This window comes from Halichoerus grypus, chromosome 8 (genome assembly GCF_964656455.1).
Source record: "Halichoerus grypus chromosome 8, mHalGry1.hap1.1, whole genome shotgun sequence".
NCBI classification, from domain to species: domain Eukaryota; kingdom Metazoa; phylum Chordata; class Mammalia; order Carnivora; family Phocidae; genus Halichoerus; species Halichoerus grypus.
Genome location: NC_135719.1, coordinates 87,116,799 through 87,188,887, shown reverse-complemented (window position 1 = coordinate 87,188,887; position 72,089 = coordinate 87,116,799). Strand labels below are relative to the sequence as shown.

The 72,089-nt window shown below is 38.1% G+C and overlaps 1 non-coding gene across 1 annotated transcript; it reads left to right on the top strand.

The window, feature by feature from the left end:
* Positions 1-51,184: 51,184 nt before the first annotated feature.
* On the top strand, positions 51,185-51,287 carry LOC118536407 (small nucleolar RNA SNORD67). Its single transcript, XR_004917673.1, has one exon. It is a non-coding gene; the product is annotated as a small nucleolar RNA SNORD67 (small nucleolar RNA).
* Positions 51,288-72,089: the final 20,802 nt, after the last annotated feature.

Genomic DNA, 72,089 nt, shown 5'->3' with positions numbered 1-72,089 from the left:
AAATTGCATTGTAATTCAGTCAGTTGCAGGTTGAGATTCTGCATTTGATTTTTAACAATTTGAGCCCTGAAGCTACAGGGGATATGAATGCTCTTTAAGGCACACACAGAAGCTTTCAGGTCATTTCAGTGGTGCTTGGCGCTGGGAATTTGAATTCCTGAGTTCATCCATTTCTTTCCCTAATCTGGCCAGCGGTATTAGGAACAACCAGTCAATCTCTTTATACTTGTTAGTTTGACAGAAATGTTCAAAAGTATCATATACATAGTCACTCAGACCCTTGCTTATAAGTGGCTGTTTAGGAGTCTCTAGCAGTGATAGTGTACTTATCTCTATTGCCTGATCATGCCAGGGACTATCAATGCTCTCTTTACTACTAGAAATAGAGTCATTAGCATCTTTAAATCTAATCAGATTAAAAAGCCAGTTCCACAAACCCCAGAACCAATTCAGAAAACACAGCCTTCTAATTCTATTTCTATAAAATTGTCCTCAGTACCAAAATCTGTTTTATTAGTGTTCACCAGAGAAACAGAACCAGTAGGATAGAGATTGAGATCAAGATGGAGATAGTGGGGCAGGATGGGGCGGGGGGAGAGTGAGAGCAAGAGAGAGAGAGAGAGAGAGGGAGAGAGGAGAGATGGAGAGAGAGATTTATTACAAGGAATTAGCTCACACTGTTATGGAGGTTAGTAAATCTCAGATCTACAGGGTGAATCAGCAAGCTGGAGACTCAAGAAAGCCAGTGGTTAGGTTCCAGTTCAAGTCTGAGGATCTGAGAACCTAGAGAGCTGGTGGTTCTACTCCAAGGGCCAATGCTTGAGACCCACAAAGAGATGATGTCTCAGTTTGAGTGCAAAGGCAGAAAAAAACCAGTATCTCAGTCCTCAGAATGTCAAGAACTCTCTTACTCCCGGGAGGGTCAGCCTGTTTGTTCTATTTAAGCTTTCAACTGGAGGAAGCCTATCCACTTTAGGGAAGGCAATATGTTTCACTCAGCCTACCGATTTAAATGTTAATCTCATCTAGAAACACCCTCTCAGAAACAGCTAGAACAATGTTGACCAAATATCTGGGCACCCCGTGGCCCAGTCAAGTTATCACATAAAATTAACCATGATACTAGACTTTCCTGAAATAAAAAGTGTTAACCATTCCAACTTATGTGTTATTTTTGGGTATTTAAGTCTCCACTTGTTTTTTTCTCCTCCCCATATTAATCATTATTATCCTTGCTGTTTAATGCAGTCAGTGCTTTTTTAGATTTATCTACTTTTTTTAAAAAAGATTTTATTTATTTATTCATAAGAGACAGAGAGAGAGAGGCAGAGGGAGAAGCAGGCTCCCTACTGAGCAGGGAGCCCGATGTGGGACTCAATCCCAGGACCCTGGGATCATGACCTGAGTTGAAGGCAGATGCTTAACCATCTGAGCCACCCAGGCACCCAGATTTATCTACTTTTTTACCTGTTTACTTGCTCACCTTTCCTTCTTTCAACTTAATCTTTCTTTATTGATTCAATATCCTTTTTCTTGAATATTCATTAGAAATTCCTTCAGTGATGGTCTTTGACTATAAATAAATCACTTTTATTTGTGAAATGCTTATTTTGATCCCATTCTTAAATGATGTTAGATGAATCCAAAGTACTCTTTTTTATGAGAACTTAATTTTTTCATTGAAGAGAATAATTCACTGTCTTCCCTTTTTCATTATTGCTATTGATAAAAGATATGTCTAACTGTTGATTGTGATCTGTCTCTTCTCTTGGCTTGGTTTTAAAAATCATTTATTTGCCTTTGCTAATTTAGAAACTTCTTGGGATTTATAAGATTTCTTGAATCTGAGGACTAGAGTGTTTTATCACTTCTGGACAGTTCTCAGCCATTTTCTTAATAGACTCGCCACCATTATCTCTCTAGTCCTCTCTGAAATTTCTTTTGAATGTAATTATGAGACTTTCTAATTTTACCTTCATGTCTTTTTAACCTCTCTAATTTTTCCATTTTTTGGTCTGTCTTTGTTTCTGTGAATAATATCTTCAAATTTATCTTTCTATTCACTAACTCTATCTCTAGCCATAACTAATCATTTTTATTTTCTGTTTCAGTGACTAAATTTTTTATTTCTACAAGTTATTTTTCATTCCTTTTTTTTCAAATTTGGTCCAATTTTTTTATTAGTAATAATTTTGTACTATGTTCAGTAGAAATTATAGGAACAAAGCAGTTAACTGGAACCAGATATAAAGAAAATGCATATCCTTAAAGCAAACATATAAGTGTCTTTTTAATTCTTTTAAATAACAATGTATTTATACTATATGATGCTTTTGTAACTAAATTTTCTATAATAATGAATTTTGGAAATATTTACACATCAGCATATATGGATCTACCTAATCTTTTTTACTTGCTGCAAAGTATTCTATTTTATGCTTTTTAAATAACATTACATTGCTTTCTTAGACTTTAGATTCTTTATTTATTTAAATCAGTTTAAACATACTTCTTTTTTAGTGTGTTTCAGTCTTACTACCTGAAGCTCCTGGGTCTTATTCTGTTTGCTCTTTCTGTGGATACAACTTTTTGGTGTAGACTTTTTTTCCTACTCAGATCTCAGGTCAACACAACAAGGTTCCTTTCATTTCACTTTGTCAATAGATGGATTTTTCCCTAGCTACCATTTTCCTGAGGGCATAGCCTTTTATATGTCTTGACTTTATATATAACTCTATGAGGGGAAGGTTTGCTAGTCCAACTTCCCAACTGAAGCAGTCTTAATGTCTTATTTTTTGGTCCACAATGTTTATTAAATTCATTTGAATAACAGGACTGACCAATGTCTCCTACTCCCTTAAGCTGCCAACGTGTCAGAATCAGTTTACTACTCTGGTTTTCAGTGTCCTTGCTTTCAGCCCCTGGAGATTTTACAACTTCTTTGTGAGTTTGACTCTGTATTTTAAACAATACTAGTGATGTGATTAGCCCATACTTATAGGTGTTTGCAATTGAAGGTTCTCAGGATCTAATCATCTGTAATATTGTTCAACATAAAAGGCCTACTGTTTCATCACTTAGCTTAGAAATGTCTGGATGTCACCTACTTTTATAACTCTCTCCCTAACTCTGAACACCACTGTCTTCATGTGTTCTCTTTGATATATTTAGGTAAGAGAAGAGCTTATTTAAGTCAGAAGCTTTGATGTGAGGAGTGGTCTTGTTTGAATTTCAAAGTGAAAGTGAATACACATAATATACAATGTCAAGGACATATCTGGCAAATATCTTTATTCTTTCTCTCCTACTTTCCCTTCTCTCCTGTGACAATAGCTCAAGGGCATTCCTGTTTCAATCCCAAGTCCAATATATATTTTACAATTACATTTGAGGCAGTACACGGTCGGTCGTAGAAATAATAGTGACTACAGTGAAACCATCTGAATTATAGTTTAGCTGTACTACTAAACTGTATGACCTTGAGTTAAATAGTCTACCTCTTAGTGCCACTGTTAATCTGTTATGAAACCTTCAAGCTATGTCTAGGACCATGTAATCCTGGAGCTTGTTACTTCTAAGAATTCCTTCTAGCCACCAAAAGTACAGAATGATTGAAAGCTGGAAGTTTTCCTATTTATAAGTACTTAAAATCACACATTTTAAAGTCATTCATAAAAATTAAATTAAAGGGTAACTCTTAGTGTCTGGTTTTTCCCCCATAAATCAGGAAAAAGAAGTGGTTGGAGACATTACATTAAAATTATTTAGGGTAAGGAAGCATATCAACACGATTTGAGTAGGAAAAGTCTAGGCACCTGGACATGTAGGTGTCTAGGTTACATGAAAGGCTAGAGATAACTATTCTGACCCAGAGCATAGTTGAAGCAATTAAATATAGTCACAAAGCATATAATTAAACAACTAACTATTGTGTTTCATTCTTTACAGTAATTTGACATTTCAGCTATAGCCTGTGCTTATCCTGTCTTCTCTTACATTTACCCTTACTCCTATTCACACAATCTACTTAAGCCCAGAAATCAACAGAAGTCATTAGAGAAGGTCTCTGAATCCAGGCCGCACTGGATCCAAAGAGTTCCTTGTAGTAGTTCGGAATTACATATTCATATGTCTGTGGCCAGAATACTCCCCTTAATAAAAATGCTGGGAAGGACATTTGTAGATCTTTTTGCTTGTGGCCTTTTAGTCATTTTACCATTTCAGAGGTGAATCACTCTTTCCATTTTGCCTACTCAAATGTATATGGGTTCATTCTGTACTCTTACCAGTGATTAATGGTATTATTTTATCTTTACCTTTCCTTCACTGGTAGTAAAGAACCTCAAACCTGTGATATAATTTTCTCAAATAGCACTGATAGCGTTTTCTAGACTCACTCTCTGGAGGCCTTGAGTTGCTAGTAGGGAAATGTACCTCCCATAGACTTCCAGTAGATGGCAGGTGCAGTACTTCAAACTTCTCATAACACGAAAAAAAAATCCAACAGCTCAATACATAAATGTAGATTGTTGCTGTGTTTTAAATCTCAAGAGCAATAAAAAAAAGGAGTGAAACTTTTGTTTATGGATCTCGTATCATATTACCATATAAGTATCTTCTTATTTTTGTCTTCTACTAAAAATACAAATGCAACAAATGAAAATATGTCTTTATCAGGGAATGCCTGCAATTCCAGATTGCAAATTAAGTATTTAAATGTTGAATAATATAATCACCACGTTATAGATGTTAATTAAAGTGCTTAGTGAACAAAGATACATTTAGCAATTTTTAAATATAAATTTTGGAGGATGAGAAACTATTGTTTCATAGCAATTATAATTTAATAGGCTTCCATTTACATTTTATTTATTCATTTTTTTATACATTCATAGATGGCAGAAGTACAAATATAGATAGATAAGTGCATACATATGTATATATATACAGACAAAGATTTCTCAACCCATTTCTTTGCTTTCTTTGAATAATGAATCCCACGGTGTTTTCTTCAACTTACTGTAGAAATGAATTTCTACAGTGTATTTGGAAAGAAATTCCTCTCTGTGACCTATGGTAAGAAACAAAGAGGAACGCTTGGGGTGGCCCCTTACAGATGAAAAATGAGCACTCAGTCAGACCATACATCACCTGACTAATAAGACAGATGTTTGTTTTGGGAGGGATGACTGTGAAAGCTGCAAAATATTCTATTACACATTCATAGACACACTTTCATTGAAAATGTGTCCAGGTGTGACAAATCTAAGGTACCCAGGACTTTCAGAAATATTTTTTTAAACTTAAAATACTTTCCAAGTACTTAAAAATAGTTTTAACTTCAACATATATCTTAAATTCCTTATAAACTTATCATATTTGTGTTATACAGAAGATGTTTAATGGGACTTATTTGAATGAAACTCAGCCAAAATTATAGTTATGTGAGTTTGGACTATTTGCTTGGTTTTCCCAACTTTAATAATATGCATTTTAGTTATTTTATTTATTTTCTGTCCTTCCCCTTAAATTGTAAGCAGAGTTATTATATAGTTTTATTCATTATTGAATCCACAACATTTAGAACAATGCCTGACACTTAGTGGATGCTAAGTACATATGTGTTGACTAAGTGAATGAATGGCTAAGGTCGCAGAATAAAAGAAAATAATGAAGAGTAGTCACTCAGTAAATGTTGGATTGGCTCAGTTCCCTCTTTTTCTGTCTCCTCTAGCACACTAGAAACCTTGGAGTCACCTTTGGTTCTTTTATTTTCCTTCATCACATTGGATTAGATCATCATTTTCAAAATCTTCGCTCCTCAAAGTGTGGTCCACAGACTAGCAGCATAAGTGTTACTTGGGAGGTTGTTAGAAATTCAGAATTCTGGGCCTTAGCTCAGAACTTACTAAATAAGATTTACATCTTAAGAAAGTTCTCAGGTGGGCGCCTGGGTGGCTCAGTTGGTTAAGCGACTGCCTTCGGCTCAGGTCATGATCCTGGAGTCCCTGGATCGAGTCCCGCATCGGGCTCCCTGCTCGGCGGGGAGCCTGCTTCTCCCTCTGACCCTCCCCCTTCTCATGTGCTTTCTCTCTCATTCTCTCTGTCTCAAATAAATAAATAAAATCTTTAAAAAAAAAAAAAAAAAAAAAAGAAAGTTCTCAGGTGTTTCATGCACACAGTAAAGTTTGAGAAGCACTGATCTAAGTAAGTTTGTTTCTCCTGTCCTAGATTTTTTCACTTTTCTCTAATCACACAGAGATGAATCTTCCAAGAGAGAGAAGTCTTCCAAGTTAGTTCACTTGCCACTAAACTATAGAGCATACCACAACCAGATTCAGTTTTTTTTAAATATTTGATTACATTGTACCTCTGCTTAAGGATCTACAATTTCTCCTTTTACTGAGTTGGTTATAGGAAGTCTAAACGATTCTTCATTCTGGAATTCAAGCCTCTTCATCATCTAACTCTACCCCCGCAACACAATCTCATCTTTTATCTTTATTCTTTAGTTGGATTTCTACAAGTTCTTGGCTTTTTGTCTCTTAATCTAGAACACATGTCACTTTTTACTTAACCAAATGTTATTCATCATTCAGGGTTTAACACAAAGAATTAATCCTCTGAGGTCTTTCCTCATTGCTAGAGCTCACATGGATTTCTCCATTTTCTATGGCAACTAATTATACCACATAATGCTTATTAGAGAATAAGCTGCATTATTTTGGAGAGTTTGTTATGAGTGAACTTCTTGTTTCCCCAGTAAGATTTTAAGTAAATCAAAAGCAGAAATTTTACCTTTTTATTTCTTTGGTATCATTCATAAGTGATTCAGAAACTTAAATAAATCTTTATATTCTATTTTAAGCTAGTCTACTGTTAGGACTCTCTGGGTTTCTAGTAACACAAAGCAAAACTAGCTAACTTAAGCATAAGGAAATATCTCACAGAATCTAAGGGCAGTTCAGTAGAACATTGGAAGGTTTAAGAACTAGAGTGTGGAAAACTCTCTAGAATTCTTTCACTACTCAGATCCCTTTCCTTTCTGCCTGGTCTGCTCATTTGCACACATCTGCTTCATTCTTCTTTCTCTCTCGCTGCATATTAACTGTCTCTGCTTCTCTGGTCCGCAGGACAGGAAGATGACACTCACCAGTAGGCTCTATCTTTGAGCCTGCATATTTCAGAAATTGAGTCAAGCTCTTCTCACCCTGATCTTAGATTTCTGATTAGTCCAGCTCAGAGACATCCAGTCAACTAGTGTCAGAGAAATCATCACTGCCAAGGCTTCAGTATTTTTGTGATAAACAGTTAACAGTGGAGAGAGGGGAGTCATAACTTAGGAAATTATTTCCACATATGTACATTATAACCAGCTAAGGTAGAATCTTAGCCCCATGTCTAGTCAGGAAGGAAAAAAATAAAGCTTTTTTCCCCTGAAGCAATACAGGCAGTATAATTAATTCAACAGTCTAGCTTTTTCTTTTCTCAAAATCTTCAGTTATAGGTTTCTTTAGTCATGTGAACAGTGAAATAGATATTTCACTCTCTGCTTCATCATGGCCATAGCAAAAGCAGTTTCCAGGAATTCTCTTATCATCTTGCTTTCATTCAGGAAAGGCTGTATTTTTTTTTTTATTATTATGTTATGTTAATCACCATACATTACATCATTAGTTTTTGATGTAGTGTTCCATGATTCATTGTTTGCGTATTACACCCAGTGCTCCATTCAATACGTGCCCTCTTTAATACCCATCACCAGGCTAACCCATCTTCCACCCCACTCCCCTCTAGAACCCTCAGTTTGTTTTTCAGAGTCCATAGTCTCTCATGGTTCATCTCCCCCTTGGATTTCCCCCCTTCATTCTTCCCCTCCTGCTATCTTCTTCTTCTTCTTCTTCTTTTTTTTAACATATAATGTATTATTTGTTTCAGAGGTACAGATCTGTGATTCAACAGTCTTACACAATTCACAGTGCTCACCATAGCACATACCCTCCCCAATTTTTTAAGTAGGCTCCACGCCCAGTATGGAGCCCACCACAGGGCTCAAACTCACAACCCTGAGGTAAGACTTATGCTGAGATCAAGAGTCAGATGCTTAACCAACTGAGCTACCCAGGCACCCCTGGAAAGGCTGCATTTACTTACTTATTTATGTATTTATGTATTTATTTATTTATTTTTATTTAAAATTTACTAGCTTTATCCTTAACTCTGCAGTATTTTTTATAAAGATTGTATTTATTCATTTGAGAGAGAGAGAGAGAGAACGAGTAAGGTGGGAGAGGCAAGGGAGAGGGAGAAGCAGACTCCCCGCTGAGCAGGGAGCCCGACATGGGGCCTGATCCCAGGAACCCGGGATCATGATCTGAGCTGAAGGAGATGCTTAATTGACTGAGTCCCCCAGGCGCCCCAAGGCTGCCTTTTTAAAAAGCTGTCTAGGAATGAAAATCCTTCAGCTCCAGTTAAGAATCTATTATACAATTCCAATAACCCTAAATATATACTTCTGCTACCTAAAAAGCAAAGGAGACAAAAATAGTTCTGTTCACAAAAAATGCTGCAGGAAGATTTTTATAACAATTAGAAGTTTGAAATAGATGAACTCTGTTCTTTCTGACTCTTAACACACACACACATACACAGAGACTGAGGCCATTGAATCCATGTGAAAAAGAAATAAGAATCGAGGTAAACCCTAAAATGTGGAATTCCCTATTAATTAAAAAATATGGTTATGATTTGAAACTGTGGTCAAAAGAAATAATATTTTAGGATGATGAAATGTTATAAAATTAGTTTGTGATGATGGTTACACAGCTCTGCAAATATACAAAAAAAAACCCCACTGAATTGTATTTTTAAATGGGTGAACTTTATAGTGTGAAATTATCTATTAAAGCTATTACCAAATTTGAAGAAACCTAAAAAGCACAGGTAAAATGTTGTTTGGATCAGTATTTGGACGCAAAAATGTCACTTGGTCTCTGCAGCTTATCATTTTGATAATGTTATGGATTATAAACAAAATTGTTGAGTTGATTTTAGGTGGTTGAACATTTGAGTAGGATGAATTATTAAATAAAGACCAGTGATACAGGAAAATGTCATTTCATACAGATGTGCCATTGTAATGGAGGGTATAAATGAAGCAATTCATTTGTAGCAAATGACTAGTAGTTTTTATTAAAAGTGCTAAATGAGTGAAGCTACTGATGGTGTTGAGGAGCAGTAGGGCTCTTACTATTTGGATACTCACTTAAAGGTCTAGTATCAGGGAACACTGAGCTGATTATAAAAACCATCTCTTCAAGAAGAATCATATGTAGGTTTTTTTGTGGATGAATTATCTGGAAAGACCAGCTACCTTGAATTTGGTTGATTATTCCATTCTTCTTTTCATTTTGTTTACACAGTTTAAACTTGGTTTTAGCAATCGGTGCTCATAGACTAAGCTCAAAAGACCTTAACTTTGGCACTTGCTTAATGCTTCAGTGCAGCTCTACTAAGACTGTTCTGCTGGGTCTCTCTCTGGATCATTAAGCAACCTCTAATTCCAGTTATCAGTGTCGGTGAATGAAAAATCTAGCAGAGAAATGTAAAAGAAAAGAAAAATGTCATTCACTGTCCTGCAAAATGCCTTCTAGGCGACAGTATAGTTGAGCTTTGTTCTCATGCCATGTTCTTCAACTCTTGAAACCAGTTTTCTATTTTCTCATTGCTCATTAGAGACAATCTTGGGTGTAGTGATTTCCTGTGCCTTCTGATAGTGTAGCCCCTAACTGTCACCTACTACTGCTTTCTCAACAGATTCCTCTACACTTTTCTTCCTTCTTCTATCACTTTGTAGAGCAAGCCATATTTACTTGTATGCCACAGGCTATGTTTCCTATTTGTTTATTTTATCACTAATTTCTGTGGCTCATGCTGTCTTTATTTGTTCCTTTAATGGCCAAGTCTCTAAACCTGCCAAGTATAAGAGCAAAATTCCTTTGTGTTTAGGGGAAAATGTGATGCCTATGATAATTTATTAAAATACTATACTTTTTGAGCTTTTAAAATTATAGCTTTATTTTTAATTGTTCAAAACTGGAACAGAAACAAAGCCAAGTAAAACAAGTAAATAAATTCTTTTATTCATGTAGAATACTATACAGTAATGAGAAAGCATGTACGACTTTTACAGACAAGATTGTTAAATTTATAGGTAGAGTATTAAATGAAAAACTGATTACATTTATATGAATTTTTAAAAGAGGCAAAACTAATTTATGAAAATAGAAGTAAAATGGGTGCTCTCTTTTTCCATAGGATTAAAATGGTGAATGGATGTGAGGGAAGTTTCCTAGTTACTCTTATACTGTGTCTTGATCTAGGTGGTGGTTTCACAGGTAATTCATTCCATAAAATTCACTGAGCTGTACACTTAGTGTTTGTGCACGTTGCATGTATTATATTTCTTTTTTTCCTCATTTTTTCTCTTTAATGTTATTTCATACAAACAATAATGTTATTTTATATCCATTAAGATGGGCCACAGAGATGTGGTTTCAATAGCTTTTCAGTATTGGATTCCCTTATTTCTTTTGACCTTTTGAGCCCCTTCACCCATTTCTCCCACTCCCCAACTCTGGCAGCTACCAATCTGTTCTCTCTATCTATGAACTTGGTTTATTTATTTATTTTAGATTCCACATATAAGAGAGATCATATGGTATCTGTCTTGCTATATGCCTGGACTAGTGCTTGGGATACAAAGGTAAATTGCATAATCTCTATCCTTAAGAAACTCACAGTTTAATTGGAGGAGATGGATGCAATCAGTCAATATGAAGATATGTGTAAAGCATCCTGGGACTACAAAAAAGGGGAAATAGCCTAGCTTATCCTAGTGCTAGGGAGTAAGGGTCAGGAGAGATACATTGAAGGGACTAATGCTGGAATTAATTTTTCACCTAACATTACAAAAAATTTCAAACATATAGTAAAGTTGAAAAAATTTAGCAAAGCTTTTTAAAGAAAGCTTCTATTGAGGCACCTGTGTGGCTCAGTCAGTTAAGTGTCAGACTCTTAATATCAGCTTAGGTCTTGATCTCAGGGTTGTGTGAGTTCAAGCCCTATATTGGGCTCCACACTGGGCATAGAGTCTACAAAAAAAAAACAAAAAACAAAAACCACCTTCTATCATTACAATTTCACTCTATATTATCACATCTATCCATCTGTCTATTCCTTTAACTATGCATCAATTCAGGTATTTTTTATTAATTTCAAAGTAAATCTCATCAGTACACTTTTCCTAAATGTTTTTGCATGCATATCATTAACTAGCGTTCAGTATTTGTGTCCAATGTTTTTCTTTTGATGTAAAGTGTGTAATACAATAAAACACACACACACTGTAACATTTGCTGAGTTTTGATAAAGGCTGAGTTTGGACAACTGTGGAACCAAACTCCTGTCAAGATAGAGACCATAACCATCACTTCAGAAAGATCCATCATGCCCCATCAATCCCCATGCACATCCACTGACACCAGAGCCAACTACTGCTGTGATTTTCTCCACCAAAGATTAGTCTTGCCTGGTTTGGAAATCTGCACAAATGAAATCATATATTCTCTTTTGTGAAGGATGTTGTGTCCTTTTTTAAAAAAGATTTATTTATTTATTTTAGAGAGAGAGTGAGTGAATGGGGGGCGGCAGAGAGAGAGAATCTTCAGTCAGATACCCTGCTGCACTCAGAGCCTGACACAGGGCTTGAACTCATGACCTACGAGATCATGACCTGAGCCAAAACCAAGAGTCGGTTGCTCAACCGACTGAGCCACCAGGCACCCCAGGATATTGTGTCTTACAAGATGAAAAAGGACAAGTCAGGGAATTCTGTGAGGGAGGAAAAGGGAGAGTTTGGTCAGATTGTACAACCCACCCCAGCCAATTTTTGAAACATCTTGGTAAATTTCACTACTGGACCCTGCTTTCCTGTGAAATCCTGACTTTGACCCCTTGACTACCTAGATATGAAGAATCAGCAGTCAGAATCTTTTGGCTTGTGATATTTTATTTTCCCTTCTCTGACTTGTATGAAACTGTTGCTACTAAACTCTTGATGTGACAGTCTAGAATCAGATTGCTTTAGTGTAACTTCTTGTTTTATTTTTTAGAGAAAAGATATTAATTTTATTTTTAGATTTGTAGTTACCCTTATTTTATTTTTTAACTTTTTTTTTAATTTGAGAAAAAAAGCTGCAACAAGAATACTCTATCCAGCAAGGCTATCATTCAGAATAGAAAGAGAAATAGAGTTTCCCAGACAAACAAAAGTTGAAGGAATTCATCACCATTAAATCACCCTTACAAGAAACATTAGTGGGAATTCTTTGAGTGGAAAGAAAAGGCCATAATCAGGAGTCAGAAAATTAAGAGAGGAAAATATTTCACAGGTACATACAAACATAATAAAAGTAGTAGATTAATCAGTTATAAAACCAGTACAGAGGTTAAAACACTAAAGCAGTAAAATCAATTATATCTATTAAGGGAACAATCCAGCAAGAAGACATACAATTATAAATATTTATGCATCCAACATGGAGCACCCAAATACATAAAGCAACTATTAACAGACATAAAGGAAGAAATAGATAGTAATACAATAATAGTAGGGGACTTTAACACCCTACTTACATCAATGGATAGATAGATCATCCAGCTAGAAAAACAACAAGGAAACCATGGCTTTGAATGACACATTGGACCAGATGGATCTAGCATATATTCAGAACAGTTCAATCTCAAAACATTCTTTTCAAGTGTACAGGGAATATTCTCCAGAATAGATCACATGCCAGGCCACAAAACAAGTCTCAACAAATTCAAAAAGATTGAAATCATATCATGCATCTTTTCTGACCACAACACTCTGAAACTAGAAATCAATCACGAGAAAAAGTCTGAAAAGAACACAAATACATGGAGATTAAATAACATGCTACTAAACATGAATGGGTCAACCAAGAAATCAAAGAGGAAATAAGAAAATACATGGAGACAAATGATAGTGAAAACACAAAGGTCCAAAATCTTTGCAGATGCAGCAAAAAACTTTTCTAAGAGGGAGGTATTTTATAGCAATACAGGACTATTTCAAGAAGCAAGAAAAATATCAAATAATCTATACTTACACCTAAAGGAGCTAGAAAAAGAAGAGCAAACAAATCCCAAAACCAGCAAAAGGAAGGAAATAATAAAGATTAGAGCAGAAATAAATGAAATAGAGACTAAAAAACAACAACAAAAACCCAGATCAATGAAATCAGCTGTTCTTTGAAAAGATAAACAAAATTGATAAACCTTTAGCCAGACTCACCAAAGAGAGAGAGAGAGGACTCAAGTAAATAAAATCAGAAATGAGGGGGAGGAGCAAGATGGTGGAGGAGTAGGAGACCTAAATTTCATCTGGTCCCAGGAATTCAGCTAGATAGTTATCAAACCATTCTGAACACCTACAAACTCAACAGGAGATCGAAGAAAAGAATAGCAGCAACCCTCTGAACAGAAAAGCGATCACTTTCTGGAAGGTAGGACGTGCGGAGAAGTGAATCTGAGGCAATATTTGGGAAGGTAGACTGCAGGGGGAGGAAGCCTCCGTCAGCCGGCTACTGGCAAGTGATAGAGCGGCAGAGCACAAAATCAGAACTTTTAGAAGTCTGCTCCGCCGAGGGATGTCGCTCCAGTGACTAAGTGGGGGTGGGGGGGTGGGGGGGTGGGGGGGTGGAACACTTGCTGGGACAGTGTGGTCTCAGGACCCTCGGGGTCACAGAAAGACCAGGCGTGCCTGAGTGTGGCAGAGCTCCCAGGTATTGGAGCGGGGAAGCTGGTACCAAAGACAGAGCCGAGGAGTGGGCTCTCAGCTTGGGGTTGCCATAAAGTGTGATCCACGGCACAGTCAGGCCACTACTCTTTGAGCAGGGACCCAACAAGTGGCAGATCTGGGGAGACTCCCCTTCTTCCCCCGGGAGGAGCGGCACAGGAGCGCACCGCAGGGATCTGCTGGGTTTGGAGACTGCAAACAGGGTTGTGTGCCAGAGATAGAAACACTCGGTCACAGGCTGGGTGAGCATGGAGTGAGGCCAGACACCAGGGAGAGAGGAGTGATTGACTGCTTTTCTCTGAGTGTGCACTGAGGAGTGGGGCCCTGAGCTCTTGTCTCCTCTAGGACCAGAGATTGAGAGGCTACCATTTTCACTCTAACCCTCCAAAGCTGTACAGAAAGCTTTCAGGGAACAAAAGCTACCGAGAGCAAACCCAAGCAGATTATTTAGCCTGGCCCCTGGAAAGGGCGGTGCAATTCCGCCTCTAGCAAAGACATTTGAGAATCACTGCAATGGGCCCCTCCTCCAGAAGATCGGCAAGAACATCCCAGCCAAAACCAGGTTTACCGATCAATGAGAATGGCAAAACCCCAGCGGTAGGGGAATACAGGACATAGAATTCATGGCTTTCTTCCCATGATTCTTTAGTCTTTCAAAATTAAATTTTTAAATTTTCTTTATTTTTCTCTTTTTCTATTTTTTAGTTGAATTTTTCTTCTTTCCTTTTTCAACCAACATCTTATCAATTCCTTTTTTAAAATCTTTTTTAATTTTTCATTTTTACAATCATATTCTATTTCTTCATTGTATCTAAACTTATTTTTTGTATATATATAAGTTTTTCTTTCTTTAAACTTTTGGGATACAGTTTCTTCTAACAGACCAAAATATACCCTAAATCTAGTGTATGACATCGTCCTACTCTCCTGTCTGATCACATTCTCTTTTTTTAAATTTGTTTTCATTCTTTTTTCAACCAACTTCTTATCAATTCCTTTTTTAAATCCTTTCAGATTTTCATCTTTTTTTAAAAAGATTTTATTTATTTATTTAATTGACAGACAGAGAGAGAGAGGGAACTCAAGCACGGGAGTGGGAGAGGGAGAAGCAGGCTTCCTGCCGAGCAGGGAGCCCGATACAGTGCTCTATCCCAGGAGCCTGGGATCATGACCTGAGCCGAAGGCAGTCGCTTAACCAACTGAGCCACACAGGCGCCCCTTAAATTTTCATCTTTACAGTCATATTCCATCCCTTCATCGAATTTACCCTTATTTTTGTATATATATATAAGTTTTTCTTTCTTTAAAATTTTGGGAGGCAATTTCTTCTAACAGACCAAAATACACCCAAAATCTAGCGTGTGGCTCTGTTATATTCACCAGCCTGATCATATGCTTTTTTTTTTTCCCTTCTTTTCCCCCTGGTTTTGGGTCTCTTCTGATTTGTTGAGTGTATATTTTTCTGGGGTCGTTGTTACCCTTTTAGCATTTTTTTAGCATTTTGTTCTCTCATTCATCTATTCTCCTCTGGACAAAATGACAAGATGGAAAAATTCACCTCAAAAAAAAGAACAAGAGGCAGTACCGACTGCCAGGGACCTAATCAATACAGACATTAGTAAGATGTCGGAACTAGAGTTCAGAATGACGATTATAAAGATACTAGCTAGGCCTGAAAAAAGTATAGAAGATACTAGAGAATCCCTTTCTGGAAAAATAGAAGAACTAAAATCTAACCAAGTCGAAATCAAAAAGGCTATTAATGAGGTGCAATAAAAAATGGAGGCTCTAACTGCTAGAATAAATGAGGCAGAAGAGCGAATTAGTGATATAGAAGACCAAATGATGGACAATGAAGAAGCTGAGAGTGGCACCTGGGTGGCTCAGATGGTTAAGCGTCTGCCTTTGGCTCAGGTCATGATCCCAGGGTCCTGGAATCGAGCCCCACATCGGGCTCCCTGCTTGGCGGGAATCCTGCTTCGCCTTCTTCCACTCCCCCTGCTTGTGTTCCCTCTCTCGCTGTGTCTCTCTCTGTCAAATAAATAAATAAAATCTTTAAAAAAAAGAAGAAGAGGCTGAGAAAAAGAGAGATAAACAATAACTGGATCATGAGGGCAGAATTCAAGAGATAACTGATACCATAAAGTGAAACATTAGAATAATTGGGATCCCAAAAGAAGAAAGAGAGAGGAGGGCAGAAGGTATATTGGAGTAAATTATAGCAGAGAACTTCCTAATTTGGGGAAGGAAACAGGCATCAAAATCCAGGAGGCACAGAGAACCCCCCTGAAAATCAATAAAAATAGGTCAACACCCCAACATCTAATAGTAAAACACACAAGTCTCAGAGACAAAGAGAAAATCCTGAAAACAGCTCAGGACAAGAGGTCTGTAACCTACAATGGTAGAAACATCAGATTGGCAGCAGACCTATCCACAGAGACCTGGCAGGCCAGAAAGAACTGACATGATATATTCAGAGCACTAAATGAGAAAAATATGCAGCCGAGAATACTATACCCAGCTAGGCTGTATTGAAAATAGAAGGAGAGATAAAAAGCTTCCAGGACAAACAAAAACTAAAAGAATTTGCGAACACCAAACCAGCCCTACAAGAAATATTGAAAGGGGTCCTCTAAGCAAAGAGAGAGCCTAAAAGTAACATAGACCAGAAAGGAACACAGACAATATACAGTAACAGTCACCTTACAGGCAATACAATGGCACTAAATTAATATCTTTCAATAGTTACCCTGAATATAATTGGGCTAAATGTCCCAATCAAAAGACACAGGGTATCAGATTGGATAAAAAAACAAGACCCATCAATATGCTGTCTGCAAGAGACTCATTTTAGACCCAAAGACACCTCCAGATTGAAAGTGAGGGGGTGAAAAAACATTTACCATGCTAATGGACATCAAAAAAAGCTGGGGTGGTAATCCTTATATCAGACAAATTAGATTTTAAGCCAAAGACTATAATAAGAGATGAGGAAGGACACTACATCATACTTAAAGGGTCTGTCCAACAAGAAGATTTAACAATTGTAAATATCTATGTCCCTAACATGGGAGCAGCCAATTATATAAGCCATTTAATAACAAAATCAAAGAAACACATCAACAACAATACAATAATAGTAGGGGACTTTAACACCCCCCTCACTGAAATGGACAGATGATCTAAACAAAAGAACAAGAAGGGAAATAAAGGCTTTAAATGACACACTGGAACAGCTGGACTTCACAGATATATTCAGAACATTCCATCCCAAAGCAACAGAATACACATTCTTCTCTAATGCACATGGAACATTCTCCAGAATAGATCACAAATCAGGTCTCAACAGTACCAAAAGATTGGGATTTTTCCCTGCATATTTTCGCACCACAATGCTTTGAAACTAGAACTCAATTACAAGAGGAAAGTTGGAAAGAACTCAAATACGTGGAGGCTAAAGAGCATCCTACTAAAGAATGAATGGGTCAACCAGGAAACTAAGAAGAATTTAAAAAATTCATGGAAATAAATGATTGATGAAAACACAACTGTTCGAAATCCTTGGGATGCAGCAAAGGCAGTCCTAAGAGGAAATGATATAGCAATACAAGCCTTTCTCAAGAAACAAGAAAGGTCTCAAATACACAACCTAACACTACACCTAAAGGAACTGGAGAAAGAAAAGCAAATAAAGCCTAAATCCAGCAGGAGAAGAGAAATAATAAAGATCAGAGCAGAAATCAATGAAATAGAAACCAAAAGAACTATAGAACAGATCAATGAAACTAAGAGCTGGTTCTTTGAAAGAATTAATAAGATTGAAAAACCCCTGGCCAAACTTATCAAAAAGAAAAGAGAAAGGACCCCAATATATAAAATCATGAATGAAAGAGGGGAGATCACAACCAAAGAAATACAAACAATTATAAGAACATATTAGGAGCAACTATATGCCAGCAAATTAGATACTCTGGAAGAAATGGATGCATTCCTAGAGATGTATAAACTACCAAAACTGAACCAGGAAGAAATAGAAAACCTGAACAGACCTATAACCACTAAGGAAATTGAAGCAGTCATCAAAAATCTCCCAACAAACAAAAGCCCAGGGCCAGATGGCTTCCCAGGGGAATTCTACCAAACATTTAAAGAAGAATTAATACCTATTCTTCTGAAACTGTTCCAAAAAATAGAAATGGAAGGAAAACCCAAACTCATTTTATGAGGCCACCATTACCTTGATCCCAAAACCAGACAAAGACCCCATCAAAAAGGAGAATTACAGACCAATATCCTTGATGAACATGGATGCAAAAATTCTCCCCAAAATATTAGCCAATAGGATCCAAAAGTACATTAAAAGGATTATTCAACATGACCAAGTGGGACTTATCCTTGGGCTGCAAGGTTGGTTCAACAACTGCAAATCAATCAATGTGATACAATACATTAATAAAAGAAAGAACAAGAACAATATGATCCTCTCAATAGATGCAGAAAAAGCATTTGACCAAGTACAGCATCCTTTCTTGATCAAAACTCTTCAGAGTATAGGGATAGAGGGCACATACCTCAATATCATAAAAGCCATCTATGAAAAACCCACAGCAAATATCATTCTCAATGGGGAAAAACCAAGAGCTTTCCCCCTAAGGTCAGGAACACGGCAAGGATGTCCACTATCACAACTGCTATTCAACATAGTATTAGAAGTCCTAGCCACAGCAATCAGACAACAAAAAGAAATAAAAGGCATCCGAATCGGCAAAGAAGTGAAACTCTCACTCTTTGCAGATGATATGATACTTTATGTGGAAAACCCAAAAGACTCCAGCCCAAAACTGCTAGAACTCATACAGGAATTCAATAAAGTGGCAGGATATAAAACCAATGCACAGAAATCAGTGGCATTCCTATACACCAACAACAAGACAGAAGAAAGACAAATTAAGGAGTCGATCCCGTTTATAATTGCACCCAAAACCATAAGATACCTAGGAATAAATCTAACCAAAGAGGCAAAGAATCTGTACTCAGAAAACTATAAAATACTCAGGAAAGAAATTGAGGAAGACACAAAGAAATGGAAAAATGTTCCATGCTCATGGATTGGAAGAACAAATACTGTGAAGATGTCAATGCTACCTAGAGCAATCTACACATTTAATGCAATCCCTATCAAAATACCATCCACTTTTTTCAAAGAAATGGAACAAATAATCCTAAAATTTATATGGAACCAGAAAAGACCCCGAATAGCCAGAGGAATGTTGAAAAAGAAAAGCAAAGCTGGTGGCATCACAATTCCGGACTTCAAGCTCTATTACAAAGCTGTCATCACCAAGACAGTATGGTGCTGGCACAAAAACAGACACATAGATCAATGGAACAGAATAGAGAGCCCAGAAATGGACCCTCAACTCTATGGTCAACTAATCTTCGACAAAGCAGGAAAGAATGTCCAATGGAAAAAAGACAAGTCTCTTCAACAAATGGTGTTGGGAAAATTGGACAGCCACATGCAGAATGAAACTGGACCATTTCCTTACACCACACACAAAAATAGACTCAAAATGGTTGAAAGACCTAAATGTGAGATAGGAATCCATCAAAATCCTAAAGGAGAACACAGGTAGCAACCTCTTCGACCTCAGCCGCAGCAACTTCTTCCTAGAAACATCACCAAAGGCAAGGGAAGCAAGGGCAAAAATGAACTATTGGGACTTCATCAAGATAAAAAGCTTTTGCACAGCAAGGAAACAGTCAACAAAACCAAAAGACAATCAACAGAATAGGAGAAGATATTTGCAAATGACATATCAGATAAAGGGCTAGTATCCAAAATCTATAAAGAACTTATCAGACTGAACACCCAAAGAACAAATAATCCAATCAAGAAATGGGCAGAAGACATAAACAGACATTTCTGCCAGGAAGACATCCAAATGGCCAACAGACACATGAAAAAGTGTTCAACGTCACTCAGCATCAGGGAAATCCAAATCAAAACCTCAATGAGATACCACCTCACACCAGTCAGAATGGCTAAAATTAACAAATCAGGAAATGACAGATGTTGGCGAGGATATGGAGAAAGGGTACCCTCCTACAGTGTTGGTGGGACTGCAAGCTGGTGCAGCCACTCTGGAAAACAGTATGGAGGTTCCTCAATAAGTGGAAAATAGAGCTACCCTATGACCTATAGTGAAAATTGAGCATATTAATAAGAAAGGAGGAAAGTTGTATCTTGGTATTTTGCTACCAAGGAAAGCCTGTTTTGTTTTTTTTTTGCCTCCTCAGACTCAATAAATTCATTTGTACATCCAAGAAATACTCACTGAGCATCCCTGTTCATCCAGCACAGGAGTTATGGAGACGGACGGAACCAATCCTGATGCCCAAGGAACTTAAAGAAGCAGGAAAGCTAGATGCATGAACAAATGGGTAGGGTGCCATGTGAGAAATGTTGCAGTAGAACTTTGTGATGATAGACGGGGAAACAGAGGTGAGAAGGTGAAGGTGACCTAGACTAATAGAAGGGATGATAGGAAAAGAATTCATGGATGAGGAAATCAGTAGGAACTTAACAAGTGTAGAAGAAAAGGACATTCTGGGTCAGCAGCTTCTTGCAGACAAATGAGAGAATTTATGTCTCATGCAGGGAGTGGAACATAGGCAGAGAGCAGGCAGGGTCTGTGATGGGACGTGGAGGTGAAGCAGCAAAGCAAAATGAGCAACAGGAGAGAAACTCAGGTGTGCAACATGGGCAGGTACCTGATAGTGAAAACCTTGAATGCCAAGCTATGGATCTGAATTTCATCTCATTGTCCATGGAAAGTCATGAAAGATGTTTTTGTTTTATTATGTCAACATTATGGCATGATTTATAATATAGAAAGATAAAGTCTGCAAGATTGCAGAGGATAGATTAGTGGGGAAAGAGACTGGAACCACAGACCATCTTGGAAAACTTCCAATAGAAAGTGGTTTGGTACTCTGGAAAACAGTATGGAGGTTCCTCAAAAAGTTGAAAATAGAGTTACCCTACCACCCAGAAATTGCACTACTGGGCATTTATCCCAAAAATACAAATGTAGTGATCCAAAGGGGCATGTGCACCTCAGTGTTTATAGCAGCAGTGTCCACAATAGCCAAACTATGGAAAGAGCCTAGATGTCCATTGACAGATGAATGGATAGAGAAGATGTGGTATATATATACAATGGAATATTATGCAGCCATCAAAAAATGAAATTTTGCCATTTGCAATGACGTGGATAGAACTAGAGGGTATTAATCTAAGCGAAATAAGTCAATAAGAGAAAGACAAGTGTCATATGATCTCACTGATATGAGGAATTTGAGAAACAAGACAGAGGGTCTTAGGGGAAGGGAGGGAAAAATAAAATAAGACGAAACCAGAGAGGGAGACAAACCATAAGAGACTCTTAATCTCAGGAAACAAACTGAGGGTTGCTGGAGTGGTGGGGGGTGGGAGGGATGGGGTGGCTGGGTGATAGACATTGGGGAGGGTATGTGCTATGGTGAGCACTGTGAATTGTGTAAGACTGATGAATCACAGACCTGTACCCCTGAAACAAATAATACATTATATGTTAATTAAAAAATTTTTGTAATAAAATAAAATCAGAAATGAAAGAGGAGAAATGACAATCAACATCAAAGAAATACAAAGGAATATGAGAATATTTAAAAAATTATATGCCACCAAATTGGATATCCTAGAAGAGGTTGATAAATTCCAAGAAACATATAACCTATCAAAACTGAATCAAGAAGAAATAGAAATTTGAGTGGACCAATTACTAGCAATAAAATTGAATCAGTAATTTAAAAACTCCCAAAAAACACAATCCAGAACCAGACGACTTCACAGGTGAATTCTACAAAACATTTAAGGAAGAGTTAATATTTATTCTTCTCAAACTATTTCAAAATATAAGAGAGGAAGGAAAGCTTCTAGATTCATTCTATGAGGCCAGATACTAAAACCAGATAAAGAAACTACAAAAAAGAGAACTATAGCCCATATCTCTGATGAACATAGATGCAAAAATCCCCAACAAAATATTAGCAACTTAATCCAACAATACATTAAAAAATCATTCACCATGATCAAGTGGGATTTATTCCAGAGATGTACGGGTGGTTCAATATTGGCAAATCAGTCAACATGATCAATCACATTAATAAGAGAAAGGATAAATTCATACGATCATTTCAATAGATGCAGAAAAAGCACCTGACAAAGTACAACATCCATTCATGATAAAAACTCTGAACAAAGTAGGTTTAGAGGGAACATACCCCAACATAATAAAGGCCATATATAAAAAAAACCCTGCAGCTAACATCATCGTCAATGGTGTAAAAACTGAGAGCTTTTCCTCTAAGATCAGGAACAAGACAAGGATTCCACTCTGACCCCACTTTTATTCAACATAGTACTGGAAGTCCTGGCCACAGTAATCAGAAAAGAAAAAGAAAAGGTGTCCAAATTGGTAATGAAGGGGTAAAACTTCCGCTATTTGCAGATGACATGATACTATCTATACAAAACCCTCAAAACTCCACCAAAAAACTACTAGAACTGAGAAATGAATTCAGTAAAGTTGAGGATACAAAAATAATGTATAGAAATCTGTCGAGTTTTGAAATACTTATGAAGTAGTGGGAGGAGAAATTAAGGAAATGATCTCATTTACAATTGCATCAAAGAGAATAAAATACCTAGGAATAAACTTAACCAAGGAGGTAAAAGACCTGTACTCTCAAAACTATAAAACATTGATGAGAGAAATTAAAGATGACACAAACAAATGGAAAGATATTCCATGCTCATGGCTTGGGAGAACAAATACTGTTAAAATGTCCATACTACCCAAAGCAATCTACAGATTTAATGCAATCCCTATCAAAATACCAACAGCATTTTTCACAGACTAGAACAAATCATCCTAAAATTTGTATGGAACCACGAAAGACCATGAATAACCAAAGCAATCTTGAGAAAGAACAAAACTGAAAATATCATAATCCCAGATTTCAAGATATACTACAAAGCTGTAGTAATCAAGACAGAATGGTACTGGCACAAAAATAGACACAGAGCCAATGAAATGGAATAGAGAGCCCAGAAATAAACCCATTCTTTTATGGTCAATTGATCTATGACAAAGGAGGCAGGTATATACAATGGGAAAAAGACAATCTTTTCAACAAATGGTGCTGGGAAAATGGGACAGCTACACGCAAAAGAATGAAACTAGACCACTTTCTTATACCGCACACAAAAATAAACTTAAAATGGATTAAAGACATAAATATGAGACCTGAAACCATAAAATTTCTAGAAGAGAACATAGCCAGTAACCTCTTTAACATCAGCTGTAGAAACATTTTTCCAGATTTCTCTTCTTTGGCAAGGGAAACAAGAGCGACATTAAACTATTGAGACTACCCCAAGATGAAAAGATTTTACAAAGTGAAGGAAACCATCAACAAAACAAAAAGATAGTCTCCTGAATGGGAAAAGATATTTGCAAATGACATATCTAATAAGGGTTTAATATCCAAAATACATAAAGAACTTATATAATTCAATACCAAAAAACAAATAATCCAATTAAAAATGGGTAGAGGACATGAATAGACATTTTTTCAAAGAAGACATACAGATGGCCAATGGACACATGAAAAGATGCTCAACATGACTAATTATCAGGGATAAAAGCCACAATGGGCTATCACTTCACATCTGCCATAATAGCTAGAATCAAAAACGCAGGAAATGGTAAGGATATGAAGAAAAAGGAACCGTCATGCACTCTTGGTGGGAATGCAAACTGGAACAGCCACTGTGGAAAACAATATGGAGGTTCCTCAAAAAATTAACAATAGAATTACCGTATGATCCCATAATTCCACTACTGAGTATCTACCCAAAAAATATGAAAACACTAATTTGAAAAGATATTTTCACCCCTATGGTAAGTGCAACATTATTTACAATAACCAAATTATGGAAGCAGCCCAAGTATCTATCCATAGATGAATGGATAAAGAAGATGTGGTATTATATGCAACAGAATATTACTCAGCCATGAAAAGGAATGAAATCTTTCCATTTGCAACAACATGGAAAATCTAGAGGGTATAATGCTAAGTGAAATAAGTCAGTCAGAGAAAGACAAATACCATATGATTTCACTCATATGTGAAATTTAAAGAACAAAACAAACAAACAAAGACAAAGAAACCCCACTGAAATATAGAGAACAAACAGATGGCTACCAGAGGGGAGGTGGTTGGGGGATTGGGTGAAATATGTGAAGGGAATTAAGAGTACACTTACGGTGATGAGCACTGAGTAATGTATAGAATTGTTAGATCATTATATTGTACACCCAAAACTAATATAACACAGTTATAAGTGGACTTTTAATCCCCCTTTATTTGACCCATCCCCCCCACCCCCATGCCTCTGGCAATCATCAGTTTATTCTCTGTATTTATAGGTCTGATTCTGTTCTTTGTTCATTTGTTTTGTTTTTTAGATTCCACATATGAGTGAAATCATTTATTACTTGTCTTTCTCAGTCTGACTTATTTAGCTTAGCATAATACCCTCTAGGTCCATCCATGCTGTCACAAATGGCAAGATCTCATCCTTTTTTATGGCTATATAATATTCCATTATACTCTTTTTAAATGTCAGTTGATAAAAATATTATTGTATTCCAGACTAGGAGTCCTAGGTTCATCTAGGTTCAACTACATACCTGTAGCACTACTCTCATCATGGCTCCTAGCTCCCAGTTCTGTGATTCTCTATATCCTCCTTATGCCTTTAGGTGTGGAAGCACAATTAAATATTTCTTGCCTTTCAGCACTGCTAGTAAAAAAGCATAAAATCCCAGATGATGGGAATGTTATCACATGAGAGAATTTCTTAATCAGCTAAAAGAGCTTAGCATTCATAGCTATTCAAAGCAACTAATCAGACATTTTATCCTAAGAAAAAGCAAGTGGTAAAGAGAGTCATAAAACACTACTTCCAAGAACTGTGTCAAAATTAAAACAAACCCCCTCCCCAAATTTGGAATAAATGGTTACTTTACTAGCGTGCAAATACATAATGATGTTCTAAGTAATAGTAAAACAACTTTTAATTCAATTGCATGAATTTTAAAGGTAATTTGAGGCACAAAGATCACATAGATGTAGTTTTTTAAGGCATTTAAGTAATCTCTTACCTGTTCTCATTGCCATTGCTTGCAAATGCATTGCCTGTCCTTAGTGAAGATTTTACTACCATCACAATATTCAACAGTCTTCTGAAATATGAGTGTGATATCCAGGTAATTTGAGAGAATTCTCCTTTTTCATTCCGTAAACTATTCTAGGCCTTCAACTTGGCACTATTCCCTTTATCCTCTGACTATTCGTCTTCTTTAGGACAATTCAGCAGCCAAGATTACCCCAGAAAGATCCACTCTATCATTGTGAAGAGGAAAATGCCCAAGTCTTCAGGAATCACTGCAAGGATAACAATCATCAAAAAAAATCTAGCTGTATTTCTGCTATTACAAGCTGTGTGATCTTGGTTAACCCAATATATTTCTTTGGGCCTATGGTTTCCTGCTTGTAAAATGAAAAGTACTGTGGTTCTACTATAAATAAAAAATGTCAACTTAAAAGGGTACCTAAAAACACAGTTATTTTTAAATGTGATTTTAACATCCTTGTTTCATATAGGTTGTACAAATTCACATCATTTTGTGTTACTGGATTTGTTGGAGAGTTCATGAGTGGTGATCACAGGTGCTTTTTTCCAGAGTTCTTGGAACAGTAAGGGTTAGAATTTTCTTTAATAAGTTTTTTTTGGAATTCATTAATTAATTCAATTATACATTACTTGATTTCCTATTATGTGCTTCATATAATTTCTACAGAATTTAACTTGTGTATAGTAGGCAACCAGGAACTAGGAAATAAACAAATGACTGAATAGAAAACATTATATCCTAACTTTCAAGAAACAGGCACATAAGGTGAAAGTACTTCTATTCCCACTCCCTGAGCACTAGTACCCTATACTTCTGTTCTCCCCGACCAGGCTCTGCCCATCCAGATAGCACCTTTTTGAGAATTAGAAAAACACACTTCTTCTTGAAGGAAAAAACACCTATATTAGTATATTTTCTCATTTGTCAATAGCAAAAGTTACAACAAAATGAATTGCTACCCCAATCGGATTTTGTTACAACAAATGGGTAAGTATTTTAAATATTAGTTATTAAATATAATTACATGTAAATCATGTCTTAGTGAAAGTACTTGTATATTTAAACTGGGAACTCAGCAAACATTCTGATGGAGTAAATGTAGATAATATTAACTACAAAATGAGATTAACCATAAGACAGCTTTTTAAAAATGTAAATATATGCCTCTTAAGCAGTACATCTATCAAAAAAGAAGCTTCTGGATTCAATGGTTGTAAAGAAAACATGCAAAATGGAAAAACAATAAAGATGTGAACCAAGACCCATTAGATACAGTGCTTTTGCATAATGTGTAACCCAAACAAGTGTGTGATGCAGGCCTATCCCTGTAATATGACTCATATCTCAGGGATTTTCACATACAATCCCCTCTGTTGGAATGTTATGGCCACCTTTCCAATTACGAGAAACTTCTATTCACTTTGTGGCAGACATGTCAAATTGAACCTACCTAGTGGAATATTCTGGAACTTTATTCTCCTGATTTGTTGAGCCTTCTCTGTGCGCTCACAGCAGATGGTTCCTTTTGTATTGCAAGATATTTATCAAGTTGTTTTATGATACAATTAGTAGTGTGCTAGTAAACAAGCTCCTTGGAGGGTGTGGGGGATCTCCCATTAGTAGCATTTGTTGATTTCCATTGTTATACTCTCATCTTGGCCAATTTGAAGCTATCACTGATTTTAACAACTGACTGGCAAAAATTCCTAAATGGCAAACAATTGGCTCTCGTGAGCCTTTATCAACCAGCTCCAGCACATCAATGGATATCATTGTTTTATGTATCAATCTTCTCTACTGGATGGTGAATTTCTCCAAGCCAAGAATCCTGTATCATGTATCTTTGTATCCCTACAAGTTACCACAGTGCTTCCAGCACTACTTGTTAAAAAGATTTCCTTTTCTCCATTAAATTGCTTTTTCACCTTTGTCAAAAATCAGTCAGACAAATAAGTAGGGGTCTATTTATAGATTCTACATTCTATTCTATTGATCTATGTGTCTATTTCTGCCAGTATCATATAGGGTTTTTTTAATATACTGACTTACTCCATTTTTCTATATATTTTTTAAAAATTTTAACTTCAGTATAGTTAACATACAGTGTTATATTAGTTTCTAGTAATTAACTAGTTCTATACATTATTCAGTGCTCATCATGCTAAGTGCACTTTTAATCCTCTTCACCCACTTCACCCATTCCCCCACCCACCTCCCCTCTGGCAACCATCAGTTTGTTCTCTATAGTTGAGAGTCTGTTTCTTGGTTTGTCTCTTAGTTTTTTTGTTCATTTGTCTTGCTTCTTAAATTCCACGTATGAGTGAAATCATATGGTTGTCTTTCTCCGACTGACTTATTTCACTTAGCATTATACTCTCTAGCTCCATCCATGTTGTTGCATATGACAAGATTTCATTCTTTCTTATGGCTGAGTAATATTCTGTTGTATACACATCTTCCTTATCTATTTATCTATGGATGGACACTTGTGTTGCTTCCATAATTTGTGATAATAATTTGTAAATAATGCTGCAATTACCATAGGGGTGCATATATCTTTTCAAAGTATCATTTTCATATTCTTTGGGTAAATACCCAGTAGTGGAATTATGGGATCATATAATAATTCTATTTTTAATTTTTTGAGGAAACTCCATACAGTTTTCACAGTGGCTGCACCAGTTTGCATTCCTACCAACAGTGCAGGAGGGTTCCCCTTTGTCCACATGCTTGCCAACACTTGTTGTTTCTTGTGTTTTTATTTTAGCCATTCTGACAGGTGTGAGGTGATATCTCATTATGGTTTTGATTTTCATTATGATGAGTGCTGTTGAGCATCTTTTCATGTGTCTGTTGGCTATCTGTACAGTATCATACAGTTTTGATTATTATAGCTTTATAATAAATCTTGAAGTTGGATAGACTGATGCATCCCACAAAATTCTTAGTTTTAATAATTGTTTCGGCTATTCTAGTTCCTTTGCCTTTCCATATATGTTTCTAGAATAATTTTGTAAATAAAAAATGTAGAGATTTTGATAGCAATTATGTTAAACCTGTATATAAATTTGGAGAGAATTAATATCTTTACTAGGTTGAGTCTCCTAATCAATGAAAATGGTATATATCTTCATTTATTTAGATTTATTTAGTCTTCGGTTTCTTTCATCAGTGTTGTGTATTTTTTAGCATATAAACCATCCACAGAGAGAGAGCAAGAGAGCACAGGCAGGGGGAATAGCAGAGGGAGAGGGAGAAGCAGGTTCCCTGCTGAGCAGGGAGCCCGATGTGGGGCTCAATCCCAGGAACCTAGGATCATGACCTGAGCTGAGGGCAGATGCTTAACTGACTGAGCCACCCAGGCGCCACAAACCGTCTACATTTTTGTATTTACATCTATGTATATCCTTTTTTTAATGATTATAAACGGCATTGCATTTTTAATTTCAGTACTTATGTGTTCATAGATAGTGTATAGAAATACAACTGATTTTTTATATGATTATTTGTAATCCTATAACCTTGATGAACTCACTTATTAGTTCCGGGAATATTTTGTAGATTCCTTGGGAATTTTTCTATGTAGATAATCATGTCATCTACAAAAAGGTAAAGTTTTATATCTTCCTTTTTAATCTATATACATTTTATTTCCTTTTCTTGACTTATTGCATGGGCTAAAACTCCCAGTACTGTTTTGAGTAAGAGTAGTGAGAACATACATTTATGCCTTGTTCCCAATCACAAGGGGGAAAGCATTCAGTTTTTCAGTCTTTTTCTATCAAGTATAATATTTTTCTGGAGGGTATTTGTAGAATCTTTGTGAGGTTGAGGAAGTACCTAGACCAGTATTTAGGATACAAAGATAAATTGCATAATCTCCATCCTCAAAAAGCTCAAAGTTTAGTAGAGGAGACAAATGCAAACAGATAACTAAAATATAATGATGAAAATATGTATAAGGCATTACAGAAGCTCAAAGGATGGGGACATAATAACATTTATACTAGAGTGAAGGTGAGCATGAAGGTCAGGAAAGCTGTCAAAGGGCCCATGCTGAGTTAAATCTTTTCTCTCTCAACATTTTGTTATGAAAATTTTTCAAATGTACAGCTAAGTTGAAAGAATTGTAGAGCTCCCACCTCAAGAACCTAGAAAAGGTAGAGTAAAATAAACCCAAAGTAACCAGAAAGAAGGAAATATTAAAGATAAGAACAGAAATCAATAACATTTAAAACAGAAACACAGAATAAGTCAATGGAACAAAGACCTGGTTCTTTGAAAAGATCAGTGAAAGTGACATATCTTTAGCAAGACTGACAAAGGAAAGAGAGAAGACATAAATTATCAATGTGTGGAATGAAACAGGATATCACTACATATTCTGCAGACACGCAAAGGATAATAAAGGCTTACTATGTATAGCTATGCACACATAAATTTGACAACTTAGATAAAATGGAACACTGCATTGAAAAACACAAACTACCACAACTCACCTAATATGAAATAAATAATTTGAACAGACCTATAACTATTAAGAAGATTAAATTACTAATTTAAAAACTACCAAAAAAGAAATCTTCAGGACCATTTCACTGGAGAATTCAGCCAAATGCTTAATGAATTAACACCAATTATACATGAAATCTTCCAGCAATTAGAAAGGGAGGGAACAATTCCCAATTTGTTAATGAAAACTATTACCATGATATCAAAACTAGAGAAAGACAGTTCAAAGAAAAACTATAGACCAATAGCTCTCATGAATATAGACACAAAAATCCTTACCATAATATTAGTGAATAGAATCTAGCAATATATAAAAAGGATTATACGCAAAGGCCAAGTACAGTTTATCTCACTGAGATTTTTTTTTAAGATTTTATTTATTTGCGAGAGAGAGAGAGAGCATGAGCAGGGGAGAGGGGTAAAGGAAGAGGGAGAAGCAGGCTCCCCTCTGACCAAGGAGCCTGATGCGGGACTCAATCCCAGGACCCTGAGATCATGACCTTAGCCGGAGGCAGATGCTTAACTGACTAAGCCACCAGATGCCCCATTATCTCACTGAGATTTTAATATGTATTTTCCTGAAGACTAAGGTTTAAGGAACTTCTTAGATATTTATATGAGTGCATTTTTTGGGGTCTAATGTCAAATATCTTGCCCATTTTTTATTGTATTGTCTGTCATTTGCTTATTGATTTATAGGAGTTCCCTGTAAACTCTGGATACAAGGTCTTTACCAGTTAAAGGTGTTGCAAGTATTTTCTCCCTTGTGACCTGTCATATCCCTCTGTTAATGGTTTCGTTTGTAGAAGAGGAGTGTTAAATTTTAGTGTAGAATAGTTTGATCATCATTTCCTTTATGGTTAATACTTTTTGTGCCCTATTTAAGATTTTTTCCTGTTATGAAGAAATGCTCCTTTATTATCTTCTAGAAATTGTATTATTTTATCTTTCATATTTAACTTGCAATCCCTTGATCTTTGTGTATGATTTGAGATAGATATTATTTCATGTTTTTTCCAAATTAATATTTAATTGATTCAGTCTAATTTATTGAATAGGTTACTCTATTCCCACTGCTTTTCAGGTTTTTTTTTGTCCTTATATGTATGGGTCTATTCCTGGATTCTTTGCTCTGCTTTACTCTTCTATTAACCTATCCTTGTAACAATGTCACAAAGCTCTCTCATTTTTTTTTCTATTTCTTAAAGGTGGTCTCACTGTCCTCAGTATTTTACATCTCCATGTGAATTTAGGATTATCTTGCTGACTTCCACAAAAAAAAAATGTGCTGTCACTTAGCCTGGAATTTCATTTACAGACACTTACAGACTACTTTTTAATACAATTTATGAACATGGTCTATCACTTCATTTATTTAGGTATTCCATTTCTCTCAATAGTGCTTTATAATTTTATGTATCTAGGTATTCCATTTCTCTCAACAGTGCTTTATAATTTTATGTATCTGGAGGTCTTATGTATCATTAGATTTATTCCTAGGTATTTGATTTTTAATGCTATTATAAATGTATCAGTCACTTAAATTCTTAGTGTCTTATTTTCCTTATTTTTACCTTATGTGGTGGGTACAGCTACTTTAGATAAAGAAAATAAAGCTTAAATTAAAGGAAATTATTAGGGAGGTTTATTTTCTCGTAAAAGGTCACACTTCTAATGATTGGCAGAGTCAGGATTTAAAACCAATCAATTTTATTCTGGAGCTTACTCTCTCAACCACCACCTTATAGGATCTTATCAGTCATTGCTGATTTCAGAAATGCCAGTGGACTGTGATGAGGCTGGCCACAGAGAGTACTACAAAATGCCCTATACCTTTGGGCACCTGCAGGATGGCAGGCATAGAAAAAGAAGAAAGGAAAATATAGCCTTGTAAATTTGCCAACAAATTAAATTCTCAGATTCCTAAGAAAATACCTAAAAGGAAAGCACTGAAGGTGATTTTTAAAGCCTTATTTTCAAGTCTGAATTAAAAAGAAAAAAGAGAGGTGCATCATTCCAGAGGTCCAGTTCCAGTTCTAAGACTTAGATGGGCTCTTACTAGTTAAAAGTCATGATTGGCATTATTCTGGCTTTATGGGAAGCCTGGTGCAGCAGGCACAGACATTCCAAAACTGGTCCAGGCCAAAGAGACCCATGAGTGTCCTCAAATGGGCAAACACTAAATTTGCTTACCATGTGATCTGGGGCACAAATGGAAACACTAAGACCAAGGGTGGAGTTCCTAGTGAAAATACTGCTCATCCTAATGGGATAGTGTCTCTAAGACTTAGGGAAGTGCAAGCGGGAAGTGCAAGCACTCTTCTTTTTGTCCTGGTTATGGAGTAAATAGACTTTTTTTTTTTATGGTAAACAGCCCTCTTTGAAAGACTGCAGGGTTGATATTTTTATCTAGGGGAATATAGAGCCACGTAGGGGGTGTTGGTTTATGGACAGACTCCAGTTGCTGCAATTTCTGATCTGCTAAGACAAGCGGTTGTGGGGGTCCACAGAAACGAGTGGGATCACAGAGAGGAGCCCCATTAGTTCCATAAGAGCCAGGCTGAGCTGAATCTGTTTGCTTTCTTATATTAGGTGTCTGATCAATGAGGAGGACAAGGTAATAGATGGGGTCGGGTTGAAGAACTGCACATTGGTCCTCTCCTTCAATCCCCTGTTTTACTCCCCTACCAATTATGCAAGGCCTATTAGAGGCTTATCCCAGACAAGGAACATTTCACTCGAACCTCTAGCTGAGCTTTCTGGAGAACAGGACTGAGACACTCCTAAGGAAACATGTAGTGACCCACAAACAAAGGGGATGAGATATGTTTTCTATGATGAGGCTCCCCTACTCCACACCAAGGGAAAGGTCACCACACAGCCAGCCAGTGCTATTGGAGTAGGAGTTACAGTTCTCAAAACCCTATTTGTGACAAAGACACTCTTGAGATGGTGGTAGAAGTGGTATCTGGATTAAAAGTAAAATTTCTTTGCAGAAAAGATAAGGATTTCTAGAATGTGTCAGGATGATATTTTTTTTGATATTTACTTATGTTTCATATCCTAGTATTTCCTCCTTTTTACTACCCCCATTAAGACAGATGAAAGATCATCTTTATAGCCCCAGGGAAGGAATATGAGAGGTTTTAGGGAGTAGAATAAACAGCTAGGACAGAAACATTAGAGAAAAAAAATGCTCAGAGACCAGAAAAATTTCCCTTGGATCAGAGGTGGGAGGACTTTGAATGGCTTTCTGAGAGTGCGTCTGAAGACACAGGACCCTGGGCAGCCTCACATAAGGAGGTTCCTCAATGGAGGTTGATGAAATCCTGAGCAAGAGAATATAATGCACAATGTCCTCAAACTCATTTGGCCACCTAATCCTTTCTTTCCTTGCAGCTTAGTGTAGAGGTCTAGTATATTGATGAACAACTTCTGAGAAGCAGTAGATTGTTTGTACACAGTCTCAGGGGTGGGGGTTTACAGAATGCAGGGAAGATATCCATATTCATTCTAACCCAGTGGTTAAGTAACACACATTTCTTTAAAAAATTAATTAAGCAAGTATTCTCTTCACAGCTGAAATGGTAGTAAATATCAGAGGGTGAAAGTCCTTTCATCTGTGAATAGGCTACAAATGTTTTAAGTCTTTAGCGGGGTTATCAAGTGTTTAAATGACCCTGTTTTCCAGAACAAAACATTCTGGAGAAAATATTTCTTTCTGAGCCATTGGCTGCTGTGGAACAAGATAAACAGGTTTTGTTGAAAGAGAAAAAAAAAGGTAACTTTTATTTTCAGAAGTAAACATGTTATTAAAAAAAAATAGGTACATCTGTCATCAAAATGTCTATCTGATTGTATTATGAACTTCAGTTTTACAAATGTATTCACATTTCTGTTCACTTCCCATTAGTTTTTCCACCCTTCCGTGAAACACTCATTTTTAAAAATTAAAATCTTTTTCTTGCACAGTCGTTTCCCAACACACACACACACACACACACACACATCCTTATATATATTTTTTTTTCTTTAAAAATACATATGAGGTCATTTGTTACCATCAAATACTCCCCTAATAAGAATCAATTGTGGTCTAGCCTGGGCAAACATGGAATTAAAAGTGATTATTTATTAATGATTGAATTCCTGAAAGGGGAGAGTCCCTCGGTGCAAAGCATCCCTTTATTTTGTCTTTGTTTAACTTACCTAAACTGGAGTTAAGACATCTGAAGTGCAACTTGGTTGGAAAAACTTGAAGTCAACAATTGATTTATTTTCATTTCCTGAACTTCTGGGGTCAGATGCAAGTGAAATTCTGTAGGAAAACACACTTTTCAATCACTTGCACTTTACTTCTTGTCCTCATCAAAACACAAAACTCTTTCTCAGGGAAAAGAATTCTTGTTGGAAGGACAAATCTGATTGCACCTAAGGTCAAATTAGCTTTTATCTGCGAGTGAAAAGGAACTCTGAGACGTGTCAGTGTAATTTTAGTAAGTAGAATTAGGAAGCCCAACAATTGCCAGGAATGATAAACAGACCATAACAGTACCTGTTGCCCATGTTCACTTCTGGCTTTTTGGGGTTCAAATATCAGAGAACAATGTGGGAGAATGTGCAATGTGATGTATGAGATGATCATCAGGTGTCACATTTTGTCTTGGGGTAACCTTCAGTGTCTCCCCTAATTAGCACCTCTCTCCCTTCAGATAGTCTCAGCTTCTAAGCCGTTTAATAAACAGAGATGTATTCAGCACACGGTTGGGGCAGCGCCTTTCCACTGTTTCTCCGTCATACCACAAATACCCACAAGGCCTGATCTGTGATGTAAATAAAGATCAAAATGTGTTACACATTTTGTTTATCAATTGTTATTTCTCGTGCTTTTTCCTAAATGTGTTTTCTAATTTTTCTAATTTGCTGTAGGAACTACTCGAGTTATTTAATAGTCAAAATATAAAACACCCCTGGAAAGATAAAACACTGAAAAGATCGTTACTATCCAGATTGACTTCTCATCCCAGCAATGACGGATTTTTCATGTCAGTTTTAAAGAGCAATAACGGAAAAAAGCAAAATGGCATGTAACAAATCGACACACTAAACAAGCCTCACAATACTAGGTGAGCTTATGAAATTGTTGGGGGTTGCACCATTTTTGACATACAAAAATAGCTCTTTCATGCGCTTCGATGTAGTAACGAAGCACACAGACCTCGTCTAAACTGGCTCGCTGTTGCCCTTCCAGACTCCCAAAGGTGAAGCTTCCATGTGTAAACTCAAGAAACCCTCTAAGTGCCAAAGCTATGTGATAATGGCAGTTGCCCCATACTGATCATCTACTATGTGCTAAGAATCTTAGGTTATGTATCATACTTAATCATTACAAACAAAACATTGGCATATCCATTTTGCCAATGAAGCTCAAGGAGGGTAAACATTTTGCCAAATTCACACAGCAAGGAGGTCGTGGTGTTGGTGGTCTTAGTTTTGCCTAACTCCAAAGTGTGCAGATCACATCCCTTCCCACAAATCGTAAAAGTTCGTTTTCATTTAATTCATTTTCTTTTCTGAAAGACAACTAGTTTCACTATGTTTTCAAGGTGTCAGCTTGGAGTTAAAAATAACTACTTTCTCATTCACTGCTATAAAAACAAAACAAAAAAACCCACAAACTACAGTTGAAATACATGATTTCAAAATAAAACAGTTGCAAAACAACTAACCTAACTAAAAAGCAATAGAAAATAAGTATAGTTTAAATTTCTACTTCACTGCCTGGTTTCCTCTAACCCTGGTTAAACTGTCACCTGTAAGTCTTCGAATGCAGTTCGTCTTTATTTTCTATTTTTAAAGTTTTTTAGTACAGACTCTGATGAGCTTTTGTTAAAAAACAAAAACCACCCAAAGGAGTCAAAGGTAGCCAGGTGAATGCACCTGTGAGGTTAGCTGTTTTCTTTAGATTCAGTAGCTTACAGAAGCAGCCAGGGTGATTCTGTGGGTTCTGCTGCCTGGCGCAAGTGTGATCTGTCAGACAAAGTACAAATCGCAATCCCTGTGAAAGTACCTAAGGAGGGAAATACAGTGAGCCTCAGTATACACTTTTTTTTTTTTTTTTTTTTTAAAGAGAGAGAGTGAGAGAGAGCAGGAGGGGCAGAGGGCAGAGGGAGAGGGAGAAGAGAGAATCCCAAGCAGGCTCCATGCTCAGCATGAGCCGACTCGATCCCACGACCCGAGATCATGACCGGAGCCAAAATCAAGAGTCCGACGCTTAACCCTGAGCCACCCAGGTGCCCTGAGCCTCAGTATACATTTCAGTCAAATGTACACACACTTAATTACTAAAAAATTTATCCAGGAATCTTAGCAAAATATTTTAGCCCGTTGTTTAAGGAAGCATATGTGCAAAATGCCCACCATCACTCATTCCTCTATAATGTTCTGAGAGTTTAGCATGACATTTGTTTTTCTAGCAAAATGACAATGATTTAATTTAATTTAGATTTTTACCCCCGTGTGCTGCCTATCTTATTTAATGTCATCATTCCCATATTTCATCAATGCTAAAGTGCACTTTCTGCCCTCATTTTCACATCTCTGAAATCAGGATGTATCTCATAATTGATGACATCTTCTAATTATTGTTGGCCCAGAACACAGTTGTAATACAATTTTCATTGCTCATTCATGCATGAACATCTTAATTATTCTTGTTGATACAGCTGGACAATGGCAATTCCCTGACCTTTTCGTCAAGAAAAATTTTAAGGATCACTTGAAGGCATATAAATCCTAGGCATTGTCTAAAAGCCTTCCTTTGACATGTTCTTGTAAGATCAACAAATGCCAGAATCAAAGCTTATAACTTCAAAGACGGTCTCTGAAACAATAGTGAAGAACTCTTGTTGCCACAGAGGACAATACTGTATGAACAGAATGGATTTTGATAATTCTGAGTAGAAAATGACTTGTAAGAATTGGATTCTGAATGTAGAAGTGTTTTTAGGAATGCTTTAGCCAATTTATTTTATGTTTTCCTTTTCAGAAGAGTGAAATATGACTTAAACATTTTCTATCTAAAATTCAAAATAGCCCTTCCAGTTTGTTCAAAATAAAAATTCTAAGGATAAGAAAGCATTGTGTCATAGTTTAATAGAGTTTGTTTTCTTTTTTAGTAATAGGTACGGTAATGGTGCATTTTACAATCAAAGTTGCCATAGATCAGTAATAATCTAAGCTAAAGATGATCAGAGGTTTCCACAACATCTTCACAGCCTGTACCCAATTAATTGCAAGACCTTGTCACTTTTTCTTCTGGAATATAATTTTAATCTCACCATCTTCCCCCATTCCCACTATTTTTTTCCCTCAATTATGATCCTCATAATTTCACCCAAGATTGTTACAATAGTCCTTTAGAGTTTTCTTTGTCTTGGGTCTCTTCTCAGGTCAATTCATTCTCCACAACACTGAGTGATCCTCATGAAACACAGCTACATTCACATCTCTACTCAGCTTGAAACCCTCAATAGCTCCCTATTTCCCAAAGCATGTTTCATAAATATACTAGAAGCATGTCCTCTCCCTACATGCCCATGGCTCATCAACCGAAGTTCTTTTTCCCCTTTAGTTTATATCGTCATTGAGGACAGGGTTTGTATCTATTTTGCCAACCACTAAATTCCAAATCCTTAGCATATCACTGGCACATATGGTCTCAATAAATTTTTGATGAATGAATACATGAGTCAAATATGCTTCGTAATCCATCTAAACATCAAATTCCAGGTAGCAGCTATCTATCTCTTAGAGTTGGCACTTAAAGTTAACCATCCCAAACCTACAGGACAAAGTCCTAAACTCTTTAAAATAGTAATCAAAATCATTAAGTCTATCCCTATGATCTTTTACAGTCTCATGTCTTATCTCTTTCCACCATGCAATCTTATTCTCCAATCTCATCAGACCACTTGACATTTTGTGAATAGTCTCGCCAAAATTTATAACTTCTTCCTCTGTGTTCCTCTCCTACTGCTAACTCAATGTTATTACACTGAGCTAATTGTATATATATCTGTTTGCCCTCTAGAAAGTGAGTTCTTTTTTTTATTATGTTATGTTAATCACCATACATTACATCATTAGTTTTTGTAGAAAGTGGGTTCTTAAAGGAATTATACCATAATCGTTTTTATGCCCTGAATACCTAGTGTCATTTTCATCAGGAAAATGTGCTGAAGTAAAATGTTTATGGGTAACTGTATTATTTTCTTTGGGCTGCCATAACAAATCACCACAAACATGGTGGCTTAAAAGAACAAAATTTATTCTTTCATATTTCTGGAGTCAAGGTGTTGGCAGGGCCATACTCTTCAAAGAATCTAGGGGAGAATCTTTTCTCACCTCTTCCAGTGTCTGGTGGCTCCAGACACTTCTTGGCCTCCATCTTCACATGGCTTTCTCCTCTTTTCTGTGTCTTTTCTCCATTAACATGATAAAGATGCTTTTCATTGGAATTAGAGCCCAACTGGATAATCTTGAGATTCTTAGCTGATTTACACTTGCTAAAACCTCTTTTCCAGGGGCACCTGGGTGGCTCAGTCAGTGAAGCATCTGACTCTTGATTTCGGCTCTGGTCATGATCTCAGGGTCATGAGATCGAGCCCTGTCACAGGCTCCATGCTCAGCAGGGAGTCTGATTGAGACTCTCTCTCTCCCTCTCCCCCTCCACCCCTGTGTTCTCTTTCCCTAAAATAAATAAACAAATCTTTAAAAAAATTTTTTTTAAATAAACCTCTTTTCCAAGTAAGATTACCTTCACAGGTTCTGGGATGTAGACATACCTTTGTGAGGGGCACCATTCAACCCATTAAATGGCTTTCTAGCATACATACTTTTCTCACAAATATTTCTAAGTGCCTTAGAAGTGAGATTTAGCAGATCTGGAAGATTCTAAGGCACAATGTAAAGGTGGATCTTCAAGGGACCACATATAAAAAAAACACACATTTTGAATAATACTAATATATAATCAAGTTGCTTAAATCTCGGGCTAATGTTGCCATTTTGCATTACTGCATTTTTACTGATGTTAGAATTATGTCCATTCTGTGGTATATCACTAAAATGCAAATAAGTTATTCTATTACAGACCATGGAATATAATCTCATCCCTCCACATTCAAAGTAAGCATGCATTTTATCCATACACTTTCCAAAGACAAGCAAATTATACCAAAAGCTATAAAACTATATATAGCTTTTGCTGTTGCTAGCCCAGTGGAACATTGCTATTTCTTGTTGGTGTCCCTTAACCTTGCCCACAAATTTTAAATAGTTTATTAGTTCTGCTTTAATTTCTTCCTTTGAGAATGACATCTGTTTCCTTATAGGATCCTAAAAAATGTAACTGGCATTAATGACCCCAGGAAATAAACCTTTAAAAGGGAATTTTGTAATTGAGTTGCTAACACATTTATGAAGAATGCAGATAACCTCCTTGCCATAGGGAAATATGACAAGAAATCATGGCATATAGTGGCATCACTATTACTCAAATTATCACCTATGGTGGCACGGAATAGAGAGTAGGTGAGGGCAGAATATTGGAAGACCAAGTGACTGTAACACTTGATCACTTTGGGCACAATGGTGACTACATAATTGTGGCTTGCACTGATTATTTCTGACTATTCTCTATAGTGTGTAAAGAGAAGAGGACAAATTGAAGGCCCTGAATGCCAAAGTCATTGCATAAAGGCAAATCACAAAGCCTTTATGGCTAATAAAAAGGAATGTTTTGTCCTTTATAGCTGCAGAACAGATATGGCTAAGGATCAAGACCCTGGCCTGACTCTAAAAGTTGCAAGCTCTGGTGCCAATTACATATGCCCATTCGATCCGGGGAATAGGAAGTAGCAAGCACCCTAGATGCTTTACTAAAATACATATGTGCCAAAGGAGAGGAGGTCAACCCCACAAAAGTGCTGTGTCCTTCACAAAAGTGAAGTTTCTAGGCCTCTGTGTCATCTGGAGCTTGCTGTGATGACCTTTCTAAAATGAGAGTCCCATGATACTGCCCACTACAATTAGGCACAATTTCATGCATCTCTGGATAACGGGGCTGCATGTACTACATTTGGGCACGTGGCTCCAATTTATTTCCTGAGTAATCCATAAGGAAGTTTTGAGTGATGTTAAAAGCATAAAAATATTCTGCAGCAGAGGCAGGGGCAGTATAAACTACCTTGCCACCTAAGCCTTAGGACCCAGCAGATGGATTTCTATTCAGAGTTTTTGGCAGACAGAGAGGATCTGGTAAACCTTGATAGGAAAGCACTAAGGTTTGGAGTAAGCTCATGTCTTCTTCTGCCATTAACCATTTTCCATTTGAAAGCCAACCTCTGGCCTGCTTTAGTGGAGCTTGAAGACCTGACCATGAGAGATCGAGTGACTCTACGGTCTGAACTGCCCATGTTATGATCTACTGGATCACAAAATTGCACATGTGCAGTAGTATTCCATTGTTAAATGAAAATGGTCTGTATGAGATTGAGATTTAGCCAAAATGGAAGTTTCTACAGAATGAATGAGTAGGTAGCTCAGAATCCCATGGTATCTGCTTCTACTGCTTTGCCGCTTCTCTCTTAACTTGCATCCCTGGCTCAGCACTGTATGCCAACACATGCCAGGAAGTAGATAGCCACTGCATCATCACTCCACCAGAGGTGGCCCTGAAAGACAGAACCTAAGGAAAATCCTCTAAAAGAAAATATCTAGTTGTCTACTTGGCAGGGAAGGAGAGATGCCTGGAGATGCAGGTTTATGCTGATTTCTAAGAGTAGATAGCAAGTTTACTAGTTGGGCAGGGACCTGGGAAGAACAACGTCAGGAGAATGGTAACAAGAAAGAAGGGAAAGAGGCATCTGGATGAGCCCTTAATAAACTGGTAAATAAAGCTTTTAATAGGCCAGTGAGTAAGATGACATAACCCATAGGTATCCGTCAGTTTTTAATCCCAGCCACTCTCCATGCTTGCTAAATGAGCCTATGAGAAAGCACCAAGAGGGCAGGGATGGAAGTCTTGCTTGTACTCAACAATATGAACTTTTCTCTCACCAAGGCTGAACAGTAGCTACTCCACTCCTGACCCCACAGTCTCTCAATTTGTCCCCAAACCTGTTCTCGTCCATGGGAGAAAGGCCTACTACTGCAGATAAGAAAAGTTGAAACATCAGAGAGACTGGAGTTGAAGGACAGCTATTACCCACTTTATATGTGTGCCCAAAATCTTTTCCCCTTCCCCACCATTTCCTTAAAGTGATATAGTGTACAGATTATGGCTATATGGGATTGGTTTTCTACTCATTTCACACTTTACCGAGAAGATGACAATTCAGATCTTTTTAGAAGGCATTTTAGAGGAGACTACCACCCTCTGTTGAGTTGTCATTTTTAAAATTTATTTGACTTGCTGCTGTAAATATCTGAAAAATTCAGCAAATTGCAGAATACAGATTAGTAGTCAACAACAAAAATTAATAATGAAAAGGAAGCACTGGTCTTTATTGGCAATGTGAGCATCCAGTTTCACATTGTCACTAAACACATCGGGGTGTCTTTGTTCCTTGTCTTAGCATGAACTGTGGGTTGATGTCAGAGTCTGCTGTGACACCTGCCAGCAACTCTGCCCCTTCATAATTCAGTTTTTCTCACATGAGCAGAGCTATCTATGAAACGTACTAATAGATGTGCGCAGTTTGTTTGTTTACCAAGAAATTAGAAAATTAGAGTTCGACAGAAGGCAGGGTGGGGGGTGTCATGCAATCACGCTCACTTTAGTCTGTTGAGTTCAAAATATATTGTGATGCTAGCATTGTGTAATGTTACCTTTGATCCTCTTGTTAAAATTCAAAATCTCATAAACTAACAAAAAAAGGAAAGTATACATATATATATTTTTTAATTCAGCAGCAGAAATTTCAGGCCATTCTCCTGAGACATAATTTATTGGGTCCATAACTTTTTAAGTTTCAGTTTCCTTATTTAGGTTTCCACAAGTTAGTCATCACTTAGAGCCTGCATTTTTACTTTGTAAGAAGGGCCTGTGATCCCTTTAAATTTAGGTTGTTTGAGCTGTGAAAATGCTTATAAAAATAAACATGTTTTGTTTAAATTGTTCTAGTTTAAACTGTTCTTGTTTGTCGGAAAACTGCACCCTATTCATGCTTTTGTTTTGTTCATTGTCTTTGCCTTGCTTTATTTTTCTGGAGTAAAACCTATGATTTGTAGTCTAAATTTTTTATAACAAACTTGTGATTATTTTAACTCATTTCCATTATAGTCTGTGCCTATCTTATTTAGTTTGCAAAATATCTTTTTGGGATATTTAGGGGCTAAAAAACTAAAGATTAAGTAGGGAATTTAATTTTAGTTCTTGAATTTATTGGCAAAATATTATAGCTAGATTATTCTTTATCTCCCTATGTCCCAAATAATTAGAGAAATGTAAGTTATTAGCTGTGTCCACTCAAGCAATATAAACTTAATTTTGTATACTTTTTTTAGAGTGGGGGAGAGACAGAGGGAGAGGGAGAGAGATAATCTCAGGCAGACTCCACACTGAGTGCGGAGCTCGATGTGGGGCCTGATGCGGGGCTCTATTTCCCAACCCTGAGATCATGATCTGAGCCGAAACCAAGAGTTGGATGCTTAACTGACTGAGCCACCCAAGTGCCCCTGATTTCATATACTTTTTAATGAATCTCTTTATCTGCCAATCCTTGATTAAAGTAAATATATTAAATTAATTCCTTAAGTCATATTTATTTCTATGTTTTTTTAAATTTTGCCCATTTCTAGAGAGAATGCCTTGGTTACTGCTTGGTGCCAGATAACCTCTTAAAATACAAATGAAAAAGTACACCTGATTTTTTTTTTTAATATTTTAGTTATTTATTTGAGAGAGAGAGAGCACGAGCAGGGGGATAGGGAGAAGCAGGCTCCCCGCTGAGCTGGGAGCCCAATGTGGGGCTCAATCCCGGGACCCTAGGACCATGACCTGAGCCAAAGGCAGACATTTAACCAACTGAGCCACCCGGGGGCCTGGCAAAGTACACCTGATTTAATCAGACTTGCTTCTAAGGACTTTATGTCTGTTTCAATTGAAAACCCAAGATTATTAATGTTTCTGAAAGTACTTGAGAATGATTCCTTCTAAAATCATATGGCTTCAAGTTTATCTTCCTTTTCAAATAAACTAGACTTAATATTTAAAATAATTTATTTAAAATAATTGTTAAATTAGTAATTTTTTTTAACTTAGCTTTCTAATCAGCTAGTAAAACATACATAACAATGCAAATATTAGCATATACAAATTTGGGAACCGTGGCAGTATGGAATAAGCCATTTAGTACAACATTTGGAGAGTAATGCAGGTCAGACTGGTACTAATTTTAATTTTGATTAATATCTGGCTTGTCAGTCTATGCATTTACATTTTCAATGTTGACAAGTATAAACCACAGGTGCTATGCCTATACACAACTAATAAATGTTTTTTCATTACACTATTACTTTCTTTACAGTATTCTACTGATTACCAATTGCACCACTGCTCAACTGAACTTTTTTTTTACAAAAAATGTACAGTTATGAATAAAAACAATAATTTTAGTCTTTGTCAGTATATGGTAATTTTCTTTAATTATCTTTACAGCTCAGAGGCCAAACTATATAGTAGAGACTATGTCAGGATCATCTCTAGAGACAGGTTTCTCATGCTCATGGATAAAAATCAGAGTAAGAGTAAAGTTGTCAAACTATACCAGAAATCAGCAGGTGATCAAAATTAACATGGCATTATTTACTCTTATAAAATTTTAGGCTTTTAAAAATATCCCTTTGTAAAAGTCTTGACTAAAAAATGTGGCCAGGGCACCTGAATGGCTCAGTCGTTAAGCATCTGCCTTAGGCTCAGGTCATGATTCCAGGGTCCTGGGATCCAGCCCCGCATCAGGCTCCCTGCTTGGCGGGAAGCCTGCTTCTCCCTCTCCCACTCCCCCTGCTTGTGTTCCCTCTCTCGCTGTCTCTCTCTCTCTGTCAAATAAATAAATAAATAAAATCTTAAAAAATAAATAAATAAACAAACAAATAAATAAATAATGTGGCCAGAGGGGATGGGGGGGCTGGGCAAAATAGACAAAGTGCACTGAGAGCTACCAACTTCCAGTTATAAAATAAGTAAGTCAGATGAAACATGAAAAGTACAGCAGAAAAATGTAACAATACAAACTTTTTAAAAAACAGCTTTTGTAGAATTCAAGGCAAAAAAGGAAACAATGAAAAATATACAACCCACAATGAAGATGTTAGTTATGGACTTTTAAGTACAGAATGTGTAAAAATATATAAAGAAAATGTTTTAGGGATACAAAGATTCATTGAAAGAAATGCAGTACAAGTGTTATGGAACCTGGACTGGATCGCCCGATGGAAGAAACAAGCGGCACTCGGAGATCTTGGAGGATCGGAGGTTTATTTAACGCTGACAGGCTCAGAGGAGGGTGATCTCCGAAGGTCTGAGCCCCAAGCACAAAGGGGGCAATTTATACACTTCTACTTCCACATACTTGGCACTTCTGGCGCGTGCATGAAGCGGGGCAGGGAGAAGAACCTGGATTGGTGCGCGTGGGAAGCAGAGCAGGGAGAAGAACCCGTAAGAGCCCCAGGGCAAGGACTGGGACCCTCTCGCTGGCTCGGTCAGCCATCTTAGGTCACAGATTTTCCTATCATTCCCCACTTTGATGCCCCTTTAAACACCTAGTTTAGAGGGCATCATTTTTAACTTCTAAGGGGCGATAGTGAGTAAGGAGTAACTGGAGTCTGATTTTAGCAATTTGAGTAGTGATAAACTTAGTAAGAGCATTAAGAATACAAGGACCAAATGCTACTATGAGGAGAAGCAATAGGAGGGGGCCGACGAGGGGGTCGAACCAAGGGAACCATTGTGAGAGGGTATCCCACCAAGTTGTCCGTTGGAGTGTTTCCCACCGGCAATGTACTTGTTCCTGTAACTGGGATAGAGTTTTCTTGGACCACCCCCAACTCGTTAGCATAGAAACAACATTCCTCCTGTAAGAAGAGGCAGAGCCCCCCTTGCACGGCTGTGAGCAAGTCAAGCCCGCACCTGTTTTGGAGGACCACTGAGGCCAATGAATTGAGTTGGTGCTGCAGGGCCAGGGCCGACTGAGTGAGGGCGGAAAAGTCTGCTGTGAGTTGTTGAGCTGACCCTTGGTACTGAACCTGAGACATCCCAATGCCAGTGGCACCGAGGGCAATACCTGATTCGGCCAGCAGGCTCACAATAAGAGGGATGGCCACGGGGGAACGTCGAGGGCGGCTAGGAGGTCTCCATGTGAGTGGGGCATAGCTCCTGGGGAGGACTGAAAGATCAGGTAAGAGGCTGACAAGTGTGCATGACTGATCGTGCGGGGTGATGCAGATGTATACGCCTTGATCACGAGCCAGAAAAGTGTTGTTAGGTGCACAGACTTGACTGTGGCCCGTGATGGGAGAGGAAGAGTTGCCATAGAGCAGTACTGGAGCCAGAAAGGGATAATCTGAGGTCCCTGGTGCCGAGGTGGGAGGTGACATGGTAGATTGGTTGAGGATGACACCTAGGTATTGGATGGGACCGGGCTTCATACAGATCCAGCAGTCAGACGCTAGGGGTGGATTCGAGTGGTTAAGCGCTTGGTGGGAGGCATTAATCATACCTAACAGTTGTGCTATATATAGAGTGTGGGGCCCTGTCCATTGTGGTTTGAGGGTGTCTTTCTTCCAATCTTTGACCCAAACTGAGTCCCCTGTCTGGAAGGAGTGTACCTGAGACCCTAAGGAGATTGGAGTCCTCTCAAAGGTGTACTTTTGTAATTTATTTAGGGTGGCCCCCAGGGCCTGAAGCTGCTCCTTTATCCCTTTATCTCCAACCTGATGCAAGTTTCCTGGAAGACTTCCCAAGCACGGGGGTGGCCATCCATATATTAATTCGAATGGGGAGAAACCGAATGTCCCGGGCATGCAGCGAGCACACAGGAGGGCTGGGGTAGCAGATCCGGCCATGGGAGGTTAGTCTCCTGACAAAACTTAGCTAAGGTTCCCTTGAGGGTGCGATTCATTCGCTCTACTTTCCCTGAACTTTGGGGCCAGTAAGCGGTGTGGAGTCTCCAGGTGATGTTGAGGGATTTGGTCAAGACCTGTACAAGGTCTGCCACAAATGCGGTCCATTGTCACTATGGATTGTTAGTGGCAGGCCAAACCGGGGCACGATCTCCTGCAAGAGGACTTTAGCTACTTCCTGGCTTTGTTCCATCCTGGTCGGGAAGGCTTCAACCCACCCAGAATATGTGCATACTATTACTAAGAGATATCTGAACCCCCTGCTCGGCTGCACATCTGTGAAGTCTACCTCTAGATCTTCGAATGGGGTTGCTCCCATCCTCTGGACACCTGGCGGGGGCCATGGTGCAGACCAAGCATTATTTTTAGCACATGTTATGCATTGTTCACTCGTTGCTCGGCATAGTGCTGGCAGCTGACTGAGGTAGTAGTGCTTCTTGAGAAGGGCCTCTAATGCAGTTTTCCCCAGATGAGTGAGTCGGTGGTATTCGTTGACTCGATGCCCTCCAGTTGCTGTTGGAACAAAGATGCACCCGCCTGGCATCATCCACCATCCCTTTTCAGTCAGGGTGGCTCCCTCAGCCATGGCCCATTCCTTTTCCTTTTTAGTGTAACTGGGCGGAGGGACTTCTTCCAGGGGTGTCAGGGCTATGGTGAGGGAAGGGGCTGTGTCCATGTCCTCACTGGCTGTGGTCTTGGCTGCCTCATCTGCCAGATGATTTCCCCGTGCTTCTTCCTCCTTTCTGGTGTCCCTTACAGTGCAGGATTGCTACTTACTTTGGAAGCCAGATGGCTTCGAGGAGTCTCAGTATCTCCTCCTTGTTCTTGATAGCTTTTCCTGCTGTGGTTAGGAGGCCCTCATGTGTTCTGAGGGACACAACTGCATGAGGGACCTTGACATTTGTCTGCCTCCTTGATGAGTAGGACTGTGGCTGCCAGCGCCCTGAGGCATGGTGGCCATCCCACTGCCACAGGGTCCAGCTTCTTTGACAGGTAAGCAACTGGCTGTTGCCAGGATCCAACAGTCTGGGTGAGTACCCCGAGCGCTATTTTTTCCTTTTCATCCACAAAGAGATTGAAGGGTTTTTCTACATCTGGTAGGCCCAGGGCTGGAGCCCCCCCAGGGCAGTCTTTATCTCTGTGAGAGCGGCTTCTGCTCCTCAGTCCAGGCAGGGGGTTCTTGATCTGGTCCCCCTAAGAGATCATAAAGGGGTCTTGCTATTGCCGAGAACCCAGGGATCCAGATGCAGCAGAATCCTGCAGCCCCCAGGAATTCTCGTAGGCCCCTTTTGGTCTGGGGCTGTGGCAGGGAGATGATGACCCTTTTCCTCTCCAGTCCTAGTTCTCTCTTCCCTTGGGTGAGGAGGAAACCAAGGTATCAGACCTGTTGTTGGCAGATTTGTGCCTTCTTCCATGAGGCTCAGTATCCCGAGTCTGACAGGAGCTGTAGGAGGGCCTTGCTGCCTTTTGTGCAGTCTTCTTGTGTGTCACTGGCGAGGAGGAGGTCATCCACATACTGGAGGAGGGTGCATCGTGTGGCCTCTCTTGGGAAGCTGGTGAAGTCCACAGCCAGCGCTTCCCCAAAGAGGGTTGGTGAGTTTTTAAACCCTTGCGGGAGGTGCGTCCAAGTCAGTTGCATCTGGCGCCCTGTATCAGGTTCAGACCATTCAAAGGCAAACAGTGGCTGGCTCTGGGGAGCTAAGTGGAGGCAGAAGAAGGCATCCTTCAAATCTAGGCAAGTGAACCATCTGGCCAACCCTGGGATTTGGCTGAGGAGGGTGTATGGGTTGGGGACCACTGGGTGCAGAGAGATGGTCACCTTGTTGATGGCCTGCAGGTCTTGAATTGGTCGGTATCCCCCTCCTGGCTTCTTGACTGGCAGGAGTGGGGTATTCCAGGCTGACTGGCACTCGACTAGAATACCCACTTCTCTGAGTTTGGTCACATGTTCTTGGATGCTGATCTTACCTTCTTGTGGAAGGGGGTATTGCCTTTGCCTCTGAGGTTGGGCTCCTGGGATTAGTTCGACAATGATAGGGGCCTGATTCCGGGCTAGTCCAGGTGGGTTGTTTTCAGCCCATACTGAAGGGAAGGCAAGTTTGAACTCCGGTGGGCTGCTCGGTTGGGCCTGGGCACAGAATAGCCTCCATTCTTCTTCCATTGGCGTGGTAATTGCTAGTATTAGAGACCCTGCCTCCTCTTGCGTTGGGTTCAATCAGAGGCTGGTGTGTCCAGTGGGCTCAAAGGTTACCTGAGCCCTAAGCTTGGAGAGTATGTCTCGGCCCAGGAGAGGGATGGGGCAATCAGGCAGATAAAGGAATTCATGTCAGACCTTGTGGCCCCTGAGTTTGCACTGGAGAGCCTGGCAAAAGGGCTGTTATATCGCCTGCATCCTGGTGGCCCTGAGGATGGTTGCAGTCCTTTTGCTGAAAGGTGCCACTGGGGAGGTGACAACAGAGTGCTCAGTGCCAGTATCAATCATAAGTCACTGGTTGGCCCCCCACCTTCATTTTGACCATGGGCTCATGGGGGCCAAGGAGGAAAGAGCCTGGTCACCCTCAGTCTGAGTCCATTCCCACAAGGTCTATCAGGTACTCCTCTCAGGGTTCTTCCTTATAGTGGCTGAGCTTTTGAGCCTTTCCCCGGTTGGAACATTTGTTTTTCCAATGCGCTTTCTCTTTACAGTAGGCACATTGATCCCTTGGCAAGGGGGTTCTGGGCTTCCCCCTTTTGGTGGTTGGGGTCTCCCCATCTTTGTGTTGTCCTTTTCTTTCAGGGTGGCGAGGAAGCTGACTTTCTTTTTCATCTTTTTGTCAGCTTCCTGTTCAGCTGTGACCTCTCTGTTCATGTAGACTGGTTGTTGAGTGACCGAGGATACCTTAGTCATATTCATGGGTTTCTTAGCTCCTGCCCGGATTCCCCAGAGGAGGGCCTCCTGGTACTGGCAGATGTGGGCCTGTCCCTTGGTTGTGGTGAAGTTCCATGCTGGGCGCTCTTCGGGTTCGGCTGCATTAGCCCAGGCGGCAGGATCGATGACTCCCACTGGTGTGTGCTCTTCCAGGTACTGCTGTGCACCTTTCATTATTCTCCTCCTCTCCTCTGTGTTAAACAGGGTGCGGAGTAACTGTTGGCAGTCTTCCCAGGTTGGCCGATGAGTCTGGAAGAGGGATTCTATGAGGTCTACCATAGCCTGTGGTTTCTCAGGGTAGGATGGGGTGTTATTTTTCCAGTTGAGGAGGTCAGTGGTGAAGAAGGGCTGATAATACATCATGGAATGGCTGGATTGGACCGTCCCATCTTCATTGTGCCTCTCGGGTTCCTGCGTCTCTTGTACTGGCATTTGAAGAGTGTTTGTGCCTGGCCTGGGGTGCAGCCTGGCTGCTGGTCCTGGAGAAAGTGGATTTTTTAGGCCTGGGGGCACCAGTGGATCCTCTGGGCCTGGGGGCGCAGGTGAAACCGATGGCAGCAGAGTGTCTGGAGCTGAAGGGCCAGGTGTAGACAGTCTTGGGGGTATCTATGGTGGGTGCAGGGTCGGTTTGTCCTCGGGATCTCTGGCTAGGATTTGTGGAGACTGGGGCTTTTGCTGATTTTCTTTAGGTTGCTTGGATGAGGCAATTAAGACCCTGGCCTGTCCCTGCCTATTGCAAGTGAATTGCACCAGGGGGGAAGAGTCTGAGCAATTCCTAGCCAGGAGTCAATGTACAGAAACTGGTCAGGGTGTCCTGGTTTTCCTGTTATGACTCGCCATACTCGACGAATCATTGGGACATCCAATGTCCTGTCTGAAGGCCACCCAACAGACATCAAAGGTGGGCCATTCCAATTCACATAGGGTTCTCAACTTGCTGGGGTTCATCCTGACTCCATAGTCTCCCGAAAACCCCTTCTTGAAATTTTTGATCATGGTCTCTAGAACCATAGGTTTACTCTGCCCTGACCCCATGGTGATATCCCCATGTGTGGTGGCGCAGAGACAAACAAAGGGGGGGGGTGCCTCCTGAGATGAGGAGACCAATCAGATGCCCATCTGGCCATGTCCTGAAAGAGCTTAGGTGAGCCTTAGCCGTAGCCGTCTCAGTGTTGTGACTTACTATCGGAAACTATTCTGATGCTGCCATAGACTGTCTGCCGTTCACCACTGAATCGCAGACGGGCCCACTCAGACTCCGTAGGCTTCTGGGGACCTTAAGGGTGCCCACCCGTGGAGTCACAGAATCAGTCCGCTTGAGCAAGCCCGGTTGGACTGCACATTCACTCACACATTCACACTCCAGAAGTTATTACATTCCCTCCCTGGGAATCCCTACGTGTGAGACCTCTAAGAGGTCTCTGGGAGGTGATCAGGCTCCCCTTCCACCACAATGGGGCTGGGCCTGTCTGGGTCCTGGGGCCCCAGGCCTTACCGGAATCCAACGTTGGGACCAGGTCCTCACCTGCCAGTCTCCTCGAGTCCGGCGGGAACAGTGGAGCGGGGCCGGTCCGAGGCGACCGGGGTGAGAGACTGCTGAAAATTAGGCAGGGTGCGCTTTCTCTGTTATGATCCCTCATTCCATCACCACCCCACCATTACCCCCAAACCGGTGGCAACAATGGGCCAGCATGGTTCGGTTTCCTGGTCAGGGAACCAAATGTTACAGAACCTGGACTGGATCGCCCAACGGAAGAAACCAAGTGGCACTCGGAGATCTTGGAGGATCGGAGGTTTATTTAACGCTGGCGGGCTCAGAGGAGAGTGATCTCTAAAGGTCTGAGCCCCGAGCACAAACAAAAGGGGCAATTTATACACTTCTGCTTCCGCATACTTGGCACTTTTGGCGTGTGCGCGAAGCGAGGCAGGGAGAAGAACCTGGATTGGTGCTCATGGGAAGCAGAGCTGGGAGAAGAATCCGGAAGAGCCCAGGGGCAAGGACTGGGACTCTCTCGCTGGCTTGGTCGGCCATCTTAGGACACAGATTTTCCTTATCAGAAGTAGGAGACCACACCACTCTATCAATCTTTGACAAATTAAGGCAAAACATGAATAAGGTACAGATGTGAAAAATATAATTAGCAAATTTGATTTGAAAAATTGTAAATATGTCATTTTTGTGTCCTATACTTGAAAACACCCACTTTTAAGAATCCGTGGAACATTCACATTCCTTAATCTTATAGTAAGCCATAAAACACTCAATATAGTTCACATATTCTCACCACACTGCAATAACTATAAACATTAATATTTTAAAGCTTAACCATAGGCAACTTGGAAACAAAAAAATTTCTCTAGTAGTTAAATTACAAAGTATTTAAAATAGAGAGTGATGAGCTGCACACTGGTGGAGTCCCGGTATCAGGTGATACAGGCACCACTCAGTACCGCCCTGCTGACAAAGTGTTTAAAATAGAAATTCACAGTAGAGGGAGAGCTTATTTTTCATTCATACTGGAATTCAAATAAAATTTGTAAGCATAAGATTTTTATATTTGTTAAAGAGATACTGCTTTAAAATTTTGAGAAACACTGATTTAGAATAAAATCAAAATATATTATGTATGAAAATTCATAGGTACGAAGTCAAGCTTGAAACAATGCTTAAGTGTTTCTATTATTAATCAGTATGAATTAAAGTTACCCATAATGCTTAAAAAGGTAGAAAGAAAGCACAACCATCTAAAGAAATAAGGAAAAAACAATTAATAAATTCATTGATCGCTGTCAATTCAAAAGTCTTAAGTAGAATGAAATGTTCAACAAATTTGAAAATATCTTTCAAAGTGATTGATGAAGGAAAAGGTAGATTAATGGGAGGAAAAACTACTATCTTTGTATTAGTAAATCAAAAAAGAAAAAGTTTCACTATCCAGAGCAATGTTGAAAAAAATTTTACTGAACTGGAAAGATAAATTAACAACATGATCAAGAATTTTTATTTCCAACCAACTGCGGGTCTTATATTTAATGGAGCATTTATATTAAAGTTAAATTCAGGAATGACATGGCCTGCATCACCATCTCTATTTATCTATTTTTTCCTGGAATTCAAGCTAATGCTATGAAACAAAACAAAAAAGAAGGAAGGAAGAGAGGAAGGAGAGAGGGAAGGGAGGGAGAGGAAGTGGAAGAGGAAAAGAAGGGTGGAGGAAGTGAGCCAGAAAGAGAAAATGAAGGGTATAAATATTGGAAAAGACAAAAATGTACTTGGAGGCAACAGGATTATCGTATCAGTGCCCCCAAGGAAATGTTAGCCATTAACAAAAACTAAAAAGCATAGAATTCTTATGAAAAACAAAAGCAGGGGTGCCTGGGTGGCTCAGTCTATTAAGCGGCTGCCTTCAGCTCAGGTCATGCCTGGGATCAAGCCCTGCATTAGGCTCCCTGCTCAGTGGGGAGTCTGCTTCTCCTTCAGACCCTCCCCCCATCTCATGCTCTCTCACTCCCTCTCACTCAAGTAAGTAAAATCTTAAAAAAAAAAAGAAAGAAAGAAAGAAAGAAAACAAAAGCAAACTAGAAAAATATTACCCAAAAAAAGAGATTTAAATGAATTGGCATTTATTTTCTACTGGGCTTTTTGGTAAGATTCAATATCAATATATCAATTCCCCCAAATTAATTTATATGCTAAATTCAGCTCAAATAAAAACCTTAACAGAATTTGTAAACAATCTTGAAGTACTTCTATGATGCTTCTGGATAACACATGAGCAAATATTGCAAGAAAAAATATAAATAAAGAAAAATAACGAGAAGGAAATCACCTGACTAATATTAAAACATATTTGTAAACAGCTGTTTGCATTTTTAATCACATATGAATCATCAGAAAAGACATTGGTGCTTCATCTCTAGGAACTTGGAATGAGGTGAACGGTTGTGTCTGAAACATTAGACAAATCCAAATAAAGACCATCTAAACAAACACACATTCCACAATAATCATGTTTGCAAGTGAAGGAATGAAGTCACTTAATGAGACTGAGTGAAGAATGAATGAAGTGTAAACAGAAAAATTCAAAAGATAATATATATAAAAAAGAACACAAAAATAATCCTCTACTTCTTCTATAAATAATGAGTAAAAGAAACTGGCCAAATGTGAGTTGTTGGTAAAACATTTAAAGTAGTAAAATGTCTTTTAAATTTTTATTTTTCAAATATTTGTGTTTCAAGAGCAAGTAGAAATGAGATCATCTTTTAACTGATTTGATCATTTATAAACAAATGTGCCTCTTTTTTATTATTTAGCTTTCTTCCAGAGAGCAACTTCTAATACAGGTGCAGAATTATGTGTCCTCAAAGATTTTGTTATAGTCTTTGGTAAGTGTTTTAAAGTGGAAACAAAGCTGACCTTGGAGTGTAGTAATTTATCATTAACAGCTCTCCACAAAATCAACTTTAGAAGTTACAAATGAAGACTTACCATCTAAAAATTTGTCACAAGAGTTTTCTGCTGAAGGAATTCAGAGGAGAAAGCACTGACCTTGCTCTGGCAGTTTTTAGATGGTGTTTCATTTATAGACAGAATAAAAGAAATATGAGCTTGTCATATCAGAGCTTATTTTGCAAACTTAAACGCTGCAAGTGGAGCATGACTTTAAAAAATTTCTTTTTTACACTATTAAAACATAATCGTGAGAGTTGTGCCTCCTCCCTATCATTCCAGAAAAATTATTCTAATTGGAACCCTCATCCACAGAATCTTTTTTTCTCCTTGTTTTTCTTTGCCTGAGACAACAATCTTTCAAATCAGTCTTTTGACTCACCTCCCAAGTCGCCTTTCAAAGACTTCCCCAGAGGCAGGATAGGGGAGTGGACAGAGGCCTGGCTGGAGGAAAAGGAAACGGATTTGGATAATAGCTTTGTACACGTTTACTTTCTCTGAAAAGGGAAAATGACACCCTTTCTTTCCAACGGCCCAATGTGTGGGCTCTTGACTTTGTTCATTTATCTACATTATGCCCCCATAACATTATCTAATTATTTCAATGTGTTAAGAACAAGGGACCAGGACATATATTTATTTTATATTACCCACAGTTCTATCATGGGGCTAAAAACTTAATACTTCTGTGGGGCAATACAAATTTTGAATTGAATGAGAATTATTATTCCATATTACCATACTGAAACACTTTAGAAGTCTAACGGGATAAACAAATATGAGATTTTATTACTATATTACAGAAGTTGGGGGGCACGTGGGTTGCTCAGTCCATTAAGCATCTGACTCTTGATCTCAGTTCAGGTCTTCATCTCAAGGTTGTGAGTCCAAGCCCTGCATTTAAAAAATAAATAAAAATGTATTACAGAAGTTGGAAGTTTACTATATCTTTTTTTTTTAGGTGAAAATTCTTTTTTTTATTATTATGCTAGGTGAAGGAAGCTTACTATATCTTAAGTCTCTTTCCTATCTTTTATTTTATTTAGTCCAAAAGTATTAGAATCCAAATTCTATTATAGTAAACTCCTAGGGGGTGATCTAAGCTATATTATTGCCTTAAATTTTTTGTCATATTAGTAGCACTGCAAAGTTGGCTGGAGGTTGGAAATAATTGTTATATATAATTTTAATCTTTTTTGTTAGAGATAATTTTAGATTTTGTTTCAGGGTAATAATTATCGTCACTAGTGGTAATCTTCAGTTTATCTTCAAAGTGTTCAAACATATTTTTTGTTGACTTAGATCTTAAGTACACTAGTTTTTTTCCACGTGAAATTATATTTTCTTATAGTCATCATATATATTTAGCCACAACCAGTCTATTACAGGTGAACAATCTTTTGTCCACGTTTAAAAATTCAAAAGCTCTGAAAACTAAAAACTTTTCATGACTCATTTGGAGCCGGCATCAAACCTAAACTGCACTCATTAGGTGGCAAAACTTGACTGGGACTGACATGAAGCTATTTATATCTTTATTTGTTTTTGTACATTTTGTTACAAAATATAAAAATATTAATGTATTTGATTACAGAGTGTTGCCCTGGCCTGGATGGGGTTGTTAACAAATAAAGAGTAAATGTATGACATTGCTTTCTAAACTTTGAAAACAATTTAAATTCCCAAACACATCTGGGGTGGTTGGCCTGCATTTGTATTTTCCCTCAAAAAAAGATTTTGATCAGATCAAGAAAGATCACAGCACTTATTTTTAGGGTTAGTCTTTGCAGGTAACTCTTCATTCCATTGCTGTTTGACTGTTTGCTTTACCTCTCCTGGTTATGGACATTATTCTTTTCTACCTTTACTATAATTACCTTTTTCGGTGTTCCTTTGTGTCCCCTGGACCAAAAACCACCCTTGCCATACCTCTTCATTGTCACTGGTACCCCTCCTTGTTTGTTCCTCTGGAGAAAAAATCTCTGCAAATCACTAAAGTAACCTCTTGACTTGGTCTTCTCACTTTCCCACCTCTATACTCCAAATCTCTCCTTATTTACCTCTTTCCATTATTAATTACAAACAGTCAACTTCTGTGGCTTTTGAAACTTTTTGCTCTTCATAAAATGGGAACTACAACCCAGTTTGAGAGAAATTTATTCCAATGTACTTTAAGCACAGAGATGGATATACTGCATAGTAGTCAGCATATGTAAGTTACTAAAGAAAAAAATGAAGATACTACAGTGTTCTGGTTACCTGTTGCTATATAATGAACTACTCCCAAACTTGGTGATTAAAGAAAAAAAAAACTTGCTCATTATTATTTTATTTCATGATTCTGCAGGTCAGGATTTTGGACAAGCACAGAGTAGATGGCTTTCTTCTCCTCCATGATGTCTAAGGCCTCACCTTGAATGACTTTGAGACTCTAATTGTTGGGGGCTGGAGTAGTTAAAGATAAGCCCAGAATTTCTCTCTCTCTCTCTCTCATATCTCATTTCTCAATTCAATCTGACATAGCATCACTTCCACTATACTGTATTGGTAAAAGCAACAAGAGAATTGTCAAAGAATTTGTGTCCATCTTTAATCTGCCACAGCAGGTCAATCAACTCCTATTCTCTGGAGTCCTTCTCTTTCCTTTTATTTTCTTTCTTCCATGGTCAAATGACTTGATTCAATGACCACCCTAAGTTGATTTCCAAAAGTTTTCCTAAGTCATTATTTTAAAAATGCAATTTCTTTGTATTTTCTGTCATACTTCCTCTATTCGTCCCACCTCGTACTATAATAAGGCTAAAAGAGGTAATGATTGCCCTAGTCATGCCTTCAAATTGCGGTCTAAAAATTATCTGGAAATAGAAGCAGTGGCCAAGAAAGAGAATATTTCCATCTTATTTTTTCTTCATAAAGGCTCACAATGAGAAAGTTGTGGATATCTCTCATCATTGTTCTCTTCTAAAAGATTAGCAATTTGAGAAATAAATTTAGAGAATGCTACAAAAAGGATCAAAGGAGATATTTGAAAAGTCCTTTATTTCTCCCCTCTAATACCACATATTCTTGAAGACTAGCTTCAAACGTATTTTATAAGGTGTAATTAAAGTTCTTAATTGCAAACAGGACAATTCATTTCAGCTACTTACAGAAAAGAGATGAAGGAAAGGAGGGAGAAATAAAGAAATCACACAAGCTTCTAGAAACAATGAACAGGAACACATCCAGAGAACTGGCCTGACAAGAAATCTGTCACCAATGTCTCAAGAATGATAGCACTACCTGCAGTAGGAAAAAAAAAGTCACCATACAGAGACTTTTCACACATAGTTCACTTCTAAATCATTGTCTTCTGTGAATGTTTCTGATTGATGAACCATGGTCATATGTCCCACCCTAGCTACTGCACTCTCTTGGACATGTAGGATTTAAAAAGAAAAAAAAAAAAAAAGGAATCAAACTTGAGAAGATAGAACTTAGAGTGTGGCAATATATCAAAATGCAAAGTAGGTGTTTACAATTGATTTGATAGGCAGATATAAATGAGAAATATCTATCTCAGCCCATCTTTCAGTTGACAAATTCATCAATTTGTCTACCATATAAAACTTACAAACAGCACAGCAACAATATTTTCCAGCCTAATATTCTGTAAATATCCATTGTACTTTAAAAGCTTTTACTCTTTTCATGAAGGGATTACCCAGCTTCTCTTCAATTACTTAATCCAGCTCCAAGTATGAGACCTAGGTGATAGTTCTTCTTCCCCCATATTCTGTGCTCATATTTCCCTCCATATTCTGTCCTATCCTTCAACCTTCCTTGCCATCTATTTTCCAATCTTGTTCCTTGTAAGTCCCTTAAAATCTAAACATGTAGCCATGAATCAATGTATACCCATATCTCAGGCCATCACTCCTGGATCCTGAGATTCACCATTTGAAATTTTGTCCATTTTGAGTATCTCCCTTCTCTGTTGTTCTTCAGATTACCCTTGAGTAGCTACAGAGTACACTCCTGCCTGATACCAATACTTAAATACAAACCCAAAGTATACTGGACTCAGTTTTTACCGTCCTCAGTGAACTGACAAAAGGGAATTCCTCTTGAGGCCATAGTTGTGGATTGAGAGACAAAATGCTGTGTAGCAGGAGTAAGCACCACATGGATGTGAAACTTACTTGTGCCCGTAGGGCCTGTTATACCCATTGAAGTATCTATCACTTCCATTTGAAATAAGGAGTGCTGCTATGTATGCCTGATTGTTGTTTTAGATGATACCCATGGGCATCTTAATTGGAATGGTCCAGAGGCAACTACAAGAAACAGTAGTTATAGAACAGCAAATATAGAATAACGGTTGTTACTGGATTTGTCTTACAATAAACTACTGTAATTCTCCAAGAATTATCTATAAAGACTAGAGGAGGGTTGTATAAGGATATGATAGAAATCAATGTTCCTGAATTTTTCCAGTCTTTGATGGAGGTACTAACTTCTGATGTTCTTCAAAAAAAAAAAAAAAAAAAAATGCAACATTGCTTTTGTTTTATTCTTTTTATGGGGAGTAAGATCTCCCGTGGCTCTCACTTGGCTGTTTCTGCCTTAATACCCCTCACTCCATAGGTTAAGTAGCTAATTCAGACTTTCTGCCAGTTGCTGAGGGTATCTATTCTAACAGTAAGTTAAAGAATTGAGAGAATACCCACAAGATATGTTCACAGACCTGATCCCATGACGCTATGAATGCAAGCCCAAACTCTATTTATCATTTGACCCCTCCTTCCCCCATAAAGATCTTCTTTGTCCAGAGGAACATTATCCTATTCTGGGCCCCAGGGATTAGCATTAGGTCAGATCACCTGACCACAAAATCCTCAGGGCATAGTTATGTGTTTCAGGTCCTTTGGAGGAAGGTGAACAGTAATATTTATAGTGATCTCTGTAATGTCTGTAATGGGCATTGTGCGTGCTCCACACAAATCTACTCAGATTTCTTACCATTTTTTGTGAATGTCTTGGATCTGCAATTCTTCTTTTAGAAACTGCCTGTGCACTAATGGAGTCACTCTGAGACTCAGGTGCAGAGAATCAAAGTACCTGAAAGTAAACTCCTGGACCCCTCAGGTAACCATTAGCCAACGGCTGTGGGTACAAAAATAGGAAAGCCCAGCTCCCTTGCCTCCTTGCCTCGAGCTGGGACGAACTCTGAAGTCCAATTTGTGCTCCAGAGATCCCTAGAGTCCGGCTGAGGCTAGGACGTTGCCTGAAACTGCACCTGGTTTGGCTTTTCCTTTTCCCAGTCCAGCGTCCCCACTCCCCTGCTGGCTCTCCTTGGAAGCACTTTTTAAATACTCCACTTGCATAGAAACCTTCACTTCAGAGTCTGCTTCTGAGGGAACCCAGTCTAAGACAATGTCATCATAGGGTTCATCCTCAAGAATTCCCAGACTCCTCTTCATTCAAGAAATCCTGTGCTGTGAATTGACTTGGGAGCCATGGCATGGAGGCTCAATCCTAGAATCTGTTTTCCAGGTGGAGTTGTTGCTGTTGTTTGTTTATTTGTTTTGTTTTGCTTATACAGATAAAACGGGACCTTAGTGGGTATGCAACTTTTTTAAACCCAAGGATCTCCTAATCCATCAGCAAGGCAAAGTGGTGTCTGTCAAATGACTCTGATTATCACTACATGGGTTAGGTGCTGCTAATGAAGCACATATTAATGGCAGCATCTCCCACCATTGTTTTCAGCCTGCAGAGAATAGATACTGCATCCTTCGCAAAGATGGTTGTGTCTATTTGTCTTATTTTTAATACAAATTTTCCTTTTTTCTAAACCTATATCTAAAACTTTGCCACAGTATGTAATTATATTCCATTTGTTCTGGTCCAGAACCTCAGAATCCATTCCCACATATATTCCTGCAGGTTTTTGCCGATGTAACTTGGCAAAATACTGCGTTCTTTTTGGTGTATAAGCTTATTATACCTGGGTTTAATTTTGCAGTGGCTTCTGGGAGCATGCTGGACTCTGACACGAGTTATGAGTCTAAGGCATTGGAGGATATCAGGAATAGGTTGTGAGGAAATTTATACCACCTTGCAAGGTAACTGCCCCAGGCAAGGTGCTTACATAATTTCCAAGGAAGGCAGAAGCAGCTCATCAAATGCTGGAGGAAAAGCTATTTCTTCTAGCAAGGGATGTTTAATGACCTAGAGTACCCAGAGTGCTCTGAGTTTTCATGGTTTTCCCATTTATCCCAATTACAATTGAGATTCCAAAGTTCTTAACTTTAAATAAAACACATTGTACCATTTGAATTCAACTGACGTAATTCAGAAACCACAGGATTAGACTGTGCATTTAATTTTCAGTTTCATCAGCCCTGCAGAGATGAGAGCTAATTTTAGGGTAATCATTTTATCGCCCTGGCTTTTTGACTCTCTTGAACTGGGAATTTAAAACTTTAAGCTTGTCATTTCCTTTCTTTCTATGCTCAGCACATTTAGTAGTTGACTCACCCTAAAGATCTGGCATTCTTCATGCCCATTATACTGTTCTTTTTTTTTTTTTAAAGATTTTTATCTATTTATTTGACAGAGAGAGAGAGCACAAGTAGGGGGAGCAGCAGGGAGAAGGAGAAGCAGGCTCCCCTCTCCAACCCTCAGTTTGTTTCTCAGAATCCATAGTCTCTCATGGTTCGTCTCCCCCTCCGATTTCCACCCCCCTTCATTTTTCCCTTCCTACTATCTTCTTCTTCTTTTTTTTTTTTAAACATATAATGTATTATTTGTTTCGGAGGTACAGGTCTGTGATTCAACAGTCTTACACAATTCACAGCGCTCACCATAGCACTTACCCTCCCCAATGTCTATCACCCAGCCACCCCATCCCTCCCAACCCCAGCACTCCAGCAACCCTCAGTTTGTTTCCTGAGATTAAGAATTCCTCATATCAGTGAGATCATATGATACATGTCTTTCTCTGATTGATTTCTTTCGCTTAGCATAATACCCTCTAGTTCCATCCATGTCGTTGCAAATGGCAAGATTTCGTTTTTTTGATGGCTGCCTAATATTCCATTGTGTGTGTGTGTATATATACACATCACATCTTCTTTATCCATTCATCTGTTGATGGACATTGTGGCTCTTTCCATAGTTTGGCTATTGTGGACATTGCTGCTATAAACATTGGGGAGCACTTACCCCTTCGGATCACTACATTTGTATCTTTGGGGTAAATCTTAATCACTTCCAAATTGAAGACTTATGTGGGTGCAAATGATTGGTAGAAACTGGTCCCCTGGCTGCAATCCGAGGCACAAGGGAAGTTAGAAAATGCAGATTTTAAATTCTATTTGGGAAAGCAGAATTCAAATATATCAAAACACAGGTGAGGGTTCAAAGTATTTTGTGCAACCAAAATTGACGAATGGCTACTGTATATGGCTACTGTGTTTAACATACTTTGATAAAATTTGTGAAAATACTTCAATAATTATACCTCCTTTTGTCTCATATATTTATAATACAGAAATGATTCTTATAATACTGGTATTAACACTTCAGCACTTTAAGTGTAGACTTACTTCCATTTATATCCCTTTATTCTCCCCACTTTTAAAATATAATTGTCTCAAATATTTCCTCTATAGTCATTGAACACCACATCAGATGGTGTTATAATTTTTGCTTCAACCATCAAATATGATTTAAGAAACTCATGAGAAGTGATATAGTTTATTACATTGACCCTTATTTTTACCCATTCTGGTGTTCTTTCTGTTCTGAAGTTTCCAGTTTTCTTCTGTTATAATGTCCTTTCTTTTTAGAACACTTCCTTTGGCTGTTTTTTAAGGCTAGATTTCTTGGAAACAAATTCTATTCTTTTTTTTTTTTTTGGTCTGAGAATATCCCTATTCTCCTTTCATTCCTGAATGACATTTTGACCAGATATACAATTCTCTTTTTGTTAACTTGCCCTTTTATTAGCTTTACTGAGGTATAATCAACAAAGAAAATTGTAATATATTTAAAGCAAACAACATAAGGATTTGATAGATGTGTACATTGTGAAAGAGTTTCCACAATCGAGCTCATGTATTGAGAGAAAACTTTCAGTACTTTAAAAATGTTGTACCATTTCCTTCTGGCCCCTCTGGTTTCTAATGAAAAATCCACTGTCATCTGAATTGTTTTTCCCCTAAAGTGTTATTTCTCTCTAGATGCTTTCAAGATATTTTCTTTGCCTTTACTTTTCAGAAGTTTAATTATATTATGTCTTGGTATGAATTTCTTTGGTTTTATCTAAGCTGTGTTTCACTCAGCCTCTTGAATATGTAGGTTTATGTCTTTTGCCAAATTTTAGAAATTTTCAGCTATTATTTCTTTGCATGCTTTTTCAGTCTCACCATCTCTCTCTCGGTTTTTTTTTTGAACTCTGGTGATACAAATAGTGGCTATTTTGCATTGTCCCATTAGTCTCTGAAACTAATTTTCCTTCCTTCCTCCCTTCCTTCCTTCCTTCCTTCCTTTGTAGTCTATCTTCTCTTTGTTGTTCAGATTACATAAATTCTATTTCTCTGTGCTAAGTCCATTGATTCTATCCTCTGTCATCTCTACTATTGAGCTCATAAAGCATGTTTTTATTTTTGATAATGTATTTTTTCAGTTTGATAATCTCCATTTGGTTACTTTTTTCTAACTTGTATTTCTTTGCTGAGATGTTCTACCTTTTCATTTGTTCCAACAAAATTTATAATGGTTTGTTGAAACATTTTTATAATAGTTTCTTTAAAATTCTTTTCCCGATAATTCCAACATCTGATTCTTCTCCGTATTGGAATCTGTTGATTTTTTTTCTCAGTCACATGATTTTCCTAGTATGATGAGTGATTTTCTGTTGTATCCTGCCCATTTGGGATATTCTGAGACTCTGGATCCTATTTAATCTTCTTTTAGGAGCCAATCCCCTAGTGAGGTGTAGTCTAAGGGCTGGGTAAGTGTGTATGTTCAACATCTTGCTGGGCTTCACTGATAGCAGCCAGGCAAATGTGGCGCCCTAACTGACATGGCCTCATCTGTCCAGTCAGATTTCTGTATCTAGTGAAAATATCCTTCCAGAATTAAAGGAAAATAAAGATAGTCTCAGATGGAGGAAGACTAAGAGAATTCAAATGTAGCTGACAGACTTGCTCTCAAAGAAGTACTAAAGGAGAGTCTTCACACAGAAGGTAAATGATACCAGAAGGAAGTGTTAAATATTTGGAATGAAGGGAAAATAATTAAATCCATGGAGGAGTTACACAGTAGCTGGGGTATGGCACTGTAAGAGAGAGTTGAGCCCCCTGAAGCACAGGCCAGTGATCCAGAAGGTAAGGATGTGGAACTATGAGAAAGGGGAATAGACTTAGGGTATGAGCCACTGGGCTTTCCAGCTAAGAATGCAAGCCCTGAAGAAGGGTGGAGAGCTACACAGAGATATAGGCCAGCAGGCTTCATGGTCAAGGACACGGAGTGGCATCGGGGGCACTGTGGCAGTAGAGGGCGAGCTAGTGTTGTTGAGATACTGGTTACACTGAAAAAATAAGTAAACTTATTGAACAAATACATAAATATGTTGAGGATGATGGGAACCAATTTCTCATGTTTAAGAACATATTAACAAACTCAGAAGAGGAGGAAGTTAGAAAGCCCTGAGGTATTGGATTACAATTGGGGGTATCAACACGAACTCATTGTTTTATAATCTATTTATGCAAATGGATATAAAATAGTTCTAGAAGTATGAATGTGTATATGTTTATGTATGTATACATATATTTCCTAGCTTTGTCTACTAAGAGGGGCTAGAAGGTATGACCCAGAAATAGCAACTGGCCTTGGCAAGGTCCTGATTTTGGTTTCTGGTAACTATCTTCCACTGCAAAGAACCAGAACTTCCTGGAGAAATGACTGACTCTCGGGCTGAGGATGGAGGACAAAGTGAGCCTGGAATGTATTTTTTGCCAAAAAGTAAGATACTCTATGATAGGGATACATCAAAAGACACAGGTATCAGCTGAAAGGGGCTCAGTGGCTGAGTATAGGAAAATTTGAGCATCAGAATAAATAATAACAAAAGATTTCAACACTTCAGTTAAATAACAATCCATTAGCCCACAATCATTAATTTTAAACATGAATAAATAAATATAATATCTTCTCAGAAAAAAAGGAGAATGTAATAGCTAACAGTGAGCTTTGTTACCTTGTAGAGGAAACTTCCATTTAGAGGACAGAGGTTCATAAAAACTTACAGTAAAGGTCTGAGGTTTCCAGATCTGAGATAAAATTCTTTTATACCTTAGACTTGATGTTGCAAAATGTGACAAATACATTCAATTTTTCACTCTTTAATATACACTAGTTCTTAAATTTTTAGATCAAAAATTTGAAAAGTTAATTTCAGTTAATTTCAAAGATTTTCAAAGGTTTTTTTTTTTTTTTAATAGATATCCTAGATTTTAGTCCTTTGTCAGATAGGTGGTTTGCCAAATTTTCTCCCAGTCTGTAATTTGTCTTGTCTTTTTTTTTTTTTAAGATTTATTTATTTATTTGAGAGAGAGTGTGAGGGAGGGGGCAGAGGGAGAGGGGAAGAGAGTCACAAGCAGACTCTGCACTGACCCCTAGCCCAATGCAGGGCTTAATCGCACAACCGTGAGATCATAACCTGAGCTGAAAACAAGAGTCCAACGCTTAACCGACTGCGCCACCCAGGTACCCCTGTAATTTGTCTTTTCATCCTCTTTTTTTTTTTTTTTAAGATTTTATTTTATTTTTGTTTTTTTTTTTTTTTTTTCAAAGATTTTATTTACTTATTTGACAGAGTGAGAGACAGCAAGAGCAGGAACACAAGCAGGGGGAGTGGGAGAGGGAGAAGCAGGCTTCCCGCCGAGCAGGGAGCCCGATGTGGGACTCGATCCCAGGACCCCGGGATCATGACCTGAGCCGAAGGCAGACGCTTAACGACTGAGCCACCCAGGCGCCCTATTTTATTTTTGACAGAGAGAGAGTGTGTACAAGCAGGGGAAGCAGCAGGCAGAGGGAGAGGGAGAAGCAGGCTCCCTGCCGAGCCAGGAGCCCGATGTGGGGCTCCATCCCAGGACCCTGAGATCATGACCTAAGCCGAAGGCAGACGTTTAACCATCTGAGCCACCCAGGCACCCCTCTTTTCATCCTCTTAATAGGGGTTTTTGCTTAACAGCATTTTTGATTTTGATGAAGTCCTATTTATTGATTTTTCTGTTATGGATCATTGCTATGGACTGAATATTGTGTCCCCTAGCTCCCAAATTCATATGTTGAAGCCTCATCTCCAAGGTGATGGTATTTGGAGGTGGGGCCTTTAGGAGGTAATTACATTGTGAGAGAGGAGCCCTGATGAATGAGATTAGTGTCTTCCTAAGAAGAAACCCCAGAGAGCCAACTTTCTTCCTCTCCCTCTCTCCTCTCTCCTCTGTCTGATCCCCCCAAATGGGGGTACAAGGAGAAAATGGCCATCTATAAAGTAGGAAACTGGCCCTCACCAGCAGCTGACAATGCTGGCACCTTGATCTTGGATTTCCCTGCCTCTAGAACTGTGAGTAATGAATCTGTTGCTCAAGCCACCCAATCTATGGTATTCTGTTATAGCATCCTGGACTGACTGAGACAATCATGCTTTTGAGGTCATGTCTAAGAACTTTTTAAAATTATGGATTTAATTTCCTTAATAGTTAAAGGGTGATTCATTTACCCATTCTATTGAGTGAGTTGTGGTATTTGTTCTTTTTGAAAAATTGCTCCATTTCATCTAAGTTGTCAAGTTTATGTGTGTAGAGTTCTTTATGGTATTCACTTATCATTTTGAAGTCTGCAGAGTCTGTAGTGATATATCCTACTTCATTCCTGATATCAGAAATGTGTGGCTTCTTTCAATTCTTTGTTTTTCTAGAGGTTTTTTCATTTTTATTGATGTTTTTAAAGAGCTGAATTTTTGTTTTATTGATTTTCTCTATTTTTCTGTTTTCAATTTTATTAATTTCTGCTCTTTATTATTTCCTACCTTCTGCTTGCTTTGGGTTTGTTTCCTTTGTTTTCTGGGCTCTTGAGATGGTACTTAGATCATTGATTTGAGATTTTCATTTTTTCCATTATATGCTGTTAGTGCTATAAATTTCTCTGTCAGCATTGCTTTAGCTGTCTCCCACAAATTTTTTTTTAATTTTATTTTATTATGTTATGTTAGTCACCATACATTACATCATTAGTTTTTGATGTAGTGTTCCATGGTTCATTGTTTGCATATAACACCCAGTGCTCCATTCAATAAGTGCCCTCCTTAATATCCATCACCGGGCTCCCACAAATTTTTATGTGTTGTATTTTTATTTTTATTTAGTTCAATGTATTTCTTGATTTCCCTCAAGACTTCCTCCTCAGTCCATTGTTTACTTAGAAGTGTACTGCTTAGTTTCTAAGTGTTTTGAAATTTTCCCATTATTGTTCTGTAATTGATTTCTAGTTTAATTCCATTACATCGGAGAACACACTCTGTATGATTTAAATTCTTCTAAGTTTGTAGAGATTTGTTTTATTGCCCAGAATATGCTGTATTTTGATAAATGCCCACTGCATGTTTAAAAAGAAGGTGTATTCTGCTCATGTTGTGGGGAGTGTCCTATAACTGTGAATTCAATGTTGTTGGTTGATGGTGGTGTTGATTTCGTCTATATACTTGCTGATTTTCTGTCTAGTTGTTTTATCATTTGTTAAGAGTGGGGTGTTGACATCTCCAACTCTAAGTGTGAATTTGTCTGTTTCTCCTTTCACTGCTATCAGTTGTCCCCCACCCCCATACTCACTTTGCAGTTGTTATGTTTGGGGCAAAGGGCAATCCATTTAGAATTGCAGTGATTTCTTGGTGGATTTACCCTTTCATCATTATGTAATGTCCCTCTCTGTCCCTAGCAGTTTTCTTCACTGAAGTCTACTTTAATTAATATTAATATAGGCACTTTGTTTTCATTAAAGTTTATATGGTATATCTTTTCCATCCTTTGATTTTCAGTCTTTCTGTAGTGTTACATTTGAAGTGAGTTTTTGTAGACAGCCTACACTGGGTTGTGATTTTTAATCCACCCTGCCAATCTCTGCTTTTTAATTAGTATGTTTAGAACATCTACATTTAATGTAATTATTGATGTATTAGGGTTTATATCTGCTATTTTATCTGTTTTCGGTTTATCCTGTTTTTCTTTTCTGTTTCTTATTTCTGCTTTTCTGTGTGTTACTTGAACATTTTTTTATAAGTTTATTTTGATTTATTATCTGTAGTGTGTTTGAGTGTATATTTTTGTATAGATTTTTTTTTTTTAGTGGTTGCATTAGGTTTTACATTGTATATACATAACTTATTATAGTACTCTGGCATCAACATTTTACCTATTCAGGTAAAGTGTAGTAATCTTATTTCCCTTTAAGTCCCTTTGCCTTCCATCATTATAATTGTCTTAACTATTTCCTCTATACAGGCCAAAAGTGACATCATACAATGTTATAATTTTTCTTTCAACTATCAAATCTAATTTTAAAAACTCAAAAGAAGGAAAGTGTATTGTATTTACTGTGTATTTATTTTCTCATCATCCTTTCTTTCTTGTTTATGTTCCAAGTTTCCTTCTTTTATCATTTCCTTTCTGTTTCAACAACTTCCTTAGCCATTCTTTCAGGGTAGGTCTGCTGACAACACATTCACTTAAGTTCCCTTTTATCTGAGAATGTCTTAATTTTCCTGTTGTTCCTAAAGGATATTTTCACTGGATATAGAATTCTGTGTTGACAGGTCTTTTCCTTCAACACTTAAACAATATTGTGGCTCTTTCTTCTAACCTCTACAGTTTCTGATGAGAAATCCCCTGTCATTTGAATTGTTTCTCTTCTAGAGATGAGGTGGTATCTGTTGATTTTCTTTTCTTATTCAAGTAAGGATTTCCTGGTTCTTGTTTTGACAGTGACTTTTTAATTATAATCTAGACATTTTGGATCCTGTGTTATGAAATTCTGGATCTCATTTAAATCTTCTGTTTCAGCAGGTCTTCGCTGACACTGTGCAAGGAATGAAAGGGAGGTGCCACCTAATTACTGCCAGGTGGAGATGGAAATCCAATCCCTCTGTCAGTCTCTTTTGTCCCTCGGGTGAGGAGAATCACCTCATCGCTGGGTGGGTGTGGAATTTCAGGCTCCCCACTATGCCTCTGCTGAGACCATTCTAGCAGTAGGGGAAGGGGGATGCTTCATTACCACTGAGAGGAGGGGGAGTCTAGATTTATCATGTTCTCTCTACTGATTGGAGATTATTGACACCTGGAAGGATTGAAAGTCCACTTGGCTTTCTCTGATATCATCCCAGGGCAGAGTGCAGAGTGGTGGGGTGGTGTGGGTGGGGGTTGGGGGGAGGGTGTTGCCAATTATAGTGGGGTGATGAGAAGCAAAGTCTAGGCTTCCCTCTTAGCCTTTGAGGATGTGTGTGGGGGTCCAGTTTTTCCCATGGTGTTAGGCCAGAGTAGGGCAGTTATTGTCTCAAAATTTTCTGTCTTACTAGGTTTCCCCTCTCCTGATCCTTTGGCTGGAGAAAGCAGACTTTTTTAAGGGCTTTTTGTTTGCACTTATTGGTGTTTCTAGGTTGTAGGCTTCTCTAGGACCCAGCATAGGCATGTGAGACAAAAAGAAAACTTACTTCCGTGTTATTCCGTGAGTCTCAATGTCTCTAGTTGATTCATCTTCTCTTTACTTTTCAGAGTCTCCCCATGTTTCTTTAACATACAACGTCCAGAGTTTTTAGTTGTACTTAGCAGTAAGAGTAGGGAAAATTGTATCTACTTCATGTTATCCAGAACTGGAAGCCCTTTAAATGTGATTTTAAATTTCTCTTTTTGTATATATTTTATACCAGTCATATACCATTCATATAATTATATATATATTAAATTACAAATAAATATACAAACATATATCAAAAGTACATGTTCTCTCTCTCTCTCTCTTTTTTTTACAGTGGGGTGCATAGCCAAATGCAGATTGCAGACCACTGGTGTAATCAAAACAGCGTTGACTCATTCTTGGCTTGGCACTTTTACAAACTTGTGTGATTTGCAGCATTTCTTTTTTTCACCTCTAAAATGAAGCAATTTGGTAAGATGGTCTTTAATACCACTTCTACCTCTAATATTCTACAAACAATAACAGCTAGTATTCCTTCCAAAAGATATAAAATACCATGTGAAAATTGTTTCCTTTATTGGTGGTTTCTTTAAAGCATTTTTTAAATCCTGAAAAATATTCATTCCCTCAAGGACAAAATTTTATCCAATTTGATTATAATAACTTAATCAAGATTGATCTCATAAATGTAATTGTTACTCAAAAACAGCAAAATAGATTTGATTAAAAAGAGTCTATTATTCTAATTTTCTGTGAATTGTTAAGTTCAGGGTTGTATTATCTTATTAAGTAATTTAGTATTTTTCCTTGACATTTTTCAGTAAAATACTCCCCTCCCACATTTTTCTGATGGAACCAAAAAGGTCAAAAATTGGAAAGGGAGGCTATTGTACTCTGTGCCGAGTGGTCCAGAAAAATAGACCATTGTCTTTTGTGCTCTGTATGTATACATAAAATACATTCACTCTACCCTCACACATTACATGCTACTGTCTTCCTTTGCTAGTGCTGCCATAACAAAATATCCCAGACTAGACAGTTTAAGCAACAGAAATTTATTTTCTCACAGTTCTAGAGACTGGAAGTCCACCATCAACATGGTGGCAGGACTGGTTTCTTTAAAGGCCTCTGTGGCTTGCAGATGCCCTTGCCCTTGCTGCCTTTTCACATGGTCATCCCTCTCAGCACGCATGCTCCTAGCGTCTTTCCACGTTGTTTTAATTTCCTTATTCCGACACCAGGCAGATTGGATTAGGGCCCACCCTAACAGCCTCTTTTTAACTTAACAGCTCTATCTCAAAATACAGTCACCTTCTGGGGTACCGAGGGTTAGGGCTTCAACATAGGAATTTTAGAGGGACATAATTCAACTCCTAATGGCCACATTCATCATTCTGCCATTAAAATATGAATTCTACAAGTTAAGATTTTGAGATGAGTCTCAGAAGGGCTATTTTACAGTGACCATAGCTTTATTTTGGCTAATACAGTGCACTGGAGTGTGTGTGTGTGTGTGTGTGTGTGAGTGTGGGTGTGTTTGGTATTTGTTCAGAAGAAGCTAGCCTTCTCTCGGTTGTTTCAAGGCTGTCGACTGCTAAAGTGCTTCACAGATATGCAGTTTAACAGTATCTATGAGTATGAATCAGTTAGAGATATTACACTGACATAATTTGGGGATGAACCAAGCAAATTTTCTAAGCCAAATAGAATAATGTTGTTTAATTAATTTTTAAACTAAAAACTGGATTATTTAATCAATTGTGTCATTACTCAATAAGCTATAACTTTGTAGTTGTGGAATCATTATGTTGTATTCCTGAAACTAACATACCACTGTGTGTCAACTAGACTTTAATAAAAAAGAAAATACAAAAAATAAAAATAATCTGTAACTTTGTAAATTTGAAAACTGGGATTGGTTTATGAAAATAGAAAATTTTCTTTTAACATATTTTGCAAAGTTTTAAAAATTAATTTTAAACATCCTTTATTCCATCTGCTTGTGAACCATGTGCTTATCATTTTTAAAGTACTATACTTTAACATTAAGAAAATTAGATTGGCACTTATATTTCTAGCCAATTAACAAAAAGTATGGTTGGGAAGTAGCAAAGCAAATACTTTACAATTTTGCTTGTCAGTGATATTTCAAAGTTAATTAATTTCTGTCATAATAAAATACAGTAAAAAATGTATATATATTTATATTCTATTACTTACTTTCCAAATATAGCATACGTCACTGTTTTGATTTCTGACAGCAGAGCTGATGTTCTCCTGAGGTGTCAAATTTGATTTGAATATTCAATTAAAAAATCTATGATATGTCTTGCTAGTTAGAAAAACGTGTTTTTAGGTTTTATGTCAGTTTAATGTATTTCACCATCATGAATTCTTTGAAATTTTGTGCATCGTTATATTATTCTATTTTAAAACCCTCTACATATAATCCTTATTAGCAGTCAATCCCTCCCACAATTTATTAGTCTTATTTTTTTTCTTGTAACTGTATTTCTAAATCTTTATTACAATTTATGAATATATTTTCTGCCCAAGTAATGGTGCTATTTTTCACATTTTAAAAAAATGTGTCAGCAAAAAAATGAAATAAAATAAATGTTCAACTATAGGGAGTGACAAACCACATTCTAGAATATTCTGCAGCCATCCCAAATGTTTCTGAAGAATATTTAATGACTTCAGGAAAATGCTTGGTATGTTAAATTTAAAAATCAGATTAACAAACAATATTTTTATTTTATTTTTTATTTATATTTTTTAAAGATTTTATTTATTTGACAGAGAGAGACAGCGAGAGAGGGAACACAAGTAGGGGGAGTGGGAGAGGGAGAAGCAGGCTTCCCACAGAGCAGGGAGCCCGATGCGGGACTCGATCCCACGACCCTGGGATCATGACCTGAGCCGAAGGCAGACGCCCATAGACTGAGCCACCCAGGTGGCCCTCAAACAATACTTTTTTTTTTTTTTCAGATTTTATTTATTTTTTTGACAGAGAGAGACACAGCGAGAGAGGGAATACAAGCAGCGAGAGAGGGAATACAAGAGGGAGAAGCAGGTTTCCCGCGGAGCAGGGAGCCCGATGCGGGACTCGATCCCACGACCCTGGGATCATGACCTGAGCCGAAGGCAGACGCTTAACCGACTGAGCCACTCAGGCGCCCCTCAAACAATACTTTTAGTATGATTCGACAAACACACACTCACATAGAAAAAAATAGAAGATTAATAGTAACGCTGAGTTAGATTATAATTTTTTTAATTTACATCTTATTTTTTCCTAATTTTTAAAATTAATATGTGTTACTTTTATAATCAGGAAAATAACCGTACATGTTATTCCACAGCTGAGATGGTTGATTTTTGGGAAGCTAGGCCATTAGATTATGCTAGCCATTTCTTGAAGACATTTTAAACTCAAGTCATTGACTCATTCAGTAAACAATTATTGAACTATTACCAAGTATCAGCCTCTAGTCTATGCCAGGTAATGGTTCTCTAACACATGAGGAGGGGTATGTGGAGGTGGTTATGAAATGGTTCCCACAGGGTATAGGACGCATCAGTACTATGTGATGGGTGCTAGGGTAATAGCGCTAAGAAAGTGCTATATCCGGACAGAGTAGCTAACTATGTGAATCGGATCTGACTAGATCACGAGGATAGCATTTATCTGAACCTCATTAACTGAGTCCCACAAGGAAATGTCTTCGTACTTAGAGCTGGTTACTGACTTGAGCTTTTGAACAGGGTGGATATAAAAGACTACTACCTTGAAAAAAATGTTTGCAAATTTTTATTTTTATTTATTTATTTATTTATTTTTTAGATTTTATTTATTTATTTGAGAGAGAGAGAATGAGACACAGAGAGCATGAGAGGGAAGAGGGTCAGAGGGAGAAGCAGACCCCCCGCTGAGCAGGGAACCCGATGCGGGACTCGATCCCGGGACTCCAGGATCATGACCTGAGCCAAAGGCAGTCACTTAACCAACTGAGCCACCCAGGCGCCCAAAAATGTTTGCAAATTTTTAATCTTCAAAGTGGAGTTGAACAGTTTATTCAAAAAGCACAT